We start from the raw sequence: 72,089 nt of genomic DNA, 5'->3' as shown, positions 1-72,089 counted from the left end.
ATAATTACCTCTCATCTCTCAGCCAGTGCTCTTAAGCACAACGGGGAATGCCAGGCTACCACACACTCCGACACATGCACGCACACAGTGGGGCGCACTTCAGTACAATGTAGCCGACTGAGAGGGGAGTTATTTCTAGAGGGTTGCATTTCACTCAAACGGTGATTGGAGACCACCCACACTACCTTTAAGCAACACAGGTCAGCTTTGCTATAAGCTCTCTCTCTCTCTCTCTCCCTCTCTCGTAAGTAAGAAGAGTGACTCACCTGTAGCTGTCCTTCCCACACAAAAAAACCCACTTAAGGATCCATTCTCACAAGTCATGCACTCACATCACACCATATAGTTTTCCATTTTATTGTGGATTATGCAGAAAATCACCTGTCACCTGTTCTCGCTGTGTCACACACACATGCACACAGATATAGTATATACTGAGCCAATGTGTCTATACTATTAAAAAACCCGCCAAGAACACAAATCCAGCAATATTTCTCCACAGCTTTAGCTACATCACATCTTCATTACACTGACTCTTATTGGCAAGAGCCAGCCATAATAACCATGCAAACCATCAGGGCTAAGTGTGTTTTAGAGTTGACAGGGACTTACTAAGATAAATTAACCACGCAATTCAAAGCTTTGGAAAAGTCATTAAAAACTATTCCAGGAGTAAATTGCTCCGCCACACTGAATGACTTGGTCCCTCTCTCTCTCCTCGCTCAACTATTAAAAAAGCAATATGACTTCTTGCGGACAGTGAAACACAGGGGAGCACTTTGACAGGCTGGACTGGAACGAGGGGAGGAGATGAAAGAGGAAATGCTGATTCGTCTAAGGAGTTTAGATTTGTATTACAGAAGTTTCATCTCCTCCGTCACATTTACTAATCCTCCATAATGCTGCTCATTATCAGGTGTGTGTTGCACGCTAAGCTGCAACTGATTGCAGAGCCAAAAAGGTAAAGCTTCAGAGCACCAGTAGAAGAGGGGAAGTCAAGCTGCTGAAGTGTGTTGTGTAGTCTCTGAGAAGCTCTGCAAAGCTCAGTGTTTGTCCAAGCATGACGGTCAGCACGCTGTGTGGGCTGGCTGACATGACTTACAATTCCCATGTTGAGTTGTAAAGCCTGATGGATGTTTTTGAATTCGGCAGAACAAATTCTTCTTATTCTTTTAACTTTCAACAATAGACTGCGGGAAAGTGAAGCTGCTGCTTCTTGACTCCCCCCCACACACATACCCACACACAAGCTTTGAAACCCAGCAGAACATCCCCACATTAATGCATGTCTGTTGCACACAGGAAGACATGGTTTTACACAGACACCTTGCAATCTTTTCTTAATTTAGGATGCATTAAATTTGTGACAATGTGCTGCTTAGCTGCTAATGAGATTATAGTGTCCCGTCGAGCCAGAGGCACACAGCTGTCTGGACAGGCACTATTTTCCTATGCAGGCCTGAGATGTGTTCAGGCATAAAAACGAGCATTTTATTTAGGCAGCTGGCACTTAACAGGCAAAACGGAGCTCACATAAGCAGGGGAGAGCTGCGAGCTATAATGTGACAATGGGAGGCTGTGGTGACAGGGAAACACCTCAAGAGAGTGCTCAGCTCACAAAGGCGCATGTAAAAAAGCGCAGGTATGTGCAGGCATGCTCGCTGTCACTCAATGAACTGCTTCATTATATCGCGTTAAAACTGATGTATGTCAAGTCTCATATGTGCTGATTAAGTGGAAGTGCTGTCATCAGCCAGCTCACCTCAATAACACGAAGACAAAGAAAGCAGAAAATAACAGGAGCACATTTTTATTATTAAACCCACAGAGCAGACAACCACACACGAAATTACGCACAAATTTGCCCAGTTTGAAAATCCACATGGCATTAAGTGTCGCTCAGATGTCTGCTGCGCTTCTAGAGAATATCCGCTCTTTTTCAACTACAGAGCCAGACTTCGGCAGATAAAGCTCACAGCGATATGAGAGATTAGTGTCACCAAAGCAGGGGAATCTGCTCCGCAATTTGGGCATCAGCTCGGTCAGACAGGTGTTATCAGCCCCGCAGCGCTTTACGCAACAACAGCCAAGACAGCGGCACTAAGGTGGTCTCCCATAGCCGAGCCAGGCCAGTAAAAATCACACTGTTGTCTTAAAAACTGTTGGTATAACCAACCATTATTCTCCAACATTACGCACCACGTTATGCAATCGAACCGGCATGCAACACTGACGTTAAAAGATTCAATATGTATGTATTTTTTTCAACTCGTCATGCTTTTATCTGAGAAATAAGAACTGTAAATGTTGCACTACTTTACACTGAAACCACATGCATAAAACAGAAAAATGGTAGGAATTAAAGTACGACGATAAACTTGTTAAACTTGCACAAAAACAAAATATCAATAGGTTCATTTACTTTAAAAACAAACATATTTAGTTCATGAATAGTCAATGGCGGACAGGTTGTGGCATTTCAAAACCTGAAGTTAGAATTTCACATTCTCAGCTTTACATATTGAATCTTTTTTTTCTGCATGCAGTCACACAACATCCGCCGGTGTTTCACACGCCGGTTCACTCACCCGTTAGCTGGTCATAGGATCCGTCCAGCTCTCTGGAGTCCGACAAGCTTTGGTCACGGTTTTTCGCCTTCATTTTCCCCGAGTGTGCGCCGGAATGTGGAACTGTTGAGAAACAGCTGATATGTTGGCGATTCTGTTTGTGAAAACAACTGTTTTTTGTTGTTTGCCTTCACGGAGGATGGCTACAAGTACGCTGCCGTTAACAAGTCATAATTGATTTGCCATAGATAAAGAGAGAGACAGAGAGACAGAGAGCCATGTGAGTTGTTATTTCCCGTGTCTGTTTCTGTGTGCGCTCTCGGCATCCAGGAGCTGAGTGAACCACAGCGCGCTTCTTTCTGGTCGCCACTCACATGGGCTGGCACGCGCGCACGCGCACGCTTAAGTATAGACAGAGGGGAGTAAGAGAAAAAACAGACACAAAAAGAAAAATCTTAAATACATTGCTATGGATTGGACAGTTTTTGGAGATCAAATCTACACATGGATACATTGCCAACATTTTCCCTGTGGTATTTACTAATATTGTAACATTTAACAACAGTGTAAAGAACAACCAGTGAGGAACAAATCAGTAACGACTAATCATTAAATCTTGTTAATCAGTACTTCCTGAATAACTCCGAATCAATTGCTATTAAGAAGATAATGAAAGTAAGTAGGGTCAGATAATCATTAAGTAATAAAGGACTAATTTTCATGTGCCACTTATTTTAGGGCGCACAAGTAATGATTAAGTAATCAGTAATTAATGAGTCGTTACCAAGTGGGAACCTCCAGGGCTGAAGAATGAAGCCAACATGCAAGTGATAATTTAAAAAAATGCAGTTCCTCAAGTGGCCACTTGGGGCTGGTTCTAAAAGCAGGTCATCATAAAGGATGTTTGTTTGTTTGTTACCTTTATTAAGTAAGGGTAGGTTCACTGAGAGCACTGCTCCCTCCACAGATACGCTCACACCCTGGGAAATGCAACCACAATCTGCTTTATCTGCAGCTTTAAGGCCTTAAGGGCCACCAATTAGTTAGGGGTGGTAAGGAGAGAGGGGGACCCACATTTATCAGGGAGATTGAACCAAGGGTCAAATGTCAACACATCCAACTTGACAGCGCTATAAACATGTTTACAGCCCTCTACAAAGAATAATTTTGGTTATTATAGCTATTCCACATGTCTCAACTGTTTAAATCATTTTAAAGCTTAAAGTTGCACATAATAAAGGACGTGACCAATTCAATGACAGGTGTGTGCCGTCACAGGTGGCGTGTTTCATACGGTCCGCCTCAGCTCATCCACACTGCAACTATTTCCCCTTTTTTGTATTAGCCGGGAGTTAGAAGGAGTCAGGTGCTGCCACCACACTGAGCTTCACTCTGATTTTTCAGAAACCTGAAGTGAAATCACAGAGGCTATGTCTATGTTTTGTAGTCTATGCTCAGTGACTGATTCACAGTTGATTTTCCTTTCCTAAGTCCCACCCCTTTTTGCTATATGCTCCAATAATAGCTGAGCAAGCTCTGTACCACTGCAGGTAAACGTAACCAGTGTCACTATGTTTCAATTTGTCAAGCTTCTGCGACCTGGCAAAATTAATTATGGGGGGCGGGACTCTGGATCAATCAATTAGGAATGACTCATGAAGAAAGTGGTCATTCTGATACACAGATTGGCTATCTGTGAACTAATCAGTAACTAATGATTTAATGATGTAGTATATCCATGCCTGTTCTCTAGTAACTCATGATTATCTACTATACAGTCCTCCAATCTGAGTTTTAAAAGGTCAGGTGGTTCCTGATTCGTTCCTTCCTCAGCAACATTAGTTCTGAGGAATGTAACATGTAACCAGCTATCCGGCTCCATTCATGCAGAATCTAACTGGGTGAGTTGGTCGTCAGCCTTCCTCTCTGCCACTAATATCACCATCACATCCTCTCCTAATGTTCTCCACTGAGTCAGAGCCGTGTCGGATGTGTACAGAGACATCAGCAGGAGCAACAAGGAGCACATTGCTGCTGCCAGGCAGAGGTTCTGACTATATCTGATCTATAAATACTCACTGGCTCTGGGAAGCCTTGTGTCTATCCCTTTCCCTCCTCACGTCTCTCCCCCTCAGTGTCTTTTCCTTCCTTCGCCTCACTCCTGCTCGCTTACTACAGTATGACATTTGGTCACAATCTGTCAAGCAATCTGTCTTTGATGTTGTATTTTCCCACATTATATCAGGATTTGCACCAATAACACTCCCGATCCCTCCATCCATCCGTTCATTCGCTTATTTCAAGCATGAAGAACTGTAATATCAATCGGTCTGTTGCTGTGTGGTGAAGTTATTCTTCTATGTAGATGTGCAAGCCCTTTGCCCCCCACCAAAGGAAGTGTGTAAACTGTAGCATGCTAGACGCTACATTCCCTCCCCGTTCACCACTGTGCTCAGTCATCCATCATGATCTCTCAGGAATCAATTGACATCTGAATCAGACACGTGTCACCAAAAGGTTGGCCATTAGACCTTGTCGTCAGATGGGACTGCCTTATGTGTCATATCTGTCACCAAAATAACCATCAAAGTCTGCATCTATCACATGCAGAGTTCCATACTGCCTACATGTAGATGCACATGGCATGTAGCCCTTGACCTGCCTGTTATACTGTGAGCATGCCGTGCAGTGTGAGTTATTGATTGGTTCAGGAGGATGGTGTTGTTGATGAAGGCTTGGCTTCTGTAAGAGATAACACTGTGTAATCACTGTGGTTAATTTGGTTTGGTGAGTTTGTCTACAGGTCTCAGAGTGACACCCAACATAGTTTCAAATATGTCTTGAAAGTCGGTAGTTTTGTCTTTCACACAGAAAAGGAGGTCAGCTGAAAGTCATGTTGATTACAAAAGACTCGAGGGCCCAGTATGCCTCAAATTAAATGCTTGTGGGATCGTCCAACAGTGACAGAAGGCCCCCTCCCGACACACTTTTACAATGTGGGAATATGAGAGTCTGCACCTGACAGTTCTTGTAACTTCACAAAATCATCGATCTGACGAGCGTGCACCCTTCCAGCTGTGACTGGCCAGGTGTGCACCTGTGCAAATGTAAAGCAGGATCTGAACCTGTCTATCAAGCTCTCATTCTTCTTCCAAAAACTACTTCTGTAACTTTTCATGTGAACAACTGACAGTGACATTGTTAAGTCTGTCCCAAAATGTATGCCTTTATCTGTGTCTCTCTTTTAAAATTGTGCAGCAATTTATTGTGTAGCAAGTACTGAAAAATACTCTCCAGATGGGTTGGATGACACCTCAAATGCACATTTTTAAGGTGGAATAAAGATTAAAATCAGAGTGTCCATATAACCTTTCAACTATCTATTGCAGCTTAATCTACTTCTTCTTTGTCCATTATACTTAATACAGCAAGCAATCATTTTGCCAATATATCACTAAACATTCTGGTACATAGGTGTGATTAGTAAACGTTAAAGGGTTAGTTTGGATTTCTTGAAGTGGGGTTGAATGAGGTACTTTTCCACAGTCAGTAGATGGCAGTTGGAGAAACAGGCAGGAGAACCTAAGCTAAGTGTACACTATAATTAAAAATTTTCCCCTTGGTTTACCTTGCCATCAGACAGCCTCTTTCTAAAGAAAACTGAAGCTGGTATGTAAATCTATGGTCTCCAAAAAGCCAACAGATTCCTTTGACAAAAACATTAACTTTACCTTGCAGGAAACAGAAGTTCCTGGTCTACTGCTGCTTTTAATTTGTTTGTGTTATTGTGTGACTTTAACACATGAAAACACAAAATTGACTTGCATACTGACATACCCCCCCCCCAAAAAAATGTCCGTTGTGTAATTGCACGCTATTATTTAGAATTTGCTTGTTCTTGTGTGTTTGGCAGACCGAAAAGAAATGCGGGTTTGACTCACTAAGATTGGTCCTGGGTGAAACTTGCTGTGTTTGCAAGCACTAATGGCACACTGGGAGCAAACACAAATCACTTTGGCCTCGGTACATTAGGCCAACTCTGTTTGGTCAGATCTCTGATTATTGCCACTTGTTTGTTTTTACACAAAACAAGGAGAAACCTTAGTCTTTTGTTTGTTTATTTGATGAAACTTTAGGAGCAGCAGGTGGCCACATCCTGATCTAGTCTCATTACGATATGGTTGGTTTATATGTGGTAATTTACATTTTTTGTGTAAAGTAAGACTGAAAGGCACAAAACACCCAAGAAAAGAGGTGAGTTAAGGTCATGAGAAGTTGGACGTTCCCCCTGTTAAGCCTCATTTGAACCCCTGCGTGCTGCCAATAAACAGAGGGAGGCCCGCAATAACCACCAGGGCTGCTTTTTCTGTCATCTAATACCAACAAAATATTTCACAGATACGGACGATTGGATAGTGATTGGATTTCTGTGTGTGGTAAATGAAAGGAGACAAGGAGAGGTAGATTCTAAATGAAGGCGAGGAGGAGTGTGAAAGAATGAAGGATAGGGGAAGTGGGGAGATCGATTCATGGTGAATTAGAGGGGATTTAGTGAGTCAGAGCCAAAATAAAGAGAATCTGCGAGTCATAGTTGAGGAGGCTGTCTGTGAATGCGGGGTTAATGATGGGGTCGGGACTTCTAGACAAACCTAGATGAGAACGTGCACACGTCCGTGGCTGTGCAGCGACCCAGAGATGACCTTGTTGTCGCCCAGGACAGAATAGCAGATACCGGGCATGATGCCAGCTGGGGAGGGAGGTCTGCTGTTGTTTTGTTAGCGGGGTGTTGTTTGCATTCATATTTTTAACACAAGGAAACATTAAGGGCAGTAGAAAGGTGTTTTTCATGCTTCAGACTCAAGATCAGACCTGCAGTTAAGAGGATCGTGTTGAATAATTGTTAATGCCGTGACAGCTTTCCGAACTCCCATAACAACCTTTTCATTCTCATTGATTGGACAGTGTTAGCCTATGATCCTTTTCAGCAATGAGTCATCACAAAGCCTCTCTCTGGAACATTTCTACCCATGCTGATAGTTGAAATTTATAGTAAGCTTCTCTCATTTTATAACTCGACATATAAATGACTTGCCAGTGCACGTGTTAGCATAACTGCACATTGCAGGTTAGAAAATTCAAATCAAGCTTGAAATAGCCGTTTAATCCCAGTCTCCCCATGAACCTGCAGCACTTTGTAACCAGATTATTCACAACCCCCTCAAAGAGACACTTGGACACACAGGTGATGTTGTTGGTGTCTGCAAAAAATTGATAAAACTTGGCATTGGGAAAGCGGGAGAGGAGAAGAATGGAGAGGAAAGAAGGGGAAGTAACACTCATCAAACTATTGAGATGCACCCTCTGGCTCTCACTGCAACCCCAAGGTTAGTCCCCGTCCTTGGCAACTCCTGAGCCAAACTGCACTGTGAATATTAATAGCGCAAACTGGGATTCCCAAACCAAAGTGTGTGTGTGTGTGTGTGTGTGTGTGTGTGTGTGTGTGTTTGTGCTCAAACTATAGCTAAATTGGATGCCAATCACAATCTTATCAGTGTGTCACATTACAGGAAAAAATGTGAATTTTTCTATGTTCAATATTTACAGTTTCTATAGGATCACGGGAGAGAAGGGTTACGAGTCTTTGCCAGAACAATTCTTCTCCTCGGCAGGAAAGATGGAATAAGAAGGATTAACTTAGACAAACCTGTCACTGATGGTATTTCCAAAGCCTCCAGCTTCCTAAAGTAGAACCCTCCTTGTTAAGCGGTATTAAAAAGCACTTCAAACGTCTAAATGACACTTCCTTTCATTATTCACTGCAGCCCGCGACCTCCAACACTGAGCTGTCAGCTTGGCCCAAGTCACATAGCCAATACTGGCTGAGTGACTGATTGATGATGTCCACTGAGACGGCACGCAGGCATCCAGGCACACACACACACACACACACACACACACACACACACACACCTGCACATTAACAAGATGCAAACAAAGTAAAAAATACATTTTAAAATAAATGACCCATGCCCTTGTCAATTTGATTTTTTTTTCTATACAATTATAGAGCATATGCTATGTATTTGGAACTTATGTCTAAGTATCTTGAATTTATATATTTCTATTATTTTAAAATAGGGTTTCTTATAAACTTCTCTACCAGCAGTTCCTTTTGCTGCTGTGAACCTTTAACACAGTTTCTTATCTGACATGAGAGAGAAGGAAAAATGAGTAGAAAGAATACATTTAAGTAAAAAACCCTTGATTTTGGTACAAATTACTAATTGCATATCCAGCAATCCAACTCTGGCTCAAATAATGATTAACTATTTCAGTATTTGCATAACCACTGTCAGGGCCGGTTTTTGCTATGGGCAATGTAGGCGACCACCCAGGGCAGGAAAAAATAAAATAAAAAAATAAAAAAACTCAAAACCAAACTCGCCAGTTTTCTAGACTACCGCTCATTTCCTTGTAAATGGTAAATGGACCTGCACTTATATAGCACTTTTCTCGTCGCTTTGTGACCACTCAAAGCTCATTCACCCTTTCACACACACGTTCATTCTGGTGGCAGAGGCTACCCTAAACGGTACCATTGGGAATTCATTCTCACACCGATGAACGCAACATCGGGAGCAATTCGGGGTTCAGTATCTTGCTCAAGGACTTCGATATGTAGGCTGCGGATCAGGGATCGAACCACCAACCCTTCAGTTGGGGGGCACCCCACTCTACCAACTGAGCCACAGCCGCCCCTGTACGAGAATTGCTGGTAGAGAAGTTTATAAGAAACCCTATTTTAAAATAATAGTCAAGTTAGTGGAGTGGGCACTGGGGTGCCCTCACTGTCACGTCAACTTGCTGCTGAGATACAAACAGGTTGTGTGTCAGAAGAGGCAAGCGGGAGGGGGGCGGGGGATAGACTGATCATCCCGTGTGCAGTCATCTACTTGAATTTGTTTACGTCACGTGACTCCGGTTGATTGACGGGCAAACGGACGGTGTTGGCAAAAGATAATGATGTGGAGTCTTCATCTTCATCATGGATCAAAGTAAAAGACCAAATAAGCCATCAGGTGCCCAGTTCAGAAAAAGAAGAAAAGAAGAAGAGGAGAAACGGGCCAAAGATAAAGGTATGCTGATTTCCATGAGTGACGTGAGTGACGGTAGGCTATAGGCTATTTATTAGCCTCTTGCTGATATGTTGCTATTAGCCACACATGGACCGCCTCTGACCACTGTAGCACTTTGATTAAAAAAAAAGAAATAGTAATCTTTCTGAAATCATGCAGGTTGTTCTCATTCACAGTTCATAGTTATACCTACGAAAAGTTATCCACTCTAATTTACAAATAATTGTGAGCCAGTAGACACAGCTGATCACAAAGCATTGTAGTTTGTTATGGGTAATGGGTCGACCTCTAGTTTCCATAATAAGTATGATGGGGGAAAGGGAGGAAATGCAAAGATCGAGAAAGTTTCCTTTACCTGAGTGGAAGGGTCAAGTAAACCAGAAATCATTGTTATTTTAAGTTAGCCTGAATAAAGATTTAGGTGCCTAAACCTAGCCACGTTGTTCCGTTTCACGTATTAAAAACTGCAAAATCATGCAATGCACAACCTTAAATAGAACTGTGACTGTGTATATGTTCATGAGAAGACATTGAATCATAAAATAAAGGACAATGTAAAACAAAGTGCATTACATTTTCTATTTTAAAAGGTGCCTCAATACCAAGAAATCATCCAATTTCCGCATGTATTGCATGTACTTTATCTGTGTTGAGCACATGGAGACCATTTCCTCCTGGATAGATGCAATTTAACATAATTTTCCATGCCAAACTCTCATTTGATTAAAGCATAAGTTATAAGCACTAGCTTTAAGAAAAGCGATAAAGGCAGGTACTTGGGATAAATGGACAATAAAACGTCCAATCTGCACCCAACTACTGTTTATCTGCAGGTAGTGTTCAGTACTTTTAGTCCCGTAAACTTCACTTCCTTATATACAGTTCTAATAATGCCTGGCTCCAAACCACATACTATATTCTCTTCATTTCCTATGCTCCCCTTCCTTTGAGCCATTTATTCCCATTTAAGCCTCCTACTATCAGTCCAGTCTGTTCTCATCAAACCCGCTGTAACCCTAATCTGAACTGACTGTCCGCTCTCGCTCTCCGCCTGTCCCCGCCATACTCTGATTCTCTTTTCGCTCTGTATCTCCATCTCTGGGAAACCTCCGTCTCCTCCTCTAAGCCAGAGATATGTGATGACGCCATTCAGGACCAGGGCACGTGTGACCTTCAGAAAAAACGAACAGATTCCCCCGTCCATCAGATTTTTTTCTACTATAATCGCACTTGACTGTAATTGTCTTTACTTTGTTTCTTGTAGCTGTCTCAGGAAAAGAAGGATAACCCCTGACCCCTACTCTCAGGTACGTTTGCTGTCTCAGCAAGCATTTAAAACCTGTGATAGCTTTTGACAGATGTCGGCTGGGCTGCTGCTACCAACGTCGCCCTTTGCCTCAGGGATGACACCCTCCGAGACTGAGTGGCACACACATGCAGTGATGCCTTAAGTTGTCATCCAAGTGGTAAATTTGTGACAGTGTGGGTGTCTGGGAATTATACCCTCTGTTTTTCTCTTTGTGCCTCACTATAATGTATACAGCTCTGGAACGCTATAGAGAGCAGACAAATAATGTTGCATCTCTTTATGTTTACTGGCCTGGAGGAAAGAAAACCAGGCAGAATAGAAACCTGTATGAATTACTCATGAGTGTAAAGTGCATGCTTTCCCTCTCTCTCTCTCTCTCTCTCTCTCTTTCTCTCTCTCTCTCTCTCTCTCTCTCGCTTCACTCTTCATTTTCATTTCCTCTTACTGTTTTTTTCTGCTCCTTTTCGCCATCTTCTTTATTCCTGCCGTGTGTCCTTGCGGAGTCTTTCCCAGACGTGTCCTCTCCGTCCAGACAGTGAACTAATTTCTGTGAAAAGGTAGACAAACAGACTCTCACACCCGCACACATGCACAAAACTGGAGCATATTACCCAGAGGTGCCCTCTATGATGGTTAATCAACAGACAATTGGTGTTTACATAAATCATCCAGCCGCTCTGTGCTGCATTTAAATACAGTCTGACAGTAAAAAAAAGACTCAAAGTCGGTTTAGTGAGACGTCAATTTAAAAGCTTCTTTATGTGCTGGCAGTAAGTTTATAGAAGACTTTCACAGAAACATAAAACTGACTGTTGTTCTGTTATTGCCTCTTCATCCCACATTGCACCGTGTCTCCTAAAAAATTTCATTTCTAAACTGTTTTTAGACCAAATACAGTTTGTCTTTGAGGAAACCTAATTGCTGCCTGGATTATATTCACCGCCAACGTTTCCAGTCCAGGAAGTGTCACATTCATTTACCAAGCTCAGGACTTTGACACTGGAGACGAGGCTTTGCAGAGGTACCGTGTGGTTAGGTTTAGGTATTTAAACACTTTGGTGAAGGTCAGGTAAGGACTGGGTGTTGCCCAACAATTGGTCCTGCCTGTTAAATATTTAACCAACCGGAATGATCTTCCCCTAAGCTTGACTAATTGTTTTAACTTGCCAAAATAAAACCAAACAAATTGTTAACAATTCTATAGTTGCCACAAGCAGATATTATTGGAAAAAACTAGATGTGTGTATTACGATGGATGCCATTATCTTCATCTTTCCTTGTTTCTGTCGTCCCTGTACTGTTTCTCTGTGAGAGGTGAAAATCACAGAATTCACTGATATAATTGGACGTGATGAAAATGCATGTGAATTAATTGATTGGTAAATCTGAATGTGAATAATAAATAGAAAAATTATCAAATAGTTTGATTCATTTAATTCTGATTTTTCTGATTTTCTGATTTCCAATTCATTCCTTTTTTAACACTTATCTATCTTTTTTTAAAATCCTTTTAATATTATTATTTTCCACACGTGAGGCCACTTCCATTAAATGATAATGGGCAATTTGGGGTTGTGAATAATGATAAATATAATAAAATTATGAAACATGGCTCTGTACTCATCACATCATGACTATTTTAATCAAATCACTTGATAATGTATCATGCTATTCTGACTTTCATGTATTTTACCTGTTCATTTTTCAATTCATGTGCATTTTATTCATCACCTCCATTTTTATCCATTCATTTTTGTCATTTCCACCACTATTTCTTTAATAAAAGCCAAAAGATACACAAAAGGAATGCTGAATGGTGAGAAGGCGTAGAGAGAATCACAATACTATAATGAGTGTCTAGAGAGAGAGAACACCAGGTACCTCTACCTGTTTTTCCTCATTCAATAACTCTTATTCAAGAGTTACATGGTGTGAAAACACATGTATACACATGTGCATTCACACATACACATGCTTCTCCTGAGCTACCCTAGACTAATGGAAGTTATGTTCAGTGGACCAAGAGGCTGTTGTTTGCGCTACAAACCTCAAATTGATTTGCTTATTGGATATCTGATTGTATTGTTCTCAATTCAGTCATCCCAGATGAGAGAGCCATTGAAATTCAAAGCTAATAAAACACAATTGGAAACACAGAAACCTCACTTTATAATCACCTACCAATGTTCCCCAGAGGGATATGAGGGTCGATTTTTAAAGTGATTTTTCATTGACGCGTAATGGGCATCGGCTGAGCAATACCACAACCTCTCATGCTCTTCTAGCAGTGTAGGTGTGTATATGTTCCCTTCCATCAGTATGATGCAACCTGAGCTTGTCTATTGAAGCAGTGACAGCAACCAAGCACGCAGAATGCAGTTAAAGTCCTCCATGTGTCCATGAAAGTCAATATGGTTGACAATAGAGAAAAAACTAGAATAACTCCCTCTGGGTTGTAATCCTCCACCAACAGAGCCAAGTTGCAGTTTACATCCATGTCTGTTCAGACTTCTATGAAGCCACAACAAGCTATAAATTCCAGAGGTTTCACACACACACATGTTCAACCCAGGACCACAGAAGATCTTAACAGTCACAGTTTCAGCGTGGAGATCCAAGGTTTCGGTTCAGTGTCCGAGCAAAAGTGAATATTTTCAGAATGTCTATTCCTGAGTGTTAAATAATGGCCAAAGAAGCATTTTTGCAGAACTTTAAGATGTCACAGTGAAGTTGACCTTTGACCTTTTGGATACGAAACATCATCACTTCATCATTTTGTCCTATTAGACATTCATGTGAAATTTGGTCATAATCATCATATGAATTACTGAGTGAAGATCAAAATGTGTTTTGTGAGGTTCCATTGACCTTGACCTTAAATCTTCAAATTCCCTCCCCCTTAGGCTTTCCTGAGATATTGCATTCACGAGAAAGGGACTGATAGACATCACGAAAAAACATAACGCTTCCAGCCAAAGTGTTTTCCAGCACGCAGGCACAAAAAGAAAGGAAGGAGAGCTGGTATTAAAGTCTGCAGACTTTTTTTTAAGATATCATTGATTAGAAGGTGAATCCAGAGACACGTTGGTGAACCCCATTTATCTCCACATTTTATCACATCCTTCATCATCTAGATCTGTTATCTGTTCAATAGCCTTTCACAACAATCTCATTATCATTTCCTATTTCTCTCATGTGCCATTGATTCGCCTGTGCAATGAATTGTCATAACTTTCCATAAACCGTTGTCGTTTTTCATCAGCATGCCGTCCAAGCAAACAGTCTAAAATGTGTTGGACAAACACTTACAATAACAAATTGTCCTGTGTTGGGTGAGGACAGCTAAACAGCCATCAGTATGGGGGAAAAGCCCATAAAATCACCCCTTGATAGATCACTGGGGTGTGCTTGGCCAAGGCAGACGCACAGGATTTTAAAGGCGAGAGTGGGGGGGGAAAGCCTCTAAGGAGATGGATTGAGAGCAGAGACTGGTGGGTATGATGGAGAGAGCAAACAGGAAAAGTGCCGATGTGCCGAGCAGACAGATGGATGGAGTCTGGCTGGGGCAGGAAACTGCCCCAGCCTCTACACCAAAATGTGTTGTGCCATTAAAGTCGCCGGAGGGTTGTTTTCATGCTGCAACAAAAAAAGTTGTATCGCTGATACTATTGTGGCAGAGAGGAAAGGCTGGCATAGCTGGAGTTTTAGCACAGTCCCTCTCCACTTGTCTCCACTGTGAGAGACAGAAGCAGCAGGCATCTGAATCACCACTACATGATGATTTCCGCTCTCGTGATGCTTTTAAGAGCGTCCCTCTTTTTATCAGGATGCTCTTTACAACACCGCCTGCTCTTATCTGCTAAAACTCATTGTCAATCTAATTACTCGGACCATCTGTAAAGTGGTTGTGTGATCAGTGTGATACAATACCAGTAGGGAATGAATGAATGAGATGAATGGGCGCTTCTGAAATGAGATTTGAGTGTATAATATATTAGATAAGTCTAACCGCAGCAAGCTGCATGGAGACTTTTATCCAGAATATTTTTCCCGTGTCAAATTCAGCGACACAGATAATGCTCTGAGTGCACTGTTTCAAATGCATTGTATCAAATGAGTCCATGGTTTGTGTGTGCTTTGTGTGTGGAGTGGCTTATCAGTGTCTGCATTTGTGAATGTGCATGTGTGTCCTAGGGGTGTTGAATAAGTAATGCAGAGGCGCCTAATGAAAGATAATGTCTAGTTAATGATCTGTCAAAATGAAGTGTTTGCTCATTGAGGAAGGGATCATCCCAGGCTTTAATTTCCACCCTGTGACTCATATTGGAGGATATTACTTCTTTGTAGAGAAAGTATATACACACACACATTCACATGTACATATATACCCACACATACAGTATGCAAACACAGCACACAAACAAAAAATACAAAAGCATTTCAATGCATCGTGTATTATGCGGTGGCTGAGCTCGGGTGCCAGTGAAAGCGCCGGTTTGTTTGTGTATATACTGAGAAGTGCTGAAGCGTCTCATCAACCACTTCAGCTGCCTGCGGATTAACAGAGGAGATGGAAACAGAACACAACAGCCAAACCACCCATAAATGGCCATCTAGCCAACAGCTATGGAGGGAGGATTAGCCTCTGCTTTATTCGCCACACATCGTTGTCAGGAAGAGCTCTTACCACTAATCTTGGTGGCAGCTTTTCTCCTTAGTGGGGCCGAGCCGCTACGGAATCATTCTGAATACTTGAAGTAATGAGTGTTGATGTGGTTTACTGTGGAGATCTGCAGCTCAAACTTGAACAAAAACAATACACAATCAGGTAAGAGAAATGAATGAGTCTTTGAATGAAAGCTGACTTTTAAAAGCACTCACACACAAACACACACACACTGAAAAGTCTCATTGGTTCAAGCTGAGATGTGCACAGGCAGATAAGCAATGATGAGTCAAACACACACACATATATACACACACAGCTCCAAGCAGGGAGAAGAATTGCAGATAAAAGAGGTCAGACATAAGTCAGGGCGCCATTTAATGGTAGAGAGAAACAGAAATGGAATCTTGTCAAATTCGACACCACATGGGAAGAGAGACGGCTACATTTACAATAGAGATTGGCTGAGCTTGTCTGTCTGTGCACGTGTGGTTGAGGATGACTTGCATATATTTATAAGACATCGTTCGACCACAAATACGCAAATAGTTAGATAAACATTTTGTGGTTTAAAGCAACATCACAGCATGTAAAATTGGTATATTTATGATTTATTGTGTGAGTGGCCCTCATTTATCAAATGAGCGTAGAAACGACTGCAGATCTGAGTGTATATTTCATCTTACGACAGGGTTCACGTTAGCCTGGGTATACCCATACTGCCTTGCGCACTCGATTTAGTTTCGAACTGCCAAGGGGTCTGGAAACTAAAGCCGTTTCTTAGCCCTGTTTTAGGGATACAATCACAGAACGGGAGGGACAGCAAGACGATAACATGTACTATTCAACAGATGGAAGCTTGTAGTTTTCTTACAGATCCAACATGGCTGCAGCAGACGCAAAACTCTCTTTCGATCTCGCTGTAGACGGCGTTTTAAAGAGTTTAGAGCGAAAGTTGATTTTAAAAGAAGAACAACGTTTGACTTAACACTCCTGTTTCACCACGAAAAAGGATGTTTTAGCCTTGCTTCCGACAGGATTTGGCAAAAGCCTAATCTACCAACTAGCCCCGCTACCGCTCACTGCTGTAACGCAGTGAGAGGGAGAGGGAGGGAGAAATAAGGCGTGAAAATAAATAATCTTGCAGAAAGCGAGAACTGGAGAAGCAAAGCAGCAAGCAACACTCTCACAGACACACACACACACACACACACACCCCAACACTGCCGGTAGACTGTGAGCTGAAACTACAGAGCAGCCAGAGCCAGAACATGCTGCAGAAAAACGTTGCAGAAGCAGAATTGAGCATTATAGTCTCAAAGTAGAGATGGGCTAGTCTGGCTATGTAAACCATAGATGTAAACATCAATTTCTGTCGCTCTAAATACGTCATCTGGTATAACTGATACGATTGGCTAAGAGCTACGTACAGATGCTTTTGATAGACATTCGTAGCGCCCAATAAACGGCTCTGGAGGATCGTAAACCACGCCTCCTCTACCGAGAAATGAACGGCTGGTTTCCAGACTAATCTCATTTGTGATTAGTCTGGTGTTAGCGAGGCTAGGTTCACGTGGGATTTATCAAACAATTGTATCTCTCCAATCACAGCGTAAAAATGATCGGCTGTTGATAAATGTGGTGGCTCAAAATGAGCGTCATTTAAATGTCACGCCCTAATATATACCTGACACCGAAGGACGCAATACGGCAAAAAAGGGGATTCCCCCCCCCCCTAAACCCTAAACTTTATTAGCAAAGTGCACCATTACAAATAACAAAAGGGGCAATATAGACATATTACAGAAATACACAGGGACAGAGGTTTATGAAATAAAAGTACTTATAAACTCAAACAAGTTCAGTGAATATTTTACATTTGGAGCACAGACTTAGAAGTTTTCACAGCTTTTTGGCTGAAGGAGGTAAACAATGTTTTAAAGTAAGTTTTAATCCAGCTGCAACAGAACAAGCTGGTTTTGTTTGGCAGATTAAAAAGTGCAAAGGAAGGAAATCAGTGGTGCTGTCAGCAGAGTAGCGGACCATTAAACTCCCGGCGAAGTTTGAGTAATTCATTTCTACATCATGATTTCAGTCAGACAACTCACGTGATACAAAATGTGTTTATTGGACAATAAACATAGATTAGATTTGGCGTCTAGGCTCCGACTAAATCACTCCTCAGCAGTTACATGAGGTATTGAGGAGTGATGCAATAAATCCCCCAGTCAGAGCCTACAGGTGGATGCTGGGGTGGTGGTGGGACTGAGAAAGCAAGCGGCAGTACAGATGTAGCAGCAGCATAGGCAGGCAGAGGAGAGCGAGGATTACTCTCATTTTAAATAGAGCGCCAGATTGGATAGAGGGTGTGTTTTAGTGGAGGATGTATGAGGAGTGGGGCATGTCATGTGTATGGCAGCACAGCTCGAGTTGCCTGCCTGAACTAGCTCGCAGGCGTCGCTCCATTTCAGTCAGACAACTCACGTGATACAAAATGTGTTTATTGGACAATAAACATAGATTAGATTTGGCGTCTAGGCTCCGACTAAATCACTCCTCAGCAGTTACATGAGGTATTGAGGAGTGATGCAAAAAAATCCCCCAAAACCAAAAGATTTAGAGCCTAGCGCTGATGTTCTATGTGAGGACCCGGCACCGCCGCCATGAGGCCATGCCTCAAGAGCACATTGGCTGCAAGAGGAATATGCTATCTAGTGCAACTGCTATGTGTGACCTGGCACCGCGCCGTGAGGCCATTCCTCAAGAGCACAGCGGCTGCAAGAGGAATATGCTAACTAGTGCAACTGCTATGTGTGACCTGGCACCGCGCCGTGAGGCCATTCCTCAAGAGCACAGCGGCTGCAAGAGGAATATGCTAACTAGTGCAACTGCTATGTGTGACCTGGCACCGCGCCGTGAGGCCATTCCTCAAGAGCACAGCGGCTGCAAGAGGAATAAGCTATCTATTGGGACTGCTATGTGTGGGCCCGGCACCAGCCACCGTGAGGCCATTCCCATAGAGCACAGCGGCTGCAAGGGGAATATGCTATCTAGTGCAACTGCTATGTGTGGCCTGGCACCAGCCGCCGTGAGGCCATTCCCAAAGAGCACAGCGGCTGCAAGGGGAATATGCTATCTAGTGCAACTGCTATGTGTGGCCTGGCAACCGCCGCCGTGAGGCCATTCCCCAAGAGCTCAGCGGCTACGAGGGGAATATGCTACCTACTGGAATCATTAGGCCATCTGGCAAATATTAACGGTGAAAGCAGAGTCCTTAAATTCAAAACAGCACATGCACAAACTATGAGATCAATGATCCAGCAAACCACCTGATGCAGTAATGAAATTAGGCGGGGATTAGCTGCAAATATCTATTCTTTGAATATGACCAGGTTGCAGGAACTCAAGAGCTTTTGAGCACGCAGGCTCTCATTCTTGTTAAACCTGAAATGTCATTAGTACACTGAGGATCAACATCTGCCCATAATTTTTAATGTTGAGATGGGCAGATGATGCTGCAGATGTAGCTGCCATTCTTAAAGAATGAGGAAAGTATCGTTCTGGAGGTATTCCACAGTTCAGGCATAGATTGTGCAGCTTCGATGAGAACCAGGATCTTGTCGGAGGTTTGGTCCACCAGTGATGAACAGAGGTGCTGAAGGATCCGTCGAGAAGTGAAGACTCAGGTATTCATCATGGAAGAAAAGGACAGAAGGTGAAATTAGTTTCTTGCAAGGATAATGTGAGTTGAAAGAATTTGATCTAGTAGTATAATTGCCACGCCTTAGAAACCCATAGAGCCATTAGAAAAATGTATTCTAGCATTGAATATCATATAGTAAAACGACATTCCTTTGACCTTGACATCAACCTATGCACCATTGAAATAGATAACAGCAGTCTTGGTCATTGCCTGAGGATGGGCCTTTTAAGGCCTTTGAGAAGCAGCTGAAGTGAGGGATTCCCAAGAATGCTCTGGGAGGCTGGGTTTTGGCATCTTATATGGCACTGAAACCCTGCTAGCATGCTATGCTACTTGCACTTGCAGATGGCACGATCCTAATAAAAATACAATGAATACCAAGCTATGGAGATCTTTATAGGTACAGGACTAAGGAGGAGGCTGGTGCAGAAAGAAGAAATACAAGGCTGAATCATGAGCTCTAATGGAGCTTTTGGTTAAACCAAGTCTCATATGTTTGGTGCAGAACATGCTATCTAGTGCAACTGCTATGTGTGACCTGGCACCGCGCCGTGAGGCCATTCCTCAAGAGCACAGCGGCAGCAAGAGGAATATGCTAACTAGTGCAACTGCTATGTGTGACCTGGCACCGCGCCGTGAGGCCATTCCTCGAGAGCACAGCGGCTGCAAGAGGAATAAGCTATCTATTGGGACTGCTATGTGTGGGCCCGGCCCCAGCCACCGTGAGGCCATTCCCATAGAGCACAGCGGCTGCAAGGGGAATATGCTATCTAGTGCAACTGCTATGTGTGGCCTGGCACCAGCCGTCTGAAATACTTCAGAGGTTGGATTTGCTTAATCGAGAGTCAGCTGATAGAATGGAGGGCATGGCATGATGGAGGGCTTGGCCTTGAGGCATATAGTTTTGAACTTCATAGCATCAACTACATAATTCCAATGACCAGAGATGAAGGTAGCTCACAATATGAAGATATTAAAATTGCATGACTATGTTAAACATCGCATGAGACTGTTTAATGGGTATTTAAGAGCAAACCTTATTGATTATTTCCACTGTAGGAGCATTGTTGCAGAATGCTATGATTGCTTTCTTGTACCTATACTACCCCACAGTAAATGTGCGATGGAGATATGGTATGCTCATAAAGAGCCTTGGATTTAAGTGGTTACTGAGGGACTGATTTTAGTTGACCAGGCATCTGCAAACCACTCATATTGAAGAATTCCCCCAAAACCAATTGAAGGAGCTGCATCGGCCTGAGAGAATTTGAAGACTCAATGGACATTGTAAAAGAACGAAATGCTGTTCCATTTTCACATAGCAGGAACCAGAACTGCAAATCTGAGCACAAACTTCACCTGAGATTACAGTGTCTTGAAGAGCTGGGTCTTCAGGAGGTTTTTTTTTTTTTTTTTATATAAAAAGGTAGAGAGGGACGCCCCCGCTCTGGTTGGAACTGGTAGTGTGTTCCACCAGCGGGGAACAAGAAATGCAAAGAGTCTGGATTGCCTTGGACCAACAGGGGGCAGAGCCAGGCACCGTTCATTGGAAGAGCGCAACGGTCGTGAGGTAGCATATGTCTGAATCAGGGCGTTCAGGTAGGTAGGAGCAGTACCGGAGACAACTTTGTAGGCCAGCATTAGAGATTTGAATTTGATGCAGGCTGCAACAGGTAGCCAGTGGAGCTTGTTGAGCAGCGGTGTGACATGTGACCGTTTTGGCTGGTTGTAGACCATGCGCGCCGCCACGTTCTGGATCATCTGAAGCGGTTTTATTGTGCAGGCTGGCAGGCCTGTCAGGAGGGCGTTACAGTAGTCAAGTTTTGAGATGACGACAGCTTGTGTCAAGAATGATGCGCATGGCAAAGTTAAGGTGATCAATACAGCACATAAATCAACAGCTGTGCTCTCCTCTTATTAGAGGAGCTGTACAGGTCCCGCTGCCACGGAAACCTGCAGTATTCTGAAGGACTCATCCCACCCAGCACATCACCTGTTCCAACTGCTACCCTCAAGGAGGAGATACAGATACTAAAACCACAACAAACAGGCTGAAAGCAACACATATCTCAGGGCTACTGCGATACTAAATGAACACTGGAGACTCTTTTATACACAAACATAAAATCATTAAACTCGGCAATATCACATGAAATGTCACTACTAAATAAAATATATATATATTGTTTGCATAACCACACGCATATATTATATATATATATATACACACACACATTATTATTGGTCAATTTATTCAGAATTTCCTTCTTTATTCCTGCTTAAATACTTTTCTTTGCAATGAATGGGATTGCGCACAAATTATGTTGCACTTTTAATAATGACAATTTAATTTATTAATTATATTTATTTATTTATTTTATTGTTCTATGACACCTAGCTCATTGAATAAGCTCATTGAATAAGCTTAAAACTACAGACATGCTGCAAGAGGTGGAGGGAAATGAAAATCTATGACTAGAAATTATTCTAAAAGATGCAGGATGAAAGGGTATTTACAGGAGTTGTGAATGATCCAGCATGCTTCAGATACAGATACGAAAGCATGGCTACTGCGCCAACCAAATGGCATTAAACCAGAAATTCAATTTGGAACACCATTACATGCTGAAAGGTGCCATTGAGAGGGGTGACATGACTTAGGTGGCATCTGATATCTGCTTCCTCACCATGCACCGACACCTGTAGGCTTAATAATTTGGACATTATTAACAGAAGCATGGAACAAGCAAAAGGCTCTTGAGGAGCTAAGCTACACCAGATTTATGTCCTGGCCTGCCGAGATAAAGCGCAGGTTTATTTTTTTATTTTTTTATTTTTTTTCTTCAAGAAAGATATTTATTAAAATGATATCATTATTCTTATATTATATTCAAATTAATTAAGCATTTATTAAATGATTGATACTCTTTTATACCATGGCAGACATATGCATCCAAAGCTCTTACTATAATTATTGATTTATGCCTGTTGTTAAAACTGTCCATCATTTGTTTATAAAAATCATTGTGCATATTTATTCATTTTAACGAAAGATTAAAATACCTTAGTATTTGATTCCTGAGGGAATCATGAATTGCTGCTGCAGGTGGCAGGGGTCTGGAGCCCATGGGTGGAGCTGAGACTGCATTTCCCAGGGTCGTGTGGGGTGTGACGTCAGCAGGTAGCGCGGGAGCACTGGCCGTGTCAGATTACGTCACGGTTGTTTACATTGGAGGCAGAGGAATCGGCGTTTTCTTCCAGGGATTAATTCTGCGTTGGTTACATTGATTGCTGACTTCATTTCACCAAGAAAAACAGGATGAATGCTTCTGCAGTACTGGGCATGGACTGCTTGATTCTTTTTGGAGGAACGTTGGCCGCAGGATGACAAAAGCGGTGGGGAGCGGCGCGTGGTGGGGAGCAGCGCTCCCCACTTAGCTGCCGCTTCACCTGTTGCTCGTCTAACAATGAAGGTAGATGAAGAGCTCTTCGTGGTTGAGACCGCCAGTGAAAGAACTGAATGTTACATGCATGGAGTGTTTCCAGAATGCATTGCACGGCCATCCGATGAGCCGCTTGCATTAAATGCGTGAGCTGTGGCGCTGCGAAGGCCCTTCCGCTTCGAGCCCGGAGTGAGACAGAAGCCCGAGCTGATTCGGGGATAAAGCTGTATACACTCCGGAGGTCTGAGACTTACTATGAATCGGAGACGTCTAAGGGCATGGCATCCAACGAGCCACGAGGTAGGTTGAAATCGCAGGAAAATGAACGCACACAAGGCTTACAGAGCTGAGAAAGCAAGCGGCAGTACAGATGTAGCAGCAGCATAGGCAGGCAGAGGAGAGCGAGGATTACTCTCATCTTAAATAGAGCGCCAGATTGGATAGAGGGTGTGTTTTAGTGGAGGATGTATGAGGAGTGGGGCATGTCATGTGTATGGCAGCACAGCTCGAGTTGCCTGCCTGAACTAGCTCGCAGGTGTCGCTCCATATATAAACCCTAATAATCTACATAATATCCTAATATTGTTATTATTATGATGGAGAGATATTATTCACCTCTTTACGTTTACTAAGAATGATGTCCTAGTTAGAGGAGCGTGTGGCAGCGCTGATTGGAAACCGCTGGTGAAGGAGACGCTGACGCTCCGGTGTTGGAGCTGGATAACAGTAAACAGCAGAAGACAACAACATTTAATATCCTCGGCTGGTATTCTGATTAAAGAATTTCACGATCGCAGGGCGTATTTATTTTGGATTATGTTTTCGTGATAAATTATGTGGTCTAAACATGTTTTGCTTTGTCACCATTAAAAATCAAAACACCACAGAGTTTTATCAGCTCCAGGCATCAATACAATAGTCTAAGATCAATTCTCTGACTCAGACGTGTGGACTTCATGCTGACTCAGATATGCGTACACGAGCTGAGAGCAGACGTGAAATCTGATCGTACCCTCCGCTCACGTCCAAATTGATAAATGCCGAGGCTTGCATAGAAATTATCTTAAGCCCACTTTACGCTCACTTTCTGTCGTACGCTTGTTTGATAAATGAGAGCCAGTCAGTGCAAGTCGGTTCTACCTCACTGTCATTTGTTATGATTGCACTTCTTATGACCAAAAACTTGTCCGCAACTTTGCTAGCATCCAAACATAAAGCACAACAACACAAGCAAGACAAATAACATTATTTCCTAGTCCGACATCAAGCAGGCCTGCTTGGCCAGCGGCCTCTTGCTTGGTCGCCCTCTCCTTTTCTCTACTTGGCTTCCTTCATCAATATCCTATTCGCTCATTGTCTTTGTCATGATTTCCAGGCTGCTGAAACTACTCACCTGGCTCATATTGTTGCTTTAATGTCCAATCAAGTAAAAATGTCAAACATTTGCTTCTCAAAATAAGTGGCTTTGCTGTATTTGTGTGTTCTACAATAAATTAAATTTCTTCAGGTGTTGGGCAAACGGGACATTTTAAAGTCTTATTTTGGATTGAAAAAGATTACCGGTAATCAATAATCAAACTTTTTTTCAAGAAAAAGGGGACACTGCAATACAGGAATAGGAGGCAGGAATCCCAGTTAAAAGTCTTTAGTCATGTGTTAAATAGGTAGTGAAGGTAAAGGATGGCAAGCACACAAGATCATGTGTCTAAATGGGAAGGAAACAATGGGAATATGTTTAGTGTCTGATTGAAGATACTAAGACACATGAGGACAGTGGCGATTCTAGACCAGTGTTCCTGTGGGGGCCAAGCAGGGGCCAGTGTTTAATCAGAGGGGCACAATAAAAAACGGCAAAGATGATATTTAAGCAATCAAAACCTTTATTTTAGCTTATTTAAACATCTCATTTAAGTATGTTTGGAAGATACAAATACAATGAGACTTACCAACAAGAACAATTATTTTTGTACAACAATGACATTTTCTCATTTTTGTGCACCATTAGCTTTTTTATGTTTTGGAAGTGCAGGACAGTAAAAATGACCTTATTTTATATTTTCACAAGCTTTTATTGAACAATTAAACTATGAAACAATGTACACATTCTGGGTTCCCTTTGTCAACAATGAGGTATTGTTTGAACAAAAAATAGGTAAGAATTGTTCTGTCGTTCATCGTTTTTCATCACTTTATTATTAATTTGACACAGGGGCCACAGCAGGGGCCAAGGGCTTCTTCACAGGGGCAGTGGCCCCTGGAGGCCCCTGTGTAGAACCACCACTGCATGAGGAGCATGGACAGACAGGGCAACTCTGGGTCAGAATCTGCAGAAAAGTCACAAAGTACAGAGTGAAACCAGATGACAGAGGAAGACACAGGAAAAAAAGATCAAGTATTCTTTTTATTCGTAATGGATGTAAAACTTCATGCATTTGCTGAAGGTTTTAACACTATAATGGAAAGAGGATGCTGGGAAGATTCAAGTGGTGCTTTAAATAAGAGCATGTTAGAGAAATAAGGACCTATGGGATCCTTGATTATTGGGCTAATAGACAGACATGTTATCCAGCTCTACTTGACACTCATTTGTTGTTCTTTCAACAGGAACTAGAAGTAAAAGATTGATCCGTTTATTCAACAATAACCCCTGGCCTATGTCAGCGCTTAAATAGGCAAACCCTGAGGCAGCAGCTTTTCACAACATAACATAAGAGGTTATCTAAGCTTTACCTCCACCCACTGAAGCAGCCATGCACGAAGCTGCACCTGAGACATGGATAAACTACCAGCCACTTACTTATGTCAGTAAGTGAAGCACACCACCGACCACCGGCCTCCTAATGCAGTACATATTGTGATAACCTTCTGCACCATATACATTCAGTAAAAGCAAGCACAGTCACGCACTCAAAGCTTCAGGTGCAGTCGGGCAATTTGTCCACTGTGTATTCAATGTGAAGGAAATTCACTTTTTACAGCCTCAAGAGTCAAATAAGAAAAAAAGGAGAAGAAATGGCTAATAAGAGGTAAGGTAAGATAAATAAATATATATATATGTATATGTGTATATATATATATATATATATATATATATATATATATATATATATATATACCACTATTGCTCATACAGGAGTGTCCATAAGACATACTATGAGGTTGTCTGAATATTTTGTGTAAAAGGTGAGGGTGTATTGCTTCTGTTGCATTGCCCCGAGGCTTAACCACAAACCTGGGCTTGATGAACACACTATCCAAGCATCAAAACTTATTTTAGGATTGAAATTTAATTACATCGTTCCTGACACCTCAGCTGAAGTCTATTTCACTGCCCTTTCCTCATATGCCTTCCAATTTAAGCATGCATCATATTTATCCATTATTCTTTGTAAACCACACAGCTCCAAACTTCTGCAGCCTATTGATTTAAACTGTGTGCAATGTAATCAATGTGCTTTTCCATCCATAGAGCCTCCATCTCTGTGTGTCATCCCACTTAAGACTGGCATTTACTCTAACTTGTCGATACTATTATAAACTAGTGAAGTGTCATCTCTTTAATATATGCGAGTCGTGTCCTCGATCAACACAAGGGAATGAGAATAGATTCCCATCTATTGTCTGAATGCAAGCAAACTTCTGCCCCGAGGCTTCCATCTGTCCTAAAATGTCGACTGTGAGTGTGTGTGTGTGTGTGTGTGTGTGTGTGTGTGTGTGTGTGTGTGTGTGTGTGTGTGTGTGTGTGTTCTGGCTTATAATGACCAAGCAATAAAGGATGCACATGGGATGTGTGGGATACAATTGGCAAAAAAGAGGAGACATTTTTCACATCCCACTGGTGCCCATAAATTCTTCACTGCGTGAGAGTTCCCAGTATATTCTAAAGAGATTACTTTTTTTTAACATATGAAATAAGTCAAGATCAATCAGTTAATATCCTGACCTTTGTATAGTTTCTCAATTCCCGAGGTGTTTCATTTATGCCAGTTATTTTTGTCATTTCCAGTCTCTCACGGAATTCAGATAATCAGCATTCGACTCAACGCTCGTCTGTACCTGTTGAGAGGAGAGCAGCAGCAGAGCCAAGCTGTCTCGGGCATCCTGCTGTTTCCTCCCACAGGGCAGAGTTATCATCAAACAGGGATGCTTCACTGGAGCTCACCCCATCTCTGTCACCCAACCACCAGCTTAGTGCCACATGGCCGCACAGATTGAAGAGCACGATAGGCAGGTTTGGTCCAGATGTATTTGGTTGCCCTCAGTATGTTTCAACCAAAACACAGGAAGACAAGATGGATATAATTCACCGTAGTGTAACCAGCTCAAGAAACATCATCTCATCATTTCAGGGATGAAAGAAAATGTATTTGAGAGGAACAAACCTTTCCAGGGACTGAAGGGATTTTTTATATACATTTAACTACTTAGTAAATTAAAAAAAAACAGAACTAAGTGCTGACTACAATAGAGTTTGTCTTCTCATGTTGTTATATTTACTATCGATTGGATGAAAGCTAACAGAGTTAACATACACTTGCCGGCCACTTTATTAGGTGAAGTTAGTACCTAATAAATCCAGATGGATGTGTTGTGCAATCAGAGATGGTCTTCTGCATACCTTGGGTGTAACAGGTAGTTATTTGAGTTACTGTTGTCTTTCTATCGTCTGGAACCAGTTTGGCCATTCTCCTCTGACCTCTGGCATCAACAGAGAACTGCTCTTCACTGGATATTTTCCCTTTCTCAGAAGTCTCTGTAAATCCCAGTATATCTGCAGTTTTGTGAAATACTCAGACCAGCCCGTCTCACATAATTTAGTCACATTGAGTTGCAGCCATGTGATTGGCTGATTAGATATTTGCATTAATTAACACTTGAACAGGTGTACCTAATGAAGTGACCAGTGAGTGTACATAGCTAAAAATAGTTTACGGATTTTGAGTTCAGCAAGGTATTGTTAATTGATCAACACAATGAAGAATTTGAAAGCCTATCATTCCCTGGAAGGTAAAGTTACTAACTGAAGTTGAACTTAAAGTAGCTAAAGTTGAGGACCAAAATAAATACTCCTGCATGCAAGAAGGTCTATCTGCAGGTGCACAGTACTAGAGAACATGCCCTCAAAGTAGTTGCAGTTTGGTTACATTTAGGCAACAAAACTACCTGGTTAGGTTTAGGAAAAAATTATGTTTTGGATTAATAAGTATGCAGAGCCTAACAACAGTGTATACTACAGAACAGGAGTAAATGTAACTGAGGTACTTTTATTTTGAAAACAAAAAGTGTATGTAGTCGTTAATGATTAAAAAGGGCTTTACATGAACTAAATATAAAACAATAAGAAACAGCAGTTAATTCAGGTATAATACGGATTATATTAAAGTTAATCCTTAATCCATTTTATGATGGCATTAACAACTAACAACTATGAAGTATGGTTAAAAATTGTGTTTCAGGAAGGCAGTTAAAAGAAGAAGACACCTCTGGAGCAAAGCAGCACTCAGTACAGCTGGGTCAAAATATATAGCCCATTTATTGCACAGACGGAAAATATGAATATTCCCATTAACAATACAATAAATAAACCTGAGAAAGCACTCAGCAATTATGGCATAGTCAAAACCTGGCTGAGAACAAACAAAAAGAGAGCTGCAGGTAAGTATTATTTTTTCCTGTATATAGATTTTTAATGGCCTGCTGGCACACATAATTGGGCTCAGCTCTCAACAGTGAGAACATAACTTTCATTTGTGGCACTGTGGCTGGTTTAGTAATAAAACTGAGTCAATCAGTGTCTCATCTTAAAAGCAAGCAACAGCAGATTTAACACAATAGTGAACTCGGGCAGTTTTAGATACAACTAAGAAACAAGCACAGAAAGGAAACATGTCATCATAACAGTGGCTATCAACTTAAAGCCTATTGCTAATAAGCAAGTAGACTGTCTAAATTCAATTAAAGGCATACTCTTGCCTAAAGGTGCTAACCCAGAGCCACACGTCTTTCCCAGTTTCATGAAATTGGCCAGGAATCCTTAATGATGCATGGGAACTCACAGGCACGCTCCTTAAATCTGCCTCAACTTTGCACTAAACACAAATCTCTGATCTAAGCCTTTTTTAAACACAGATGGTGACAGTTGTTACCCAGCAGACAAAAAAAAAAAAGGATGTCACAAAGCATCAGCGGCAGCGTCAGTCACGAGATCAAGCACACAGTTGATTGTTACAGACAGCTCTCTTACCACCTGGCAGGAGGGCGACCTGGCACACGAGCACAGATGGCATGGTCAAACCCTCAAAAGCACTCACAGATCATACTCAAACACATTCACACGCATTATTTTACTTTTACCAGAGGCATGGGTGGATTAAGAGACAATGGGCCTCTGGGCACAGATGTGCAAACGACCCCATCACCTTACATGCAAAGACAGATGAACCTTGTAGTTTTTTTAGCCTCTTTTTGTTGTCGTTTTGTGTCTCTTTGTAGCTTTTACATGTTTCTCTGTGGTTGTGTGACTCTTCTTGTTAATTCTGTGTCTCATTGTAAATGTTTTGGCTGTTGTAATTTGACGTCTCTTTGTAGATGTTTTACCCCCTTTTTCAGTCTCTCATTGTGTCTCTTTGCAGCGGTTTTGCATCTATGTAGACTTGTCTCTGTTTGTCGTCGATTTATGTTTCTTTGTGGTCATTTTTTATCTCTTCGCGGGAATGTGTCTCTTTCAGTGACATTTTGCAGGTGAAGGCCAGGGGGGCCTCTGACACTTTGGGCCCCTGAGACTGTGCTCAGCAGGCCTGTTCAGTAATCAATCTATGGCCAGAGGTAAATGAACATTCCCATTTTGACCAGCTTGAAGAATAATAATGTTCTTTAGAAAGTAGAGCAAGAGAGAGAGAGAGAAAGAGAGAGAGAGAGACACGTGTACACACACGCTCACAGTAATAAGATTCAGACTTATTATTAGTCAAAGCAGCCATTAGGCAGGGATTTGTAGGAACAGTGTTGTGGCATGGGGCGGTCCTCACAATCAATACACCGATGCCGCTGCACTGCCTCCCATTAGCTGCAGATATTTATGTCTGATTGGAGAAGAAAAGCTGAGGCCATTTGTTCTCCTTTGTTGTCCAGCTCTACCTTTCCACATTAATGTCCAATACAAAGATTTAGCCACAGACAAGTGCAAAAGAGGTTAATTAAAAATCCCATTATATTAAAAAAAAAACTATCTGGAAGCATGAATCAAACTGAGTGCACGGTCTACTGTATACAGCTCTCCCACAACATCATCCTATAAGTATACTGTTAAAAAACGAAAGAAAAAAAAGATAATTCAAGAAAAAGAAAATATTAAAAATAAAAGTGTCTGAGTGCTTTTTGAATGTTTCAAAGTGCATCATCCCACACTGTGCACAGCATGGCCCTGATGCCCCAAACAAAAATAAAAAGCACCAGGCAGATTTTTGTTTTTTTTAGGTGGCAACATGCACGGCCCACGCCGAGTAAAAACGCCAGTGGACCTGTCAGCATCAGCGCAACCTCTGGACGTGGTTGTTACATGATTTACAAATGAAAGCTGCAGCCAGGCCTGGCAGGAATATCAAGAAGACCTACATTGGTTGTTTCATGGTTGAATGACTTTGAGAAAGATAAAATGAAAATAAATAAATAAAAAAATAGATCAAAGAAACCACAAACCTCAAGAACCTGATATCAAATTTCTGGCAGGATATACAGAATCCCGGAGAAGGCGAGAAAAGAAAGACAAAAGAATGGGAGAAAAAAGGGCCGGCAGGGGTTAGAGAGAAAGACAAAGAGTGGGAGAGCGATGGAAAAGCAACAGCAGTGGCGTGATTGGAGAGTAAGCAGAGCTCAAGGCTTGCGATGACAGGTAATCACTCACACACAATATGCTTTGACAGCACAAGAAACGTGTCAGAAAAGATCCCCCACGCAAACAAGCAACAGCACTCAAAGTGACACGAACATGCAGGCATTCCCACACACACACAGTCATTAGTTTGTAAATTACAGCAACAGCTCTTGTAACTGAAATATCAGGCAAGAGGAAATAACAAATTTCCCCTCAGAAATGATTTGTCAATACTCAGAAGATCCTGAGGGTTTAAAGCCCTGGTTTATGTGGAGCATTTGCTGGATTATGGCTTGCTTGCTTCTATATTTAGTAAATATTGATGAATCAGGTTCAATCTCTCCCTTGTTAAAAGGTTTGAGGTAAGCCAGGCTAAGCTGCTGTGTATCGATATACGCGCAATTACTGTTAGGAAGGGCTTTCACCTCTTACACACAGGCACTGAACATGCATACTCATTGCGTTTGCATAGTGCAGGGCTAACAAACCCAGAGTGTGCATAGTGCCCTCAGCAGAGAAGCAGATGTGCCATGCAGAAGATGAATCTACTCCACAAATAAATCAGACCTTCATATAGTTTCCTCCAGAGAATTTAATTTGCTAGGGCACACCTGCGCGCTTACACATACAGACACATACAGTACTTAGCTAACACACACACTTAGTGTCCAAACACCCGTGTAAAAGAGACACACAGTTATGAATGTTCACGTACATGCACACAAACACACGCAGGTGCAGGCATTACATAACTAAGACTGCCCTCCTAATCCCAAGGTGTTTGGAGTTCCTCACCCTCCAACTCAGCAGCAGAGAAACGAGGGGTGAGGGGAGGAAAGGATGCAGTGGATTAAATTCTCTAATCTAATGTGAAATCAGTCATGAAGGTGTGCGGAGTAATCCTCCGTCTGTGTCTGAGGGCAGGGCATACGACTCCCCTGCATGCAGTGAAGCTGAAGGTCAAACTCACACAGCGTGTAGCATTGGAACAGCGCCATGACCACAACTGAAGGATATGATTCTGACAGTATAAACTACTAGATTAAATCAGGGATAGAGCTTAACCTGGAAAAGTATGACACGCAACAACATGAATTTAATTTGCTTTTGTTTGAGTACGCTACTTCTGGACTGTGTTGTTGATGAGATTAAAATTCAGGTTTAATAGCCACAAAGTCATTCAAAATCTCAAATAGTGTACTTCAACAGATTTTGGCTGGTTTAAACATATGGGGTTTTATACAGCAGGCAGAATGATATAGAAATGTGTAGCATGACGGGGTTTGTGGAACTAATGCCACCATCAGACCAATAGACGAGACACTACTGGGAAAGCTGCATTCCTAATCGTCTGTTTTTCATTAGATAATGAGACAAAATCTTATGTGAAGTAAGTATGACTTAAATGACAAAAACATTGGTTTTCGGCGAGACTAAAATGCCCAAACTTTGTCAACTAAAACAAGGATTAGATTGACTAATTCTAGACTTTTCACAGGACTAAGTAGAGGTGGGAATCACCAGAAGCCCCACAATAGATTTTATCCCAATACTTGAGTCATGATAAGATATTATTGCGATTTTAAGCATTTCGCGACATGGTATTGCAATACAATATATTGCGATTTAACTCTTTAACTGCATTTTGTGTCCACAAATTTTAATTTATTCAAGAATTGTTTTGGCAAATAAGAGAAAATTCTCAGTTCAGAATTAGGAGGCAGCCCTGTATGTAAAGAGGAGACTTGTGGGAACCCAGAGAGATAGCATGACGTCAGAGGTCACATGCTTTAAAAAATCACCATGAAACATCATGAAACATGAAAAATAGCCTTTGCAGCGTTATTTTCACAAATTCCCAACACGTTATCCTGACATAAATGGTACCTATAGATTCCTTAGATCGCCAAGTTGCATATGATACCAGTGTCTTCAGTATATTCCTAAAAGTGAGCTACGGCCTCTGGAACATCGTAAGCATCGGGTGTTAGAACGATATATACTTGGCAGCCATGAATCGATATAATATTGCCACGCAAAATATCGCGATACTATGCTGTATCGATTTTTTCCCCCACCTCTAGGACTAAGAGTAAATTAAAAAAATAGCAACAAAAACCAACACTACTGCATACTTTCCCTTCTCTGCACACCTGGTCAAACACAGCATGAACTGTAAAGGGGACGTGATTGTCAGATTGTTGGTTTTGGATAAAAATTGTCAGATGCAGTCCCCCAATTTGGGCGTCAGAAAGGTTCAATGTGAGAAAGTTTTAGATATTTCTTTTTCCCCCAGCAATCCCGCTAACTAACTCCTTAGGCATAGTTTCTGGAAAATCTGACGATTGCTTTTCCAAGTCACAGAATTATTGCTCATCATTTACCAAATGGAAGTTTTTCATTCTAATAAGAGGTATAAATCCGTTGGAATGTAAACAATGAGTGGTTGGAGTAGTGTTTAATCATAGCCGAGTTAATGATACTGCAGTAGTGCTTTGCTACAATTTATATTTAGTCCCCTGGCTGCAGTGAATCAGCTGCTTCTTAAGTAGTCTGGCTGCAGTCTGAATATTTCAATGAACTGACAGGAAAATAATGGAAAATAAAGCTATTCTTAGAACATGTTGAGTTGACCAGCCAGTTCAGATGATAAGGTGTGGCTTTCAAATGAACATGAGTGATTGTTAGTGCCACCAGCCATTTCTCCTACAATGCTAAAACCACAAGTCTTAAGTTAAAACCAACTCTGTGGAGGTTTAATTTAAGTTTCTGCAGTGGAGTAGCTTTATTTATTCTCTGGAAATGCTCCAATCCTGCAGGGCTAAACCTTCATTTCCACAATTAATTTTTAAAGTGTACGCACCACAATCCATTTAGAGTGAGACTAAACAAATTAAACAAGAAAGTCACAAAATAAAGAGGACATTAACAAATGATACAGGTAATGCAGAGCTACAAATACAGCAAGGCAAGACCTCCTAATTGAGTTAGCTTAATCTTAAGGCGGACAGCATTCCCTTTGCCGCTGACCCTGGGTCTGGCGCTGATAGACAGCGAAGCAGACAGGGGGGAAAGAATAATAGGAATGAGCAAATGAAAGAGAATAGTGATACAATGCATGGACCAGGAGGGCAGAGAGGGAAATTGGAAAGCAAGAGCTGAAGAGAAAGGAGCGCGTCAGGAGGCATTAAGAAGCAGAACTTGAGGTTATGAATGAATGACAGACAAAAGAAGAGGAGAGAGCACAGGAGAGGCCGGGTGACTCTCTTATGTATTCCACGTAATGTAATCCTAAATGGCAGTGAGCAGGGAGATGAAATATGTGCAGTCTCTGTTTCCGACACAGGTTTGGCATCAGTCTGCACTAAACATTATTCTTTTTGCACTCAGGTTGGTCTCCTCGACACTGTGCTCAATTTTATGAAAAATGCTTTCACATACAAAGAAAGAGAAATATTTTCAGACCATAAATGAACAAATAGGTTGCACAGCCAGAAATAAAGAGTAGCAAAAATGGGAGGAAGGTCCCTGCCAAAATCAAGGTATTGAACACTACTGAATTACTCCTAACAATAGTTAGAATCTACTTCAACATACCTATCCATAAGGAAAGTATTTCCCATGTATATTGACAATGAAAAGTTGCCACCACGTTTTCTGCAACTTTTCCTAGAAAGAACAAAGCCCAGCAGTTATCAGAGGTAAAATCTTTGATCAACAGAGCTAAGAAGAGAGTGAATATTTGACTTACATTTGTCAGGAGGCCAGAAACACAACTCAAATTAGTTGGTAATGTTTCTCCATCTCTGCTGGATTTGTTTGGTAACAAACAGAATGGCCTTAATATGCAATATAAGTGATAGCATTAACTCTCTGAATCCTCCATGCTGCTGCTGACTGCTACCTACCTGATGGAAATAGGCCCACACTGGTTCAGGATTGGTTCCTGTATAATGCCAAATCCATGAGTGAGGGCAAATGTGTAACCATTCAGTTCCTAAGTAATGGTGAAGTAGAAGCACATTCAGTTCAGTAACAAAAACATCAACCAAAAGTAGAAAAGTTAGGAAAGATGAACATCACAAAAACAGCATGCAAAGCAAGACAAACCAAAAATAATAATAGCATAGCAACCCAAATGACTGTAAATAATACACAAATGTAAAATTAACACGAGAACAAAATTATTTTTAACTTAATATTTACTGCGTGGAGCTTTTGCATGGCTCGTTCTTTTATACTTTTGAGTATATTTGTACTTTTTTCTGTCTCATACCTAGTTCCCAGCAGGAGTTGGATTAATCATCAGCTTGCTCGACACTCAGGGTTGTTGAGATTTTTGTGTGTGTGTGTGTGTGTGTGTTTCAGCTCTTCAGCAAGCCTGAAAATCTCATAACACTCTTTTGTGCATGGATCTAGACCAACAGTACCACGTATCCAGTATTCTGGATTTCTGAGTTTGTATTTTTATCACAAACCTCACTAAGATAACCAAATCTCTCATCATCTCTGCCCTCGTTATTCAGCTAAACTGCAGCCACCCTGAAGTAAAAGTCCAGCATCCTTTAGCCAATAACAGTCCTCTCTCCCTCTCTCCCTCTCTCTCCCTCTCTCCCTCTCTCCCTCTCTCCCTCTCTCCCTCTCTCCCTCCCCGTCCTGCTCCCCTGGGAAGCCTGTAGAGTGGAGGCTTCCCTCTCCTCTTGATGAACGAGCTGTATGAGAGGGAAGCTACACGTTGTGTGGAGGGGAGGTGACTATTACACATGAAGAGAATGGGGTCGTGGATGGAGGAGAGTGGAATGAGGGAACAGACAGCAGCTGCTTCCACAGATGAGAGTGGTGGCTGGTCACTGGCCTGTGAAATATAAAGAGAGGAATGGCTGTGGTCCATCGAGGCTCAAGCTTCACCCGTCCAGATCTGTGCGGATGAAGAGAATCCTCTTGTCTCCCACTGGCTTTAGTTTAAAGGGTTGTCTGTTACTCTAACTTTCTTTGTGAACTTGAGAATTGTGTGAGTAGAAAAGCAATCTTGAGGCAACTTCCCGCTTGTCCTGCACACTGTTGCGGCTGACGTGGGGGGAAAAATGGATGCAGCAGAGCCACAGATATCATCTTTTTTTATTCAGCAAAATGTCTTCCTTTTTCTGAAAATCTGGTGCATACATCTGGCATAGTAATAGCAGCAGCAATTTTCCTTGATAAGATCTTACATGAAACTAGCTACCTCAGCAGTTAGTAATCAGGACAGTAAATATAATATATATTTAGGCGGACATATCACCACAAATATTCAAATGTGCTCAAAATGCCCTTCACCACCACTCCAATATAATGATTAAAAAATGTAACTATTTTTATGATGGGCAACCATGCATTGCCACAATAATTGTACAAAAATAATCATTACAAAATGTAATTATAATATTTAAAAAAAACCCAACTTGTACTGCAGTTGCTGGATATGTTTTGATACATAGAAACTTTGTCCTTCAGATGAATTAAGCCTTTTCCTCCAATCATAAATAGTAAATTAGCCCCTTTGTCCGGTAAAAGTATAGTTTTTACTTTTTTTATTGGTAGAAGAAGTATTCAGATGCCTTACTTAAGTAAAAGTACAAATATCACAATGCAGAATTACTCCAATAAAAGTCAAAATCCGGCATTCAAAACTCATTTCAGTAAAAAAAAAATCAGCATTGAAATGTACTTAAAGTATCAAAAGTTAAATTAGTCGTAATACAGAATGTCCCCACTCACATTGTTATATATACTGCAAATATATTATTTGATTATTATTTTTGATACAATTATAAGCATTTTATTTTGTCCAGCTAGGGCTAATTTTAACTACGTCATATAATTTTAGGTGGTTTAATTTATAAACATGCATAACCATTTTAAATTGATCATTTTTTTATTAAATCATATTAAATCTCAACCTGAAAAATAACTAAAGCAGTCAGCTAAATGTAATGTATTATAAATGTATTTAGGTACATTCCACCACTGCATATATGTGTGTGTATGGGCATGTATCTGTGCAACTGTATATATATATATATATATATATATATATATATACAGTTGCACAGATACATGCCCATACACACACATATATGCAGTGGTGGAATGTACCTATATATATATATATATATATATATATTACAGCTGCAGTTATTGTTCAAGATTATAGATTATATTTGTAAGTTTGCCCCAAAACACAATATTTTTTAAAACACTGGAATGAAGTCTAAATAGTGTCTGGCTCTGTTTGCACACAGGCATCCAAACACAAGTAAATGCCAGCAGCAAACATTCAGTCAACAACTGTGCGTCCACTCGAGCTATTAGAACCAATAGCTCTCGTTCCTCTGGGCTGTCTGGGAGTCTGCGGGGCAAGTCTGCATAGTTGTCAATCATACAGTCACCTGACAAACCTGCCAACTCCTGATGGCCTGAAGGGAAATAAGGGCTCATTTCCTCTCCCCCCTCCTCAGAGCTAAAATGGCATGGCAGCGGTACAGGGGCGCGTACTAGAGCCATTTACGCATGGCATTTACTCACTAAATGTGCTCACTGGCCTTTGGATAATGCACACTCTCTGACTTTCTGTGGCCTTTTTTTCCTGGCGAAAGGGACTAATTTATCAGAATTCTTTGGAACACGGGAGCGGTGGAATATTTAGACGTTTCTCGGGATATAGTTGTGAAAAGGCCACTTAGATTACTTCATTTTCACTCTCATTTCCACTCCAATCAGGGCTTTCTGCCTAACCTGCTGTGCCCTGAGAAAGTGTGTAAAGACTTGACTATGTTTGTATTGATTGCTCTCACAGGTTTAGAGATGGTGTAGGATTTACTGTATACATGTGATCTCCAATGCTTATATGCTCACATGTGTACAATATGTTAGGATAGGTCTGAGTGTGGTGTATGCCAATAGCGTAAAGAGTACAAAGCTAGCACCCTGGGGTGCAAACACAGAGCCTGATCAATAACCACTACACAGCCACAGGATGAAGATCTTAACCATTAACAATCAATTTCAATCTTCTCCCTCTAAGCCATCTATAAGCCACGTATATACCATCCAATATACTGTTTATATTGGCTCTCAGCCACTGATGTATGACCTTTTTACCACCTGTTTTCTTCGCTTTAAGCAGAAGACAACAGCATGGAAGGACCTGTGTGATGCTGCTGTATTATATCCGTATATATTTCTTTGAATTTTTGTCTGAACTGAAAGAAAGGAGACAAGAGGATCTTGTAGATTCAAGTGCAGGCTTCAGGAAAAGAGCCAAAGAATAAAGAGAAGGGAATTCTGTTGAGCTTCTGTTGAGGGGAAAGATGAGAGAAGGAATAGGACAGTGGGCAAGAAAAGTTGTACAAAAAAGCGAGAAAGGGCATGTGATGAGGATAAAATAAAAGCTGTTTTGTCTCATCTGGTCTGTGCAAAAAAACAGCACAAAAACAAAGAGAGCAACAACAAACACAGCCAATGATCTTAAGGGAGGGAAGATTGGACATGAAAGTAATCTCAGTGAAGCTTTATCTTATTGTGTTAGAGAGAGGATTCAACAAAGGAAGCAAGCCGTGGTCTCCTGACTCAAAGTAAAGGATGAGAGGATGTCGCCCGTGTGACTACACAGTAATCATCCCTAATTATTTTCTGCCAAAGCTCAAATCCCTGCAATCACACTGGGGCTCAGCTACACTTATCGCACTCTGCACTAATGGGAGCGGCTTGATTGAAAATGGAGGGTTATCATTCGGATTTATCACACGAGGGTGAATGTCCATATATATATACACACACACACACACACACACACACACACACACACAAACGTACACATGAAAACACACACACAGGAGTTTGCAAACTTCTGTGCACATTAATTGCAACATATAATTGTGCCTATAGATGCCCATAAAAGAAACAAGGAAATTAACATATGAAGGGTTAATTTGCAAAAGAAGAGATATCTGTATTTTAATTATTTTCTTTTTATTTTCATTTAATTTAATTTAATTTCTTTTTCTTTTTTTCTTTTCTATGCAAGCCAGGGAATATCACTTAAACTGGTGTTTGGTTGTTTTGATGAGATATTAAAAAAGAAATTCATTAATAATATTTTTTTATTAGTAGTAGTAATAGTATTGTATGCTCAGAGGATTGTGTTGGTTTATTCAGTGGCTTGAATAAAATTAAGAAAAACTTTTTTTGCTAGTGAAATCGTCACTTTGTCCCTTTTTATGGTGTCCATGACATTGCTAAAAATGTAAATTGCTGCTGAGTTCTTACAGACCATGTGGATGGTGCACAGCAGCGTTTACAGTGGCAGCACGTACACTAATACACACACTCAGGTTTAAATTACGTGCACCACAGGAGCAATCATTAGATTACACAACATGTGAAGTGACTCCACATGTTGTCTCCCTGGGAAAGCCTTTGTGCTGTGCACTACTACAGTAAAGCTTTCTGAGTCACAGTGAAACTGAAGTGGTTGTTAACATGAAGGTCAGTGAATCTTAGTCATGTGGTTGTGTGTGAACGCTGATAGATGTCCTTGGGGATGTGTCACATGTCAACAGCAGTAACATTTAATTGACTGTTTGCTTACCTTGTCTAGTGCAATTTCAGCATACGGTTGGGCACATGCTGTAACAGTCTTTTTATTTCTTCTGTATTTCTTCAAAAATTCTCATATGAAAGCTAATGGCCAGGGGAAAAAAGCTAGTTACCAGTGATGCTAGCTTGACAACTTTTTTTCTAGATTCTGTGGCTTTTCAGACCACATCAGAAAGCTATTGAACTTCAAAATACTTTTTTTTTCACATAAATAATGTTTTCAGACTCATGAATTAATTATAGTTGGTGTTTTTTCATTTTAAAAATCTAAAAGTCTACAAGACCTTTAAACTTTCATGCACAGTAGCTTAAGACTGCCTGGTAGAAGATAAAAGGCAAAGTGGAACACCTGACATGACTCTTGTTGTACTGTTCTGGAAATGGACATCAACAAGTTTTGCAAGTTTTGATTCTGGATTAATTGAGGAGCAGAACAGGACTTAGAAATAAAAACCTGACTTAAATACAAACCCAACTAAGGCCTGGCCTCTCTCTGCCACTGAGGTAAATACTATAGATGGTATTTCTTCTTGAGACATTATATGCTTCATGAACTGCAAGTATTGTTGTTGTAATATTGTAGCAGATGTAGATGAAAAAAGTACATCCAGAGGCAAAGACACATCGTAAATCCCATTACAGTCTCATTCAAACCAAAGCTTTTTCATTTACAGGTGCAATACGGGAGAAACTTTTTCTACTTCAGAACAGCTGCACATGAAGGTGACTCTATTATTCGATCATTTGGTGTGTCAGTGAATACATCACATAAGATTTGAATTGATTTTTACTGCGGTAAATATTGCAGGGTGTCGTGTCCCTGTTCTTATAGTGTGGGTTTTATGTCATAGGAGAGTTTGACTTGAATGTGATTGCACCTGCAGACTGTAATGTGAGGGGAAACATCAATATTTCAACCTTCTTCATGCAAAGTGCATGACTCGGTAGCTTTACTGTTTTTCCCATGCTGCAGGTTTCTGACTTGGTTTCATCCAGAAGGAAGCAGCACAACAAGTCCTGTTGTATAAAAAGACTATAGGAGAATAAACTCTTCTGCAGCTTTTTCCCCATCCACTCCTGTTGTGTCTGAATAACTAATCATCTCAGGAACTTGAGCTAAATTTAAATGGTTATCCTATAAGGCTGGAACATGTTCTAAAAACATCTACAAGAGATGTTAACCGAATATAGCGTAAAATATGCAACTCATCAGCTGAACTGACGGACTGTGTTTCTCTCTTCTCTCTCACCGCAGCTCTTAGTTAACGTAGCCTGACAAGACCTCCTCCCACAGCATTTACTCTGCGTTGGACTCACTCGAAGCACATGAAAGTTTAAAATAGAGTGCTGTTAGTAACGGAGAAAGAGCTAGAAACTGCTGCAGCTTACTTTTTCCAAGAGCAGAAAATTATGTAAAGCTGTATTTTTGCATGCTAAGTGCTTTCAACTCAAGGGGCTGACATCTACTTTCCATTTAGGGAAAAAGGGGAAAAAAACATTTAAAAAAAAACATTTCATCAAAAAGAATCCTTTTGATTTGCTCACATGATACAAATCTGAGCTCAACGATTCTTTAATGTGTCAAATAACACTACAAATCTTTCTGAACCTTCTTGAACGTGTCCTCTAGCAGAATGATTGATCCTTTTATCATTGGAGGCTTAAGCTTTTGTCTCTGGTGACCTATCTGCTTCACGTCTTTGTACATACAGCATGTAAGCCTTGCAGGCAAGCTCATGGTTTGAATACAGATTACACTGTTCAATAACACAGTTTGCCTCAAGTGCATCAAGTCGACATCTATCACATTGTGTTTTCTCAACACATGCAAAGACTGAATGAATCAGATTCAGTCTGTCATCACTTGCAACAGTATCTCATGAGAATACCAGATAGAGGCATGAACTTCAGACTGGAGGGACAAAAATTAGACAAAAAGAAAGGCAGAAATGAAAATGAGAGAGAAAGATGACAAGGCAAACTGAAGGATGCCATGAGGCATCTTCTACACCAATCTCAGTGGTAGATAGCTAATTAATCTCTCAGCAGGAGCGAAACGTCAAAATAGCGAAGCACAGGCCCAAGACAGCATCAGGCAGGAAGAGGAGGAGGGAAAACATAAACAGGGGAAAAAAGAGGGAAACTACAGAATATAATGAGGGGGAAAAACCATTGCATGACAAACAATGACAGAGATCACAGCATGTTCTTTTAGTGCATGTAACCTGTCAAGACTGCAGATTGTTGATGATGACTTGAAGGATGCTGAACCTTGCACAAGTTGTATTTTGAAGCATCAGTCAACTGTAAATCATATTGTCAAATCAACTGTTTCACATGTTAAAATGTATCAGCTACAAGTTGTTGTGATGAGGAGAGTACAGCTCAAACAATAATTATCCAGAGATCTATCCATCCTGAATTAAAACTGGCTATACTCAAAACACGTTTCCACATCAATATAAATAAAAGATAAGAAAGATTTCACTTTGTATGGCAATCTGTGCATTTTAGAATTGATTTTAACCATCACTTTCAAAGCCTGAATGGGACTGGCCACTGAGTATATTTATGATAATGTGTTATCCCATATTTGCTTTAAGTGTGGCCCATCAGGCAACAACATTGTATTTTCTAACCTAATATTCATTGGAATGAGTAAAGAATACATTTGATTTAATATTGGAACATCATTATATTTTCAGAAAGTTTAGAAAGTTAATTTCTCCTTAATCATACCAGACTATTTTATTTCAAGAAACATAATGGCTGACAGAAATGCCAATGTCTTGTTTTTCCACGGGTAGAAAAAAAAAATCTGTTTTTGTTATATTATTTGTGAATTTCTGAAGAAACAATACAGTTATATTTCGTAAGATATTAGACAAACAATTTACGGGGATAAGTTGGTAAGTAACTCCATCGATGTTGTCGCCTTTATTTAAGTGCAATATAATATTGCTGGAGTAGTCTTTTAATTGCCTCCAGTTAATATATTGTGCTGCCAGAGAGTGAAATAGTTGATCAGTGCTGACTATAAATTACTGGTTCATTGCACTTTGCTGATAAAACTAAGGGTGAGAAATTAAAGATTAATAAATTATAGCGGCAGATATTAAAAAACTGGGTATTTTGCCAACCTGGAACTGGAACCATAACCATAAAATCCTGAAGTTTTACAAAGGTAGAATTTATTGCTAGACTATTATGTTTTGCAGTTGTTCACGCTGTTGTTTTAAATACTATAATAACCACAATACAGAACAGGAAGGATAAAAATAGAACGAGAAAATGTGGAAATCTTACTTTCGCTCAGCACTTGTCTTGTCATCTTATGAAGTATGTGTATGATTTCAGCTTCTTTTCTAGCCCAGTCTTGTTCTCTGTCCCTCATACACTCTGCTCCGTCCTTCATCCTCACACACACATGAACACACACCCCGACATACATGCAGTCACGGGAGCATGAAGAGACATCCATCTCATGGGAGATTGTGTAAAGGCAGGTAGGCAACAAACAGAGAATTTAAAATCTATTTCTTTTGAGGATAACAGTGTCTCTCTCTCTCTCTCTCTCTCTCTCTCTCTCTCTCTCTCTCTCTCTCTATCTATCTCACACACACACACAAACACACACAGCGGTGTCATCCCAGACAAATACATCAAGCCTTCCTGCTGTGACTGGGAAAAAAACACCCAGGTAGATCTTCTATTGCGTTGCTGACTGGTCCCCAGATAGTCTTTGTTGACACTGTATACTCTGAGGAAATCGTTGGTATACTTGATGAATATCACACACTCAAACAGACACGCACACATGTCTGCACACACACAGATTAGCCCCACTGAGATAGTGAAATCAAACATTAAAGAAGGGGCCCCTGGTAGTAGATAGATAATAATAGAACACAGACAGAGTGAAACACACACAAACAAGTATTGTATATAAGTAGAGAGCTATACAGAAAACACGCAGGTCTATTCATTTTAATGCCGTACATTTATATGCAAAGAGATTTGCACTTTGATCACAGGAGAAACATTGACAAATTGCCTCTTGTAGGCAAATAGTGCAATTGCATTTTTCTAATTACCCAAGGCTATCAGTGTAGATTGTGATACATGTATAATGCACACAGGCAAGCACAAGCACAAACACACTCTTGTCAGCTGCTAAAGCGAGCAGGCTATCACTCTGGCCTATCAGCTGTAATAGGTTTTCACAAACACCATCAGAAACAAGCACACACACACACACACACACACACACACAGTCACACCTGAGGGGATTCATTCTGCTTTTGCTATTTTTGGCTGTGAATGAATCCCATCTTTCATAACTTGTATTATTCAAACAAAATCCCAAAACCTTCTTATTGAGAGAGCACCGGAGAATGCCACCGGGCGCTGGGATATGCAAATGCTCTCTCTTCAGAGTCTTCCCTCCGCACACACACACGAACACACACACACACACACACACACACACACACACAGCATCAGAGCCATAGGCAGAGCTGTCCACATGACAAACGAGGCTCTGGACTCAGGGCTTTTCAAAAAGGTCTGCAGCCAGACTACAGAGAGGGAAACCCCGTCATTGCCTTCGCCTCCTACACCTGCCTCTCCCCCAACACACAAACACACATTTTCTCTCTTTCACTGCAAAATCACCAGGATAAATTGCCTTCACATTATATTACCTGGCTACCACGTGTATAATTGATCATTGTAAGTGTGTGTGCCAAGTTGCAAGCTTTCCAGGGTGGACTAGTGAACTATAACAAGGTTCTGGAATACAAGATTTCCAAAATTCTGTTTCTAGAATAACTGCAGACTTCTTTCCTTTCATCATAATCAACATAAAACTATCAAACCATGTCAATATGTGCAGTTTTCATTCACTATTTGTAGTAACGCATTATAATTTGTAGATAACCCATTGAGCCAGGAAAGGTTATGTCATTCGTTCAATATATTAGCTATTTAAAATGACACACAAAGGTCTTACCTAGAATTTTTTGTGTCCATGTTGTCCGTCTCGACCTCCATCCTCATCATCAGAATCATTCTTCTGAAGGACGTGATTTGAAAACTCTCCCAGGCACAAAAGACCTAAAAGAACATTCATACAATTCGTCAGTATTTGTATCGACATGACTGTTGTTTTTAGTCTAATTTAATAAAAATGTGTGAAACTAAAATGTATCAGAATGATATGTTTCTTCCTTGGCTGTTCAGTTTTATTGAAGACTCTACAACATGATTATTTTTCTGTCTGGCAGGGAGAAAAAAGGACTGTAAGGATATTCTCCAATAAAAAAAGTAGTTGTCAGACTACAAATCAAATGTGACATATCTAATTGAGCTTCTCACTGACATGGTCTTATATAACACATGTAGTTCTTCTCATTACAGTAATGAGGCCTCGGCTGTTGGCTGCAAAACTAACTCCAACATGTAGAGGATTACAAACGGATGTCTTTCCAATGTTAAGAATGAATGGACCTGACAGGACTCAGAGCAGTTCTCCTTCTTCTTTGTCCAACCTAAATGTAACATTATTAGACTCCGCTTCATGTTCTATTGTTTTCTAACATGAGCCTGTTTCACTGAGGACAGAGCTGCAGGGCTTTGCATTAAACGGAAAGCTTAAATGTCAGATTACTAGATTGACTTCTGTAAAATTCATCACTGGATTTCTGGAACGAGAATGGCAATGGGTGTTAATGGCCTAGAAATGTCACTCATGCACAGTCTATCCACGCACAGCTTTCTGCAGGGCCAAGGAAATATGGCTGGGTAGAGATGAGGACCGCTGCTTTGAGTGGAAACTATAAACACAAAGATTGCATCTTAGCTTCTGTTGCTGTGCTTATCTGCCTCAAGTGTCTGAGGGGGAATGAAGGGGAGAAATGTCAACAATATTTGTATGCATGACAGTTTTTTTTCTTTGTGTGTGCGTGTAGTGGAATCTGCTTCGGGGTAATTTACAGTGATTGCACACAGTTGTCACTGTACTGTTTTTGCTCTTAATTAGCATTCTATGTGCATATTTTCTGCCCTTTACTGCAGCAGTTTTACTCCTACATATAGTAGTTCTGCAGCTTAAAATGATGGTAATTATTGATTCATCTGCAGATTATGTTGTACAAGGTGACCTCTTCAAATTGCTTGTCTGAATGCAAGTCCAAAAGGAAAAAAAAGCTTTTCAGTTCATTGTCATGTGAAACTAAGGAAATCTATACATTCATATTTGAGAAGCTTGTACCAGTTCATTTTTTAACATTTTTGCATGTTCAAGTTAAAGTGGCTGAATTCAGATATCAATTGCCTGCACATGGCTCTCAACATGGCGGTGCCATGAATAGGTCAATACTACCCATAAAAACCCATATGACCATTTGTCAAAATTATCTGTATGAGCATTAAATAAATAAAGTCATTTTGATTTGATTTGATTCTTGATTTTGATTTCACGGTTCGCAGTTCAGAGCAGAGTGAAGCGTTCAAAAAATAGCACACATGTCATTTTACATGCATGTACGGTTCACGGTTGTAGAAAAGGCTGCAGTTTCATTGACTTTAGGCTACAAAACCATTGATATAGGATTAGGGCAAAAAACTTCCTGGTAAGGAGTTTTAAAAGACTGTTTAAACAGTACATAAATGTACGCAAATGCTGGAAGTGAAGTAGTAATGACGACGAGGGTGACGTGATTACCAGAAGTGACATAATTACATAAAAACTTGAAATACAAAATGTGAGCCATGGATGTTCAGTGATGTTTAAATCACATCGTTTAAACTTTTGTTTTCAAATGGGACACAAACCTTGTTCTCCTGGGTGAAAGTCAGAGGTCTGTGTGAATTCCGCCATTTAAACTCCCCATCACCGTCAACCATTACTACTACATCTGCTAGAGGGCTACGGAGGAAAGTCTCATATTTTGCTGCCTGTACAAACGACCTCTATGGTCATTTTTGAGTGGTGACCAGTCTCGCAGATTGTGCTGTACAATGCTTGTTATATCTGAATGACAGTCCAAAAGAAATTTTAATTTAAGTTTATTATCATATAGAAACCTATACATTCACATTGAGAAGCTTGTAACAGTTGATTTTGGACATTTTTGCTTAAAATCAAAGTGGCTGAATTCAGACCGTATCGATGCTTGCACATGGCTCTCAACATGTTGGTGGCTGAGGTAGCAGCTATGCTAATGATGCTAAAGCCTGGAACAGTCCTAAAACAGCAACAGTGGGGGCAGAGCTAACAGTGTAACCTGAGAGGGCCGTTATGCTTCTTTGACAATGCTGTGAAGCTTTTTCCAAAAGGTTACCATTCAACTTTATAGACAATCTCTTACAGTCTCCTTCATGGAGCTTACAATACAGGATAATGTGTTATTGTTTGCTTTTCTGTCAACGATATCACAGAGACAAATGAAAAAGAAATGTGGTGGAACGACTGCATCTGTTGTTACAGCACACTGATTGTTTTCAAAGATATATTTTTTTAATTGTTTGTTTCTTTAATTGAACATTTCTACCTGAATATTAAACACAAAGATGGTATTTGTGAACAAACTTTGCAGAGACACTTGTGTATGTTGCAGCTACTGTCACCAGGGCTGTCCTATTTCCCTCCGGAGAGTTCAACATTTGCTTGTTATCCATAATAGTGCAGCATATCCAAGGAATGTGTCTGTGCTGTGTCTTTCCTCTCACACAGTATCAGCACATTTAATGTAGGACATATTACGAGTGCAGATCTTTCCATATAATTGTGTTGTTTTAAATGAAACTGAAAAGAGTGCCTCCCTGTATGCACAAACCAAAGCACAACACCTACAAAAGTTCACTTCACATTCTATCTTTACATGTTTTTACACCATTTGGACTGTTTTTGACGCATTTCCAGGATAATTTTTTTAACAAAGGCAAGCGTCTATTTCAGTATCCTCCAAACCGGTTCATAACTCATGCATGCACTCCAATCTTGATCCTTCCCACAACACACACTCACAGAGCACCTCTCCCTTCTCTTTATTAAATATCCATGAAGGTGTTGAAAAATGCCTTCAAATCAAAACTCCAAATAGGTCGTGTTTTCTTTCTGCATACTTTTTTGATTGCACATGACAGCAATTTCTCAAACAAGAGGAAGAGCTCCCATGGTTCGGTTTGTTTGTATGTGAGAGAGTGAGGGAGCTGAAGAGATCGAGGCACAAGAATAAAATAGAATAAAAAAGAACAAACCATATTGCACAATACATTATACATTTTGTTAGTCTTGAATAATTTTGTGTGCATTTTTGGGTCAGTGTTTCTCTTTCTGTTTATGTTTGCTTGCTTGGACAATGTGCATGATCCTTTGACATTGATCGCCCCACCGTTTCACATAAAGACACACGCACAGCAGTGCTACAGTGTTCTGAAAGGAAGGGTGGAACAAAAGATGAAAAGGCAAATAGAGAGAATGAGGAATCAGTGAGCCAGGAGAGAGAAAAGAGAGTCTAGATGACAATGGACTTTCAGAGCAGAACGCCAACTGTGACTCATACATTTTTTGGCAGAATTTAAACCAAAGAGAATACGAGGAGAAAGAGAAAGAGAAAGGGAGTCATGTTTACATGAGCAAAAAAGGTCAGGAGTTAAGGATAGAATGATGGAGTATATAGTCACAACTTGATGGGATGTGTCACAAAAGTATCTTTGACCTTTTGTAAATATGCATTATTTAACCCTACATTAAACATAACCACTCATCTCAAAATTACAACACAAACAAGAGCAAGTCTCCCCCAACTTCCCGCGTCATTATTATTATATTCTCACAGTGGGATACAGTCCAGTCAGTCCATCTACATGTGAGTTGAAAAACAACTCCAGATCAATGCATCCTCCTTCACTAAAAGCCAAATATTTCATCAATCCCTTCCACCGTCAAGACTTCATCATATTAGGGTTACCACCCTGTGAAGTAAAAGTCACAAAAAGCTCCATCAATACAATCTGCATTTGCCTGGGTTCATTTGTAATGCACAATCAATAAACACAATAATATTAATATTCTCATCATTCTTCTTTCAATTAGCTAGTCTGCTCTGATTGAAAGTCTGTCCTTGTCCTCTATAGGATTTTGATTCAGAAAGATTACACTGAACAAAGGCCACATCAGCATAATGGATTAAATATAAACAGCACTGCACTCCCACACACACTCAGACACACACACACACACAGAGACACACACACATACACACATAAGTCTGCTCATATCACTTTTGGGGATGTTAAATTGCTTTACAATAATATCTTGCAACTTATGTTTAATAGGTTTCTCCCCAAATAGAAGCTTATCCTTATAAATAACAACGCACAAATATACTTATTAATAGTGTAATTAGTCTTATCTCTAGAGTTTAACTGGTTATGAATATGACTCAATTTAATATAATGACAATATAATGACAATGGTTATTTCTATAGTTATAGTTATTCTGAATGCTTTTCGCCAGGTACGATTCCCTGTGACATCAGAAGGACAACTTACAGCACGCAGACCAGAAGAGCCTCTGTTTACATTTTGCCAAAGTTTCACAGCAAGTAGTATGTTAGCCAGTTAAATGGAGGCAAGAGGAGATTTTGCTTGTTGACAATCTATCAATCTACAATCAAATCTATTAGTTATAGGCTTACATGTAGCCAATGTGTATGAAAGATGCTAGAATAAAGTTTACTTTGTTTCATCATCTTACAAAGACTCAAATAGACACATTACCTCATTGCTATGTATCCTGTAAACAGCTGTGTCTAAAAAAGAAAAATAGCATCATTACGACACATGAACGTGTTGCTCACTACTGCTTTTGTCTACAAGGGCTGTCAACATCAACACAAAAGAAAAGTTCCTTTTAGCTGCTTTAAAGTGACCTAAAATAAAAAAAATATATAGCAAGCCCTTTCCTGCCAATATGGCAGTGTTTTGATTGAGAGATTTCAGCTTTATAAAGACGAAAGCTTTTTGATATTAGGCTGCACTGTCCCTTTAAAGATGAGACAAAAGACACTGTAGATTTACTGCAGCCGGAAGCTAAATGAAATAAAAGGAGACACACATTACTTATTTGCTTCTTATTCACAGCAGTAAAGCAGCAACCAGCTAGCTCTGATCACACTTCTCCCATTAAGACTCATTAATCTGCCAACCCATAAAATACACCTTGTCTTTTGTGCATAAAACACACCTGCGACAGATCTTCCCCTCCAGCCTCATGCACTTTTAACGCCACATACTGTGACACAGCCACACAAACTCTGCCTCCTGATGGTGTGTGTGCATGTGTCTGTGTGGTGTTATGGACACCTGAGGACCTCTTTCAGCCCATTAAGCCAGATTTACACCTCCTTCTACGCTTACTGTCCTCGGGGCATCCTGCTGTCCATTTTTTCCTTCTCATCTCATCTCATGTCTTCCCTCATTGATGCTTTACTCCTCCCATCTGCCCTCGTAATCTGTTCTCTCCTTTCTCCTCTATACTGAAAGCCTTTATGAGTAATTTTCCTTCAGATATTATTTATTATGTTACTGCCCAGATGTTATTATGGGAGGCAAACTACACCCTTCACAGTGGAAAAAAAAGAGGTGGTAAAGAAAAAGAAAAAAACAATCACCTTTGTCCAGATGGAGTCACGCTGGATCAAGTATGCTAATGGACCACATGCTGGTCCCCTGGCAAGGCTGAACAGCTTTCACCTTCATTTTCATTCCATCTCTCTTTCTCTGTCGCTCTCTTGCCGACTTCATGCATTAAACACAGAATTTAACCTCCACCTACAGACGGCAATCTCTTTCTCTACCTGGCAAGCTCTCACCCACATGCAGGTCCACCCATGCACTCTTTCTCTCACATGATTCCAGCTACAACAGGCACTTCAAAGAGTCCGCGAGGCAGCAGTTGGAGGAGCTTACTTCACTTTTTTTTTTTCAACTTTAAAAATATGCATGACATAAACCACGGGCACATAAGTAGCAGTTGTCTACCCTCTCAAGATTAGCTTTGGTGGTGTTGGTTTCATTTGCAAATGAAATTACTTTCATAAATAAAGAGCTGTAGGTGTGTAGTCATAGCAACGTAACACTTTGCTGAGAGAGGATACTTTTTGTTTATCTGGCACCGATGTTTCTCTCCCCATTTTGCTCAGAAAGTGTTATTGCATATGACTCAATTTTATTGGTATATTTAGATTCAATCTGTCTCTTTGTTGTGAGCGGCAACTGTAGCTTAACATGTTCTGCATTTACAGGATGTATGAACAAAGACGTGTCAAACTCTGCTAAATGATGTGACAGATTTACTGTTAACTACCTAGACTGCTTAGTTATTGGACTCTAGCCTTATAAGAACATCTTTAAGTGCAACAGCTTGTGCTGTGAATGTAGATGCGTGTAGGTGGGTTCCTTATTAAAGGCCACAACCAGAGCAATAAAAAGGGTGGCTGCAATTGAAAGCTCCTTTAATACCACCTGGAATGTGTGACTATGTTGACACAGAAATTGATGAAGGTTGTAATTGAACCAAACCCTCCATCTGCGTGCGACACTGAAGACTTAATTTGCCTTTTAATTGCAATCAATAAAGCATCATACGAGCCTGTCTTCAAGCCAAAGTGTCCATGATTATTCTGCGGTTACACAGTTAATGGAAGTCATCACCCACAAAAGGATACAGTCATAAAGTCAACATGAGTGATCTACATTTATACTCGTGGTGTCGTTCACGGTGGTACTCGGATTGTGTTTATATCCCTTCTCAGATGCATAAACGTAGAGGAATCTAGGTGGTTTAAGCACTTTTTATAATTTATGCAAAATATATTCAAAGCCAGACATTGTTCAAAGGGAGGAGGATGTCTCATGAAAAGCATTTAGCCTCTAAATCATTTACATAAAATCATGAGACTGTGCTTATCAGCAGACAGAGGAGGCAAATCCTATAATCACCCTGCTAAGTGTAAAGTAAGCACAGTGATCAGGGAAGCTGAGATGTGTACTGAACAAAACAAAAGTGCTGATCGACCACATCTTGCAATATTAATTTTTTACCTACTTCGTAGCAAGTGGTAAACATAACGATGACATAATATCACCTCACAAAGTTGACAATCAGCGTTGCAAGTAACAGGTTACAGGTTCTGTATGCAGTAATGCAATGTGCTACTGTTTCTAAATACAGTATTTATCAAACAATTTGCATCGAGCAACATTTCCAAAATGATCTGGAAAACTTGTTTGACTCATTTGCAAATGCATATTAGTCTGGAACCTCTCAGTTAACTCTTGATTACCAAGAGAGGTTATCAGCAAGTGCAGACCAAATTGCTTGAATAGACCTACAACCAATCAGAGCAATCGAACTTGACTCCTAACCAATCGGAGCAAACAATGCGTGTGACGTAGCATTGAGTGACACATGCAAGTGTGTTTTGGCCATTTTCAAGAAGGGAAAGCATTGGTCTGTTCACAAAGTTTCTCAAATTACAGCTAAACAGTCACAAAAATGTGTTTGTGTAAACTTTGGAGGCAAGAAAAAGGCAACGCAGTAGAAGAATCCTAATTTATATTTGAGCAGAGCTGCCTTGTTTGACAGTTTGATAGCCCTGGATGTCAATTATTTTATCAAAACTGCCTTATACTTTGTATTTATTGTATACAAATTGTATATTTATTTTAGTTCTTTTTTTATTTATTTTTTTATTTTATTGTACCTCCTACTTTTTACTCTTGGAATATTTCCGCACTGGAGTCTATGTAACGAAAGTAAAGTACTCCAATAAAGTACTTCTCACTCTGATTAAATGAGAGAAATGGTTGTGATTGGCCAGGTGGTGTCACTTCAGGTGGAAATCTGTCTGAACCAGTGACCAGATGCATCTGCAAATGAAATCTGCAGATGGAAATGGTTTCCAGTGTTTTTATTTCATATCTGCAAAACAAGCTGAAAATAAGTACATAATGAATGATTAACCTGTGTAGATAATCTGATATATGGATATCTTTAGAGCCACGTCATGTTTTTCTTTTTTTATTAATCACATGAAATGAGCCCTTGCTGACTCAGAGGCTACCCATGGGATTGAGATGAAAGGGATTGGAAGATATAAAATGTTTGTTTGTGAAAAAGGCACCATAATGGACGTCATGTCGGACCATGAGATGAACAGATGCTACATCTCTTCTATTTTTTTCTTCGAGATGCTTTCTTTGGCACAAAGTCAAAGTCGAAGTCAGTCATTTGTGAATCACATTGTGTGACTCAGTGGTTTTGCAAACAGAAGCACATGAGCCATTTTGTTCTGTTGGCCATCTGCACCTCCATCAAGCTGAATAAACCCCAATGATACCCCCTGGCAGAGGGAGGACAGGCAGCAGGTGCAGTGTGACGCCCAGCTCTGGTGATCACTTCATGTAGGCCGGCAGAGTGGCCGATAGGGGTGAGAGACTCCCAGGATCGAGCCCCATGTCAGCCCTGCTGAAACAGCCCCGAGCAAGACACAGATAATGAAGAATGATATAATTATCTTGTCACAAAGTTCCACAATATGTGTCCTTCTATCTGACTTCAGGGACATAGCAGTCCAAACATATTAAATGCCTCATGCAAAATAATAACATCAGCAGAAAAGTTTAGAGTTTGGGTGAAAATAAAATATGGAAGTGTTATATAACATCAAAGCAGGATAAGAACTTAGCATTGGAGCATGCTAAGTGGACACATATGCTCCAGTGGAGATGGAGGCCGCTGTGGGACAGATGTTACTGTACCTCACATGTTCACATCAAAGTGTGACTCTGTGTGTGTGCATGTGAATTCTCCAGAGTAAATGATGATGAAATCTCCTCTGCTTCATTAAAAGTGGGATCCCCAGAGCACCTGTGTAGACATGTTGGATGGGCCATTAAGCATCAAGACACACAAACAGGGTGCAGTAGCAATGCCTCTTTCAATCGCAGTTGAAGGCCAGTATAGTGTGTCAAGGTGTCAGCAGCCTGATCACATTTGAAAAACTAGAAATTCTAATTGCATTATGGTAAATGTAGGACTTTGTATTTTTGAAGTCTGACCAATATGAGGGTCACGGTGTCTCTGCCTCTCCTCCATTGATTTTAGATTTTGACCAATTATTTTTTTTAACCCTTGATGTGAGCTGTAATATGACTGGAATGGAATATTAAATAGCTGTAAAAAAAATAAATAAATAGATGATATTTAAGAAAGGTCAAAAGTCAGCTTCCCTGTGCCGTCATAATATTCTGCAAAAACATTTTCTAACCATTATTCAATGCCAACAGAAGGTGACAGACTTTGAAGCATTGTCTACTGTCATAGCTAATTATATAAACATATTCAGTTTACATTAGGGGGCGCTGAAATATATTCATTTTACTTTCATGTCTGTGGATGCATACAACCAAAAGCTGCTTTTAGGTCAATTTGTAGTTGTTTTGTGTTTCTTTGGGGTCATTTTAAGTCTCTTTCTGGTTGGTATGTATGACTTTGATTTACATTTTGGAGGTGAAGGTCAGGTGGACCCCTGGGCCTATATGTCCTATAGATCTGTTCAGTAATTAATCTATGCTAAGAAACTGCATGAACGTTGTGCTCTTTACACTACAAAATAAAATCTCAGTGTCTCATTAAGAAAATAAAGTAACCAGTGTCTCTTGTTGTTCCTCTTCCTCGTACTGAATCTCTGTCCTATGGCACATCTGCACACAGGTTTGGTGAAACCAGTGGTAATTAAGTCATTAAGAGGAATAGCACTACCTTATTCATCACTGTTAAGTTGCCTTCCAAATGACTGGGGACATTTAACTGGGCTATTAACTGTTAATTGACTGCTAATTGTCATTAAAGTCACTGCCAAAATAAAAGTCTGGACTGATGGTCCATGACGACAACTCAGTAGATTTTCCTCTACATCCTTCAGCCTGCTGTTTTGGAGTCAATCTTTCAGTTCACCTACTTTTTGTAAATGCATTTCTATATTATGAGTCCATTAGTGAGAGGCATTCACAGGCCGGGGGGGGGGCAGATAAGAGGATGTACAGTCAGTCAGTCAGCAGCAACACACACCAGGCTTTCAGTGGTCATTTACAGGAGATTTGTGGCTTCTCCACCTGACCAAGCCAACCCCTCACACCCTCTGCCGCCCTGCTTTCACCTTCCACAAGGACTGAAGGAGATTAAGTGTCTCAGTGGAACACCACGCCAAATTAAACATCTTCTCTCTATCTGTATCACTTTCCTCTGCCTTTCTCCCAGACTCCTTGAGGTCTTTTTTCCCTCCTCTCAGAGTCTGGCCACTGATTGCTTTTTCTCTCCTCCACAAATCCCCTCCTTCAGCACGAAACTGGCCTTGTTTTGGTTGGCTGCTACAGGTTACAGGTCCACAACAGTTTGGTTTTAACAGCTAGGGAAAAAAGCTGTGGGATTTAACCTCTCAGATAAAACAGTTAACCCTGGGAATTCTGCGAAAACATGTTTGCAGTAGTTTACTTTTAATTTGCTTTTAGTTTTGTTTTGTTCTATTTTCTGCTCTGTGATAAAACACAAAGGTGACGGGATGAAAACACAAAATTCTGACAGACTGTGGTGAACAAGTCCAATTAAAGAACCAAGGCAATAAAAAACCTTACTGTCTTGGCTCTCTGTCAATGTCCCCACATACACAGTTTGACCAATATAAGAAGCCAGCATCTCTGCAAGGAATAATTGACCACCTCCTACTGTGAGATATCATCACATTTATCCACAGACAGATCAATGCAAAGCCATTTATCAAACTGATCGTGTGTGTGTGTGTGTGTGTGTGTGTGTGTGTGTGTGTGTGTATGAGCGCATTTAAGTGTGAACTGGTCCAATAACATAAACTCTAAATCCCCATCTGTCCACCCACAGCAGTCCTGTGCTCTTGTGTAAGATGATCGATCACTAGGGACTCCTGGTAAGATTTTAATTCCAAGGGAGATCTGAACGATCGATAAGCATCCGGTCGAGGAGGAGGAGAAGGATGAAGATGATCTTAACAAAGTGTCATAAAAACCATCCGACGCCTACCTGGTTAGACAGCCTGTGCTACACATACTGACGTTCTGTTGAGTAGAAGAGCTGAAGGATGATTCCTTTACATGTAGTTTGTATTACACCACCTTTTCATCCAAAACCTTACACTGCTTTTTAAACATTTTACTGCCAAATTTAGACAAAACCAGTACTTTGCCTGAAGGAAACCAAATCGTACGTTTATTTAACGAACATTGTCCATTATAGGAATGGATCATTTAAATTAAAGTGGCTGGAGCTAAATTTGGAAAAAGCCAATTGTTCTCGGGTTGGAGCTATTGTAGCTGATGGTAAATAGCCTATTGTTTTTCTCTTCACTAATACAAAATGGAGAAAATTAGCAAGCCGTGCTGAGCAGATAATCATGACACCAAACCATCTGAGAAGTAATGTGATGCAGGATTTTAGATTCAACAGCACAGAAAGAAAAATATGGAGAAAGGTAAGGCTGTGTTCTGAGGGTGTAGCATGCAGCTGCCTCACAGTACAATAGCTTCTAGGTACATTTCCCTCCACCTGCTGTTATGCACATCTTCAACACTGTCAGTTTGAAAAAGTCTTTGAAAAGCACTTCTATGAGAGCAAAACATGACAAACTGCAAAGTGAATAAATTATCATATACATGAAGCGTGTGTTTCTCCCTGTGGGGACATTGACCTTTGCTGCAACATGCATGCTACAAAGGATGTGTATTTTATTTCTCAGAGCATTTCAACAACTCACTGATGGCAGTTTGCAGTCTTTGGGTGACAACGAAGAGCAAAGGAAAAGAATCAGGCAACAATAGCCGTGTTACTATTAAAGTGGGAGTGAATTTGAAGCGAAATTTTGATATGCTGCATTAAAGAAAATGCTAATTCCGGACGTTCCCATCTACTGGTTTAGAGCAAATAAACAAAGCTACATAGACATACTTTAGTCAGAAGATGGCAGTGCAATGTATTGCTGAAGGCTAATCCATCAGTAAACAGTAGAAGAAGTAGATATTGCACATAAGAGAAAAAGACAACAACAAAAAAGAGGTTACTTATCAGTAAACTTTGGTTACCCTTGAGAGAAAATGGAGAGAAGTCTTCAGGAATTGGATTTAATTGGGAAACTTACAATTTTTCTTTCATATCAGCTCGTCTTGACCTGCAGTGCAGAAACAGCTGATCAGTCATGAGTTAAATGTTTGTTATGTCAGAACACACACGAAAAGTGTTTCTATCTCCCATTTAGAGCATTAACTATTTAAAAAAGAAAAGATAAAAAACACCTCAGGTGAGTGTAAAAAGAAGATATTTAAACAATAAAACACACCAGGGTTGGTGGAGTTGATGTACAAAGAGCTATTTCAACCCCTACAACAACTGTGATGCATTGGGTAATGTGGGCACAGGGCAGATTAATTTTCCTTTAGCAGCATTTAATTACTGAGGTAAATCCCAAAGCACCAAACACCAGCACTCCCTTCCTCTGCTGCATCCCCTTCGCCTCGATATCTCAACTATTCAAGTTCGTTCCACTGTTGCTCACTGTCCCAAAAGAAATTTTCTTTCATATGAGGATAAGAAGTCCACTCAGTTTTGTTGAGAGGAATCTCAGTGTGATCACATCTTCAATCACACAGATTTTATAAATGGAGGTTACTAGTGGTCTCGACCCACAGAGAGGAAGGTAATTCTGTGAGATGGATAACATATGGAGACTTTTATATTATCCCACTCTCATTCCCTGTCACAACAACAGCAGCTTACTATCTACATGATGTTACTGTCATCAAATCTTGAATAGGTTTCAGCACTTGAGAAAAAGTGCTCGCATTGGAGACAGAGCAGTTTTTCTGTAATATAATGGAGTTTTAATGGGTTTGGGGGCCCTTGAAAGTTTCTGAATCCACAAAGGAGCATTTAAAACCTTAAATTCAAGTGAAATTACAAAATCACCAAAACACAGTTGCAAAAAAAATCATACAGCAGCAGCAATAAAGAAGATGGAGTGTCCTGGCGGCTGTTGTTGTTGTTGCTGTGTTGTAATAATGTGAACCTGAGTGGGCCTGGACAGACAACACAGAGAAATAAATACAAGCAGTCTCTCTGTAGCCTTTTGTCTGCCAAGAAGACTGAATGCAAGACATTACAGGCAAATAAACTGCCCTGGCACGACCCCTAATGTATGTCCATGCTATACTATGCTCTGCTACCCCCAGGAAACATGGAAATTACCTTATATGTCATGTACCACAGAAGGCAGATATAGGTTTTCCTGGAGAGTGACGAGTCAATGAAAGCCTGAAAGCTTTCCTCCCACAACTCTTACGTGTTAATCGGTAGATTGACCAGCAACGGATAGTGGTATAGACTGTCAGCTGACTGGATAGATGCTCACTTATATATAAAGCACCTCCAATGTATGCTAGAGCATCAAATCAATGAGGAACTCATTCCAATTCACATTGATGTTTGTGATAACGGACATGATTAAAAATGCAGCAGAATTTCCCTCACCAGCTTGTTATGCAGTTCAATTGATATTTTTAGCTGTTTTTAAATATAGAATATGTAACATTTCAGCATTATGCATAAAAACAAAAAACTACATTTTGATAAATGTTGTATTTACATAATCCAAAATGCTTCCAACAATGTTTAAACCCAGAGAAATCTTTCCTTTTATTCAAGGTAACGGTCCGTTTTAGTATCATCTGAAACATAAGTGTTGCTCTAAATCCAATATTGTCACAAACTCACAGTCAGTTTATAATATATATAATATATAATACAGTACTTTTTCGGCCACACATAATTTTTTATCAATGACATGTCATTTTGCAACACAGTTATCCAGAAGGGAGTTTATTTATTGACATAATATTTTATTATCAATCCAGTTTATGATATGCTACTATGACAAGGAGCGTATGCCAGCCACCAATCCATGGTAACATTAAAATGTTAAAAAGTTATTTTATTTGTGATTGTTTTGGTCATGGATAACAGCGCCAGCCGTCACAGTGGGACAGTAACGGAAAGTTGGCTGATCCCACAGGGAGTCAGGGAGTCAGGGAGGTCTGGGGTCCGACCCCCGGCCCTGGAGACTGAATTTGAGTTGCTTCAGTCACTACCTGCTATATCATTAGAATGAAATGATAAAGTGTAAATCAACATAATGGACAAAATTTTATACACATCAGAAAGATTTTCATCGAAAGTGTGGTTGTTAAACAATCAAGACAACAACTCCCGCGATCTTTCACAACGTCTCCAGTTATTGTTTTGATTCAGGGACACCTAGTGGCAAAAATCACAAACTATGCATTTAACAAAAAACACCATTTCCCACAAGCCCATGGCTGCAGTAAACTTGCCATTCTCAGACTGGCAGAAGAGGCTTGTAGGGGGAACTACAACAGCAAATCAGAATGAACTTCAATATCTTGGCTGTAACATCATAATACCTTCTTCCTCTTATAAAAGGAAACTTAGACATTTGGGGGAAAAATCTGAAATAATAGTGACTTTATTACAGTAACAGTGAAACTACAGTGAGTGGTTGAAAGCTCAGCAAATTATGTATATACAAATCGGTAATGCTTGCCAAAGTGCATTGATTTTTTCTTTTGTCCATATATTAATTCCTGATTCCTGTAAAAAATTATATTAGCTTGATGAGATTTATGATTATTTGTTATCTATCTCTTTTATTATTTACAATATATGCATTTTATATCTAGAATGTTTGGAATTTACCACCCTCTGTTACATTACTGGTACGGCTGATTAAAAGCTCTGCAAGCAACTAAGCACAATGCAAACATTAAATATGTATTCAGGGAGTGAGATAGGTGTGTGTGTTCGTGCGTGTGTGTGTGTGTGTGTGTGTGTGTGTGTGTAGCACCGTTTCCCTTCATGCGTGTGCACCACAGAAAACAGTGTGGGTTCGTGACTGCACTCTCTGGAAGTTTGCCTAATCTCTAAAACACAAAAGAGGAAAGAGGGGCGAGCTGTTACATTATTAAATACACACATCTTTTTCCTCCACCAACACATGCATGGCCTTTTGTGTCTTTTGTGCACTTGTTTGTTTTTGCGACTTAGAAACTTACCCACGAGGCTTAGAGCTCTGCGGTTTAAATACTAGCTTCCCTCCTTCCTGTCTTATATCTATAAGAATATTCCCTTCACTGTGGAGGGCTTCCAATCTGTCCCCTCACTTATCTCGCTCACTCCTTTCAGCAAGTTGGTACACTCGCATGAGCCCACACACTCTCTCTTACACACACACACAAAGGTTGCTCACAGTGCCAAACTCTCCTACTTGTGACATCTCTTGCATAATTCATGAGTCCAAATAAGAGCACATGAAATAATCATGAACGGGGGCCACATTCACGAAGCCATCTGAAGCTAAAAGGTGGTCCTAATTGGCCAATTTAGGAACAAATTCTAAAAGTAATGTGCTTTTCAGTTATGATTTTAAAAGCCTCTCTAAAAGCAATTCTCAGAGCATCGAAGCAGGAAAAAAAGATTTCCCAGAAGAGGCGGGGGAGCAGGGTTGGGCAGGGATAAAACAATTCTTTACCTCGACATATAAAATGTTACTCACACTTACTGAGCCATAAAAGTCTTAATCAATCACAATGCCTGTAACTCTCCAGCAATTATAAGAGGACTTTTAAAATCATTACATCAATCTGGCTGATGGTAAAATGACCATTCTTCCCTAAGTGTTGTCTGCATGCTGTGTCTCCTTTAAAGATTGAGTGGCGACCATAATTACTGAGATAACAGCCTATTCACCAGCAGGTTAAAAACACAGATTACTAACAGATATTTCTGCTCTTGCTTTCCCTAAAAATGCTCGCCTGTAAAAGCTTCACTGTGAATCGTTTCTTAGAGGCGACTCCTGCTGACTCCTAGGAACTTTTCTGCTGCTGCTCTGGAAAGTAGGAAAGAAGTATTTTTAGCGGTAAGATAAAACGCTGTGCGAAGAGGGACCTCAAGCACATTAGAAGGTTGTTGTTTCGCTGTGGATCTTGCAAACAGGCTTAATGTCACAGGGAGGTGCTTTACAAGCTGGGCGGGGATGAAATTCCATGTTAGAGTCTGTAGTTAAGCTACTGGAAAATGTTCTGCTGTGTGATGCTTTGAGGGATTTCTTATTTGTTTGTTTGTGCAGAAGAATTTATTTAAAAAGGCAATGACTCGGTTTGTGTATACAGTCTGTAAACATATATATATATATATGCATATTTATTTTCATATGTTTGCTTTACATTTACTCACGTGTGTTTCCTTATGTTTAATACATTCATCTAAATTTGTATAATAAAGGGTTTATTTGCAAAAAATATATCTGTTTTAATTATTTTCTAAATATTTTTATTACTTTTTGTGCAAGCAAGGAAACAAGGTGAACTTGTGCTAGGTTGTTTTAATAAAATAATAAAATAATATTTATTTATTTTCTTTAATCATTCTTTTTATTAGGGCCTGAGCAGGCAACAACCTGCGAGGTCCCTATTGTATTTCGAATTTTTTTTTTTCTTCTTCCCAAATGATCGCATTTTTGAATGCCTGAACATACCCCAAAACTCATGAAACTTTAAATATAAGTCACACCTGGCGAAAAATTTTATAATCTATTGTCATCCTGAATTTCCACCACTAGGTGGCGCTATAATAAAGGAAAGTGTGTTTTGTCTAATAACTCCCACATACTTTATCGCAAATTCAAAAACCTTATATCCACGCGTTCACTGAGTTGTGCTGAAGCTCATGATATAGGCCACGGCTTGAGTTTTTTTTCACAAATTTGCAAAATGTCGTAAACATACTTTTTTGAACTCCTCCGAGGCAATTTCATCGTTTTGCACCAAACTTTGCACACAGCATCTATGGACCCTCATAACAAAAAGTTATTAAAATAATTTTGATAACCCAAAGAATACTCAAGTTATTAAATAACAACTTCCTGCAGGTGGCGCTATTTTAAACACAAAACACGAAGTGTTGCATATCTCCACATTGGTGTGTCCGAATGACATGAAACTCAAGATCCTACTTCCCAATGAGCCCCTGAGGCTCTGTGCAAAATTTTGGCCAATGAACACTAGGTGGCGCTCTTTAAATTGAAGTATTTTATATCTCCAAATCAGTTGGTCGGATTAACACCAAACTTGGTTATACTTATTGTCAATGCCCTCCTGAGGATAAACCCTAAGATTTTATCATGTTTTTTATCTTTTTATCTATGTTATTTACGTCATACTGCAAACAAAATCTACCTCTGGGTACAAATAGAGTCCTCATACACACACACAAAAGAGGCACATATCAAAAATTTAAATTTAAATTTAAATTTAAAATTTAAAAATAAAATAAAAAATAATAAAAAAATAAAAAATAATAAAAAAACAAAAAAATAAAAAAAATAAAATAAAATAAAATAAAGAGAAAGAAAAGTACTAATACTACACTGTGAAATGACTCCACTCCGCTCATTTTAACTACCTAATAAACTTTTAAGTGGTTTAATTTATAAAAATGGGTAATCATTTTAAATGTATCATGTTTTTCATTTTAAATCTTGACCTGAAAAGTAACTAAAGCTGTCAGCTAAATGTAGAGGTACAATATATGTCTCAAAATGTAGTGGAGTAGAAGTATAAAGTTACATAAAATGTACATAAAAGTACCTCAAAATTGTACTTTAAGTCCAGTACTTGAGTTACTTTTTCACCATTGCAACCTGCCTCTTCTAACTTATACATATCAGTTAAGAGTCCTCCTTCAGAAACTGTATGAGGATTAAAGGGATAGTTTGTGCATTATTATACAAAACTTGGTACAATTATTGTCAATGCCCTCCTGAGGATAACCCTTTAAGGTTTTATTGATCGGCCCCTAGGTAGCACTGTGGTGGCAGTCTAATTTCATATTTGGTAACGTGGCCACACTATAACACTTAAGGCAATGAAATTCATAGGGGTGGTATAGACTGGCCCCTGTAACGCACACACCCCGACGGCAGCATGCCCCGACACGCGTGTACTGCGAGGGCCCGTTCAGTACTGCTTGCAGTCCTAATTGTGCTTGTGTTTTTTAAATGGCTTTTATCTATTTTTTGCAAATGAACTTTACCAAATATGTGTATTATGTACAATATGATTGTAAATATATGCTTATCATTTTTAGTTGTGACAAGCATTTCCCTTTCTCCTGACCCTTTGGTGGCGTTGTTTTTTGTTTTTTTATCCAGGATGAAATTTGGAGTAAGGTGTTTGTGTGTGATTATCTTTTTGTGTAAATAAGAAGAAATACTCATAAATAAAACATAAATAATTTAGAGAAAATACACAAGTTATGAATCAAGAACATTTTGAATTATTATTCCCAAAAACATTTTTACAATTTCATTAAAATCCACATCCAAAAATTCCTTTCTCACTGAAAAGCCAGACTTTCAAAGCCTTTCTTAAGGTGGCCAATTGATGGTCGTCAGTACTGAATATAGCAGCTATTTCCATAATTTCCTCCCATGAAGACACTGGGACTCGTGCACTGAATTTTGAAACTGTTTATTTGCATATCATTTTCTAGTAATTGATTTTTATTGCTTCGTCAAACTCATTAACGCAGTGCCACACGGTGCCTCTCTGTACTGAGGTTCTCCAACTGTTCTCCTATTATTCTTCATGTATCTGTGTGTGTGTGTGTGTGTGTGTGTGTGTGTGTGTGTGTGTGTGTGCATTCTTCCAATTCTTTAAATCTGTGGTTTTATTCTCTGTGAATAAAACTACAATATCACAGTCTCCTCTCAACAGTGTTTATCATGGAACATGAAACATCTACAGGGATTTGATTACAGCAAGTTACGATCATAATTACCCCAAACATTTTAATAATGGAGCTGATTAACGGATATTAGAAAGCACTGGGGAATGTTGCTGATAACGCACTGAGAGGAAGGAAAAGGAAAAACAGCTATGCAAATGTGTAATAAAACATTCTTCAAAGGTTGCAACACAAAAAATAAAGAAAATGCATTCATCAGATTGAAATAAAATAGAATTTAAACTAATACACTGATAAGAAGAAATGTACGCAGAGACACAAAACATTCAATCTATCTCATGTGTGTGCAGTGCTATCTACAAGGCTCCCTGAAATTGAAAAAATAAAATGCAGAAGTCCTTGCTGGACCACCCACTCAGCTTTTAAAAATAAAAAATTCTTTGCCATTTCAAATCTACTCTGTGTGCATTTATCATGCCCACCCAAACCTACGCACACATTCTCCAACGCTCTCACTCTGCCACAGTCTGCAGCACTTTAACCTGCGGCTCAGGAGCCCCTTCATACATTATTCTGTGTCCATTCTCCATGCCTGCTCGCTGGAACACTGAACTCTAATAGCAGCCAGGAGCTCGCCCAGCTCTCCACAGTGGCAGCTTCACCCCTCCCAGTCCACTGCAGCCAACTGAAGGGCACAGGCTGCAGCCCGAGAGACAAACACAACATGGTCTTTAGACCGGTAAGCAAGCTCAGGGCAGCATGCTAAACAACTTCCAGGGCATGCCCAAAACCAACTGGAGAAACAGTTTCAGTTTGTCACCTCACTGAAGCTGAATGGATGGATTCATTTGAAAAATATTCTGCTTCTTATGAAGATATAAATTCTTTCAGTCCTTAGGATAGTCTTTGAAGGCCCATTATTTCTCTCTTTGCTCATATTACTACTGGAAGATGTAGTCCTCTCTCCCTTGTGTGCATTTTATTGTGTGAATGTGTGTCACTGTGTGTGTGTGTGTGTGTGTGTGTGTGTGTGTGTGTGTGTGTGCGTGTGTGTGTGTTTCAGCGTCTCTGCGTGAGTGTATGTTGTATTTTGATTAATCTGCAAAGTGAGTGAAAATAATAGAGGGAAATTGTGAGTTGAAGTAGATTATTACAATTCACTTTCTTTGGCACGCGCTGAAAAATAACCCAATTATTTTCCAAGGTTACTACTGGCGCTCACTCTCTTTTTAATCACAGGCCCAGAGTGAAGGCAGCCCAGCTCCGGAGTAGCAATATAAACCTAAAGCAGCGCAGAGATAAGATATCAGGAGGAGAGAGACAGGAGTTAAATAATTCAAAGTCCTCTAATGAAAGGCAAATCTTGATTTACAGTTGACTAGAGTATTCATACTTTGCATAAACTTCCCTGACATTTGGTTATATTAATATGCACATTGTTTTTCTCTTGTTTGCTTCAGCATGCAGCTATTTTAATTCCTTGTGTAGTCCTGTAGAATAGCAAAGGACATATTAACTCTGACCACTTCAGTGTAAAGGCATAAAACTTTATATACCTGTATGATGTCAATAAAACCTGGGCTGCAGTAGTCCAAAAAATTACCTCTGTCTTATGTCTTATACTGTTCAGTCTGTCTAATAATTATATTTGGGATTTTTTTTTACTGCTTTATTGAATATGTTTTATTGTTGCTCCTTGTTAATGCACTGTACCATTTGCTGCTGTAACACTGCAAAGTTCCCTGGGAAATTGGATTAATATAGGATCTTAAATGTGACAACCGGTGCAAAATATTACTTTGAAATGAAAGAAAGAAAAGTATATCGTGTGCATAAAGGGGCAGCCTGACTTCAGCACCATGGACAGAGGTCAACAGAGGCCAAGTGGTACAACTCAGCTGTCAATCTATGAGGAAGCAGCTCATCAGTATCCTGCAACCAAGCGGGTCTGAAAAGTAAAAGCCAAAGCGTAAAACCTTAAACCTGCATTCTTTCTAATGGCTAGCAGGGGGGACTCCACTGGTTGATTGCATAGAAGTGTATATGTAAATGACACTACTTTTCACTTGATTTATCCACTCAATAAACATTTTCCTAATGAGTTTATGGACTCAATCGCTAGTTTCAAGTCTTTCCTAATACAGCATGATGTGCATTTTGTTTTTTTGTTATTATTTTGTAAATTATGAGGCCGTTTAGAGTAAAACACGCCATAAAGCATGGCTTTATAGCGTGGCGACCTTCAGATTAACCGTTTTTTTGTTGTGTTTTTAGTTTGTGGAAGTTAATTCTATTATCTTCGTGTCCCAAAAATGTCTTATTCACCATTCAATTGTACTAAAAGATACTCTAAGGAGTCAGCTGTTCATTTTAAATTGCAGATGCACCTTGTAACCTCATTCCTCCACAACTCCACACTCTTTTTCAAATGTGGTCACTTCTGGTTCCAAAAAATCAAGGTGGTGATGTTCAAAATGCTAAGCTTGTGGATTCAAAACCATAGTCCACAAACCAATAGGGGACAACACTGTACATCCACTTCTTTTTACAATCTATGCCTGCAAGAAAGATTTGTCATGCACTTTGTGTTTTATTAAGTTTGGCAGCCAAAGCGAACCAAGAACCTGCCTCTTTCCCTGCCAAGATGGACGCTGTGTGGCAAATTTTTCTAGTAGGAGAGAAGTGAAGAAAATGTTTGACATGAATGTGTTAGATATAAATAAAATAAAAATGTTGGACTGTAAGGAAACATTTTGATTCGGTTGTTATTTCATTAAGTATGCCAGCAGTAAAACACTTATAATAAAATCCATTAGGCGTGCTTGGTAGTGTGTACAACACAACTGTGTGTGTGTATGTGTGTGCTCGTTTTGGGAGGCAAGCCAAGGACTGCATGAGAACCTCCTACGCTAACTCGGACTGACACTAATTAATGGCTGCTCTAATAGCTCCTTCTGCAATAACACTTGGACAGTAAACAAGCTTTCAAGGTGAAACGATGACACTAATGTAATTTTTTACCAAGCAGGGCGCACAAAGACAGCCCCATGATGTCCGAACATTACGAAACACTGTACCTGTCATTGCAAATACTGTCCCCATCTGGTTAAGTGTGTTCTCCATTTGCATCAAAAGACCCTTTGCCCCTTGAGCATAATAAAAATGAGCCTGAACCACAGCATAGCTAATGTCATATGGGAACAGATGTGATGATAAGCCAGCCACCAGGTCCTCATTATTCGGAGACAGGTTCCCTGCTGGATTGGATGTGACCCAAGTCACTGGTGTCAAGCAAAGAAGAAAAATAACCCTTAATAAGTCTTAACTGAACCTTGGAGAGTCTTAACTGAAGCTTGCATGAGAGAAAGAATGTGACATAATGAGAAAAAGAAAGCGGGCATTCGGTCATGCTTCCCCTTGTGCATCATTGCACTATGCAATACATAAGGACATTATCTGTGTAGAGCAGGACATAAGGCTGGGCTATCACTGAAGCAGTAATGATGATGACTTTTCTCTCACATTTTGGCTCAAACAGTTCTTCTGAGGATTGTTAGAATGGACCTAAATGCAAAGCAAACAAGGCATCATGGAGGTACAGGGAGACCTCTACAGCGGAGACAACCACTTTGACTTTTTGCCTCTCAGCAGTGGAGATGCGTGGTGTTCCCAGAACAAGACATGCAGGACTTACGAATCTATCAGTCCACTTATTTTCAGCTTTTGGAGAGTCATTTGCCACCTACACATGCCCATAAATGCATGTTTTACATAAGCCCACGTTGAAACAGTAAAACAAAAGCACATTTATACGCTCGTGCTCACAGGCACACAACAAATTACACACACCTGTCAGTTATCAGCTAATGATGGAAATCAGAGAGATGCCTTCACACTGTCAGTTTTAAGACTTTGGATTGCTGAGTATTTTATCAAAACAGCTTCTTAAAGGTACAGTGCATTAAAAAAAATATTTCAATTATAGCTCACCATCGATCCTGGGAGGATTTTACCATTTTATTATTATGTGAAGTTAACCTTGAGGTTTGTTTACCACCTACATGATCATCTGATTGTTTCCTTTTCCCATTTGACCTTTTTAGTGATGTTGTGAGGTTCCCAGAACAGCAATTAAATTGTTGTTATATTTTGTGTGAATTCTAAGGATGTTTCAATCTGATACTCAGTTTGGCATCGGTCCAGTACTGGCCAAAAACACAAACATAATCTGATATGATCCATAAACCCAAACTATCATGTAAACTTGTTCTTAACTAACAAGTTTACAATTTACAGTACAAAAATATTATGAACATCTTAGTTGTTTGAGAGAAGGAAATCAGCAGTATCAGCAGATTTTCGCAGTTACAGCATCTGGATATGACTTTTTAAAAAGTAGCCATTATTACTTATTATTACAGATTAGAATCATGGCCAGAATCTTAAAATGAAATCATAATAAGCACAGGTGTTACCAGTAACATAATCTGATATAATATACAGTAAGTAGCATTTTAACTAAGTCAATGAAATGTAGTTTGTACATGTGTTCAGGTTTCTTTACTGGCTTTCAAAGTTATGATATACTGAATGTAGTTTCCCAGGTGTATGTTTTAATCTCAGATTTCCATAAACACCACCTTCTTTAGTAGAGAAAAGTGAAAGCACGTCACTAGTGGCAAACTGTGTAAAGATACAAGTCAGTTTTGTCGAGGTTAGAGAAAAAAACAAAGATATTTTTGAGTGCAGGATATCATTAGGTAAATGTATCTCCTTTTTGTGGTTATACTTTAAGTCTAGTGCAGTGATGATGAAGAGAGGCAGATGTGAACAGCTTGATAACAATAAGATACACTTTATATACAGTATATGGTAGATATAATCTGTAAACCCTTTTCTTTGAACAGCACCTGCCTCCACCTAACATTACTAACAAACAGACGAACCCTCCCTCACTGCTCTGTTAATCAGAGTCACTATTAATGTAGCATCTCCTCAGGCTTCCCCCAGTATCAGCCTCTTATCACAGCACTGTGACGGGCAGATACGCACATGTACTGCCTGGATTACTCTTTAGCTCAGTGGGGGAAGGAAACAGATTGAGAGATAGTATAGGAGGCCTGAGGGTTTGTTTTTTCTTTTCTTATAAAGCTGGACTCTCTGTACAGGATGACAGATGTGAGCTATTGTTGATCTCACTACAAGATAGCATGTTTGTCCCCAAACCAGCTACAACTTCTCAACTGGTTAACTGTCTTCCAATGAATCCAACAAAGTCAGAAAAAATGTCTTTCTTCAGAGAAGAAAAGCTTATTCCCTCTTTTGCCTCTCACTAGCTCTCTGCCTCTCTCCACAGGGATCTGTTACAACTGAGTGGTTCTCTAATGATCTCCGAGTGAGAGGCAGAAAGTCATCCATAAGCATGCACATGGTCACAGTCACAGTCACACACACACACATGCAGACACACACACACACACACACGCACACACATACACGCACGCACACACACACACACACACACACACACACACACACTTATCTTTGTATCCTCAGGGATAATTGGGGGAGAGTTCCCCTAGCTCACCGAATCCCTGCATCCTGGCACCATTAAAGCGTGGAGCTGTGTGTGTGTGTGTGTGTGTGTGTGTGTGTGTGTGTGTGTGTGTGCGTGCGTGTGAGTGTGAGTGTGTGTGCGTGTGTGTTGGAGAGAAAGAGTGAGCAGGGGTAGACTTGACAGGTACTTTTAGGGATGAAGAGCAGCAGACAGCTTGTCAGTTGGATGGAGAGTCAGTATTGTGTGTGTGTTCTTGCATGTGTGTGTTTGTTAGGTGGGCGGTAGTGTGTATGACATGTAAAGTGAAGTGTTAATGCTTGGTTGAGCATGTCGAAAGCCTGTGCATGAAACCCCTCACAGCCTGGAGAGTCAGACAGACAGACAGAGGCGGGAAAGGAAGTGGGAGAGAGAGAGAGGAGACTGGGGGTTATTCTGTGAAATTAGTATCCAGCTACCTGATGAAGGAACTGCACAACAACAATATGAGAACAGGATAATCATATTTCCTTAATTGGCCAAAATATTCAAAATGTTGCCTACAACTCTCCTAATTGGCTCCTTCCACTGGTCCTTAAAAATGACCTCAGTGGACTGTGAAGTTTTCTAGGAATATAAAGTGGAATAAATATGATTTTAGTCAGAAGATGACCATAAATGCCATCCAATAGGTTGTTTGCAATTACATCACTATTATGAAGCTCTGAAAGCAGATGGAGAGCAGAATGTGATAAAGTGATATACTGTACATCGCAAATTGGAAATAGAGGAAAGTCACTAAAGGGTTGAATAAACCAGAAAATGTTTAACTCATATCAGATGTTAATAATACAAAATGAAGTAAAAGCAAGTTTTCCCACAATTTGACACATTTGCCCAGTATGGATGCAATCATCATTACAAATGACCTCGTCCTCCAGGCCTCCTACAATATGTCAAGGTAGATGAAAGCAAACAAGAGTCTAGGGGACTATAACTATTTTTCTGTGAGGCTGGGTCTAGTACATTGGTCTCAAAGTAATACTGAACGACTGCTGTCTACTTTTTGGCCAGGTGAGTAAATGTGCTTGAGAATAAAAGTGTTTTTGTTATATATATTAACTTAAATATGGTTGCACTGCTGGTGTCAGGGTACGAGCTACAGTGGCTAACTTTAGTTATTATTTTCTAGGTCTGTTGTGACTAAAAACACAAATAAGTTGTCATAGCACATTGTAATCACATGACCACCAGTGTGTTTAATGCACTGCTTTAGTTAACGTTACTATACTCATCTGGACTTACACAAAGGTTTTAGATCCTTATATGTCGCCTTTTCATTTAGGTTTTTCTTATTTCTTTATTTCTCCACTTTATGTACTACTATTATCCAGGACTCAAAAGTTGCCCTTGTTTTTCCCAGTTGAATCGATCAGAACAGCTGTAAACAGCACAAATCACAGCCATTTGTGCAGTGTTGGAAGTTGTTGCCTCAGGACCTGATTTGAGTTGCCTGTCCTCCATCTGGAGAGCGCACTCATGTACATGTAACATCATATGCAAAGATTCTGCTATACAATTCAATTTTAGTAATCCACAGCTGTATTGGTCAAGTGGCTACTCTGTGAATCCTGTTTTTAAATTCAATCTGTGAACTTGAGATACTTACTTTTTGTCATATCTCACAGGTGCTTTATTCTACCATTCCAATTTTTTATGACTTTGTCAATCAGTGTCTTCCTAATAATTTCATATCAATGTTTTCTTTTTCTGTATTGATTAGAGCTTGTCAGGAAAAAAATCATACAGTTTTTCACAGATCAAATCAAAGTATCAATACACAATCAGGGGGGTTGGGGTATTCTGACAGTGATTTTGAAGGAGAAAGACACAGATGCAGCAGACACAGATTTCCTCGTGTGTCATTTTCATTTTACACAATACAGAAAAGAACTCCTAAAACAATAATAATTTGTTTCTTTTTTCTTCAGATGACATCAAGTGTATAATTAAAAGTGAGAAGAAATAAATAAAAAATTTGTTTCTGATGGCGTTTCTAAAAGTTGTTTATTCTTGGCTCAGTTCCTGTGGAGTGTGAAAATTACAACTATATTGGCAGGATGAGGTTTAAAATAATTCATGACATTTCATGAAGCCAGTAAGACCTGGTCAAAGGATACTGCCTCATCATCATTAAAGTTATAATCTTTACAATTTTTATTATTATTCATGGCCTATTTTTTCAGCTATGACTATTTCATGGATTCTGTGACTGTCTCTCTATTCAGTAATTGTCATTGTACTGGCCGCCCCTCCTAGCCTGGCTAACGCCAGACTATATCACAAATGATGATCGTCTGGACACCAGCAATTCATTTTTCCGTAGAGGAGGCGTGGTTAACAATCCTCCATAGCCGTTTATTAAGCACTACGAATGTCTATCAAAAGCGCCTGGATAGCTCTTAGCCAATCGTATCAGTTATACCAGATGACGTATGTAGAGCGACAGAAATTTATGTTTACATAGCCAGACTAGCCCATATCTACTTTGAGACTAAAATGCTCAATTCTGCTTCTGCAACGTTTTTCTGCAGCATGTTCTGACTCTGGCTTATTTATTTTTACGCCTTATTTCCCCCTCATGTTATTCAGCCACACACATCCATTGATTTTATGGGCAATAGACAAGCTGCTGCGGATCTCTCGGCGGCTCCGCTGTCCCCCAGCTCGTAGCGAGATCACCGGCGTTACAGCAGTGAGCGGTAGCGGGGCTAGTTGGTAGATTAGGCTTTTGCCAAATCCTGTCGGAAGCAAGGCTAAAACATCCTTTTTGGTGGTGAATCAGGAGTGTAAAGTAAAACGTTGTTCTTCTTTTAAAATAAACTTTGGCTCTAAACTATCTAAAACACTGTCTAGACTACAGCTAGATCGAAAGAGAGTTTCGCGTCTGCTGCAGCCATGTTGGATCTGTAAGAAAACTACAAAACTACAAGCTTCCATCTGTCGAGTAGTAAGCGTCATCGTCTTGCCGTCCCAGTATGGGTATACCCAGGCTACGCCTCTCCCGCTCTGGATTGAGATTGCTTTTACACTCACAGTAAACAACGCATACACGAATTGGACACAATGCCATGTTGACATATTGACTGTATTATATATTTTCTCCTTAATTAAAATTTGATAATGATGAATCCTGTCAGCTCATGTGATGTGTGTATTACGTACCCCAGTGGTCAATAAACATTTTATTTAAAAAAAATTCCTTTCCATCTGTGAAATGATTTTTCTTCTGTGGTCAAACCTTTTTACT

At 40.0% G+C, this 72,089-nt stretch overlaps 1 protein-coding gene and 1 long non-coding RNA gene across 3 annotated transcripts in view; both read right to left on the bottom strand.

Annotated features, from left to right (window-relative positions):
* Window positions 1-2,868, bottom strand: part of LOC131993150 (Kv channel-interacting protein 2-like) — a 104,972-nt gene extending 102,104 nt beyond the window's left edge. For both annotated transcript variants that reach the window (XM_059358908.1, XM_059358911.1), the window contains exon 1: window positions 2,589-2,868. In XM_059358908.1, coding sequence (XP_059214891.1) covers window positions 2,589-2,661 — 73 coding nt within the window. In that variant the 5' untranslated portion in view covers window positions 2,662-2,868. The remainder of the gene's footprint in view (window positions 1-2,588) is intronic.
* A 21,818-nt stretch (window positions 2,869-24,686) lies between these two features.
* LOC131993617 (uncharacterized) lies at window positions 24,687-56,684 on the bottom strand. Its single transcript, XR_009396331.1, has 3 exons — window positions 56,517-56,684; window positions 44,346-44,449; window positions 24,687-25,148 (listed from the first exon to the last, which is right to left on the bottom strand). It is a non-coding gene; the product is annotated as an uncharacterized LOC131993617 (long non-coding RNA).
* Between the last annotated feature and the right edge of the window lie 15,405 nt (window positions 56,685-72,089).

The sequence above is a fragment of the Centropristis striata genome, chromosome 20, assembly GCF_030273125.1.
Source record: "Centropristis striata isolate RG_2023a ecotype Rhode Island chromosome 20, C.striata_1.0, whole genome shotgun sequence".
In the NCBI taxonomy this organism is placed as follows: domain Eukaryota; kingdom Metazoa; phylum Chordata; class Actinopteri; order Perciformes; family Serranidae; genus Centropristis; species Centropristis striata.
This window is presented reverse-complemented; position numbering and strand designations above follow the sequence as displayed.